The sequence below is a fragment of the Nomascus leucogenys genome, chromosome 5 (assembly GCF_006542625.1).
Source record: "Nomascus leucogenys isolate Asia chromosome 5, Asia_NLE_v1, whole genome shotgun sequence".
Classification (NCBI taxonomy): domain Eukaryota; kingdom Metazoa; phylum Chordata; class Mammalia; order Primates; family Hylobatidae; genus Nomascus; species Nomascus leucogenys.
In genome coordinates, this window is record NC_044385.1 from 106029387 (window position 1) to 106101475 (window position 72089).

At 40.5% G+C, this 72089-nt stretch overlaps 1 protein-coding gene, 1 non-coding gene and 1 pseudogene across 4 annotated transcripts; all 3 read right to left on the bottom strand.

Annotated features, from left to right (window-relative positions):
• Positions 1–4136: 4136 nt before the first annotated feature.
• SPRY2 (sprouty RTK signaling antagonist 2) lies at positions 4137–12303 on the bottom strand. 3 transcript variants are annotated; one of them, XM_003257369.4, is made up of 2 exons: positions 8793–12303; positions 4137–5917 (listed from the first exon to the last, which is right to left on the bottom strand). In XM_003257369.4, exon 2 carries the CDS (start codon positions 5864–5866, stop codon positions 4919–4921), a length of 948 nt encoding a protein of 315 aa, XP_003257417.1. In that variant the 5' UTR covers positions 5867–5917; positions 8793–12303; the 3' UTR covers positions 4137–4918. The 3 variants fall into 3 exon arrangements, with proteins under 3 accessions (XP_003257417.1, XP_003257419.1, XP_003257418.1); XM_003257371.3 differs by lacking the exon at positions 8793–12303 and adding an exon at positions 8029–8784; XM_003257370.3 differs by lacking the exon at positions 8793–12303 and adding an exon at positions 6902–8003.
• LOC100584210 lies at positions 10922–40813 on the bottom strand (annotated as a pseudogene).
• Positions 37175–37280, bottom strand: LOC115835259. Its single transcript, XR_004030251.1, has one exon. It is a non-coding gene; the product is annotated as a U6 spliceosomal RNA (small nuclear RNA).
• Positions 40814–72089: the final 31276 nt, after the last annotated feature.

Sequence of the window (72089 nt, forward strand, 5' to 3'; positions counted from 1 at the left end):
AATACTCCAGATGTATAGCTTTCCTCTGATGATCAGTTTTAGGTCAAATCAGATAGGCCTTGTTAAAATTCTAATCTGGTCTCCACTCAATGGAGAGCCACCCTTAGTATGTCATAAAGAAGTGAGGCATTAGACCAAATTAAAATAGAAATTAACATGACTTTTGCCTTAATGGATATTGCAAACCAGAGACTGGATACTGATACAATAATGACGTGACTAGTTAATAACCTACTATTATATGTTTTATGAAAATAATGTAAAATATTCTCCGCAAGTTGACAGACCTGTTTTTGAGCTGTACAAATTCAGCCCATTTTCAAAGTTGAAACTTCTGTGTTTATACCCTGGTCCTTGTGTACATTTAGGAGAGGAAGACAAATGGTCAATTGTGGGTATGACTTCAAGTGAAACTCTAAAACCATTAAACCTTTGAAAATTTTGACCTAAATGCTTAAAAGTTAATAAATTACATCAAACCCATCAACTGCCTATCAAATACCCTACAGCACTGTGCAAGAGCAAATTCATTTATCTGACATCATCAGTACCTTAACTTACATATCCTGGAGTCAAGTAGTCCTTGAGACAGAAGTATACTGAAGAAAGAAGTTATGCAAAAAGTTTGGTTGGGATTACTTGCCTGGGTTTTGGCTTTCTTCTTTCACAGACAATCCCCAGAGCAAGCTACAACATGGCAGAAATTTGGCAGGGCCTTAAAATCTCCTCCTCAAAACACATAAATGAATGTTTTAAGTAACAACAATCAAGTTGTCATTCTTAAATGAATCTCAAATATAGAGCATCCACAGATTTAAACAAAAATTAAAAAGCAAGAAACCACAAAAATGATTAAAATTCCCCTAAATGCCTAGCAGTTATGTTTGCATTATCATCACACTTTTACTCTATCACATCAAAATAATGGCCACTGGATTACAAATTTATCATGTTATAATTTTTCATGAACTTTAAATAGAGATTAAGAAATTGAGGTTATTCCTCCATATTTTTTCCCAAATGAGATAATTTGCAGCATTAAAACAATTATCTTTGGCCAAGTGTGATGAATCACCTGAGATCAGGAGTTTGAGACCAGCCTGGTCAACATGGCGAAACAAAATCTCTACTAAACATACAAAAATTAGCTGGGCGTGGTGGCGCGCCCCTGTAGTCCCAGCTACTTGGGAGGCTGAGGCAGGAGAATGGCTTGAACCCGGGAGGCGGAGGTTGCAGTGAGTCAAGATCCCACCACTGCACTCCAGTCTGGGCAACACAGCAAAACTCCGCCTCAAAAAATAATAACATAAAAATAAATAAAATTGCTGGGTGCGGTGGCTCATGCCTGTAATCCCGGTACTTTGGAAGGCTGAGGTGGGCAGATCACCTGAGGTCAGGTGTTCGAGACCAGCGTGACCAACATAGTGAAACCCAGTCTCTACCGAAAATACAAAAATTAGCCGGGCATGGTGGTGCGCGCCTGTAATCCCAGCTACTCAGGAGGCTGAAATGAAGCAGGAGACTCTCTTGAACCCGGGAGGCAGAGGTTGCAGTGAGTTGAGATCGTGCCACTGCACTCCAGCCTGGGTGACAGAGCAAGACTTCGTCTCAAAAAATAAAAATAAAAATAAAAAAAGAAATTATTTTTAATGCAGTGAATGAGTGAGTGCCAGTTGCTTTTAATCTATTAGATATAAATATTTAATCTTCCATATTTTGAAAATTAATTCTATGCTGGTATATAGATAAAGTCAACATTTAACAGGTTAGTTGGAAGCTTCTTGAGAAATCCAATTTTTTTTTTTTTTTTTTTAAGACAGAGTCTTACTCTGTCGTCCAGGCTAGAGTGCAGTGACACGGTCTTGGCTCACTTCAACCTCCACCTCCCAGGTTCAAGCAATTCTCCTGCCTCAGCCTCTCAAGTAGCTGGGATTATAGGTGCCTGACACCATGCCCACTAATTTGTATTTTTAGTAGAGACGGGGTTGCATCATGTTGGCCAGGTTGGTCTCAAACTCCTGACCTCAAGTGATCCACTTGCCTCAGCCTCCCAAAGTGTTGGGATTACAGGTGTGAGCCACCATGCCTGGGCTCCAATTTTCTTATTTATCTTTAAACAAATTATTTTCATAGGACTTAATATACTTAATTCAAATCCTCTTCCAATTTCACTTGACTATCATTTTATGCTCTATATTCAAACCAGTGAGTTATATTTTAGAGATCAGAGCCCATTAAAAAACTGAATTAGAGGCCGGGCGCGATGGCTCATGCCGGTAATCCCAGCACTTTGGGAGGCCTAGACGGGTGGATCACGAGGTCAGGAAATCGAGACCATCCTGGCTAACACGGTGAAACCCCGTCTCTACTAAAAATACAAAAAAATTAGCCGGGCGTGGTGGCGGGCGCCTGTAGTCCCAGCTAGTCAGGAGGCTGAGACAGGAGAATGGCTGGAACCCGGGAGGCAGAGCTTGCAGTGAGCCGAGATTGCGCCACTGCACTCCAGCCTGGGTGACAGAGCGAGACTCTGTCTCAAAAAAAAAAAAAACAGCTAAGTTAGAAAGCAATTCCTAGGTCAGTAGTTGCCATACTGCACATAATCACTTGTAGAATGATTAAAAATGCTAATTCCTAGGCCACACCATCAGATTCTGACTCAGTAACTATGGGAAGAGGTTACTTTTTCAATAAACACTCAATGGCATCTGATGCAATATGTCTAAGAATACTTTGAAAGCCACTTATGCGGTGGAAAAAAAAATTTAACTCACAATTTCTATACCAAAAAGATCTCTGTCAATGCACATGGCAGTTTTTGATGAACAAAGCTAATCGGTCAAAACTTTTGTGCTTTACAAATCTTGAAAACTATATAATGAATAAGAAACCCTACCCTATTTTCCAGCAACGGAATTCTTCCTTAGACCACCAGGGTGACGTTTTAAGAGTGTTAGAATGGAAACATTCAGTAACTCAAAGTTGAAACTTAAATCATTTCTAAGTTAACTATGTTTTTTAGAAGAAGTCAGAGGAAATTGAAGGTCCTTAGAGCAATGTCTTAATGTAGGAGGCTATATAGTTCCTTGAAAGCCAATTTTAAAAAACAAAACAGAAGACAATCTGTACTAAGAAGGAGCCTCAGAACAGGAAACAAGAGATTAAACAATAATGACAGGTAAATTATTTTCTAGACTTCCGGTGACTCTTGGCAGCAAAAGTACAAACTTTTGGAAAAAAAAAAAAAAACATCAGCCACAAAGTGACTAATCAAGTGACTTAAAACCTAGTATTTGTCAAGATAGGCATGCAGCAGCTTGCTGTACCTTTGCTTCTAAAGGACAACTCCAAGCACACTGACTCTCATGCTCCATCTTTTTCCCAGAGCAACAATTTTCTGAATAATCTGATTAAGTCAAGGGCCTTAAATTGGCCTTCTTTGGCTTGAGTAAGACCAGTATCAGATCAAATTTTATGATACCAAATATCAGAATCAAAGCAAGTTCTATTTTTCATGTCTTTTCTAACATAAGGAATTTGGTAAAATGGTAATATTTCAGAGTCAAAAGTTAAATAGACTGGAAAAAGCACTGCCACGATCAGCTAAGTCAAGAAAATATTTTTGGCCTTAATTGTAAGAACTGATCTGTGAATACTGCATGTCTGAGACACAGGTGACATTAATAAATGTTTGTTGAGCTAAACTCATTTCACTAGTTTTGAATTATCATCATGGAATTAATCCTTGACACTGTATATAAAGAAAAAGCTTAACTGTTAATTTTTAAGGAAAGTCTCCTGAATCAAAGATTAAAAAACAAAAACAAAAACAAAAAACTTCTGCAGAACACAAGTCAGATAATCTGCAAAAAAAAAAAAAAAAAGGCAGGAGGGGAAGAACAAGATCATACAGCTAAAATCAGCTCTCATATAAGTACAGATAGTAAGTTAAATGTTGTTCTCTTGATTGCTAGAATTGTCTCTGAAAATCATCAAATCCAGCTTACTTTAAAGCAGCAATCATAAAATAATTCTGTAGACAAATGATTAACTATTTCATTAAAATGTTACCCTTAACGTAAAATGTAGTTTCTTACACTTGAAAGAAACAAAAGATAAAAGAAGACAAAACAGCTCAGTTTAATTTCAAACGTTAATATATTTTCTATTTTATATTGGACATATGCATCTGTAACCCCTCATTTGCAGCAACTATCACATCCTCATAAAAGGGGCAAAATTTGTAAGATGCCTCTTAAAATAAATATTCTTTTTTATAAAATAATAAAACTTCAAATAAATATTCTTTACACTAAACAATATGTTGAAAAAATTAGAAAATAAAGGTTGAATTTTACTGTAACTGTACAATATACATGAAGTCCAAAGGGAAATCAGAGTCTTACAATAAAGGCTTTCTGTAAGGCAAAATACAATCTAAAAACATACTGATTGATTCACATTCTTCCGAATGTACAACATATTAGTATAATATTTTGTGTCTGTGCCATGTAGTATGGCACAACTTGTTTTTCACAGTTGCAAATATTATTGTATATACAAAAATATAGCACATTCTCTCTGGAGAAAACAATGGAAAAAATTCATCTGCTAATTTACAAGTTTTGCAAGTACTATTCACAAACAAAAACTTTGCCTAGGAGTGTCTGTGTTGCTTTAGCTTATGCAATACATGGGTCACCAAGTTCTGTATCTCATACTTTGAGCTCCATTAGCTGAGTTCTAACAAGCATATCAGTTAAAATGGCACATGGACAAAAAGCATTTCACTGCAAACAGCAAAGACTATCCCAACTCTCTATTAACAGTGCCAAGATTATAACTGTTTAGTTGGTTGCATATGTGTATTAAAAAAAGAAAGAAAAAATCCTCATTACTGTAATATTCCTGATTAATGATGCTATGTTGGTTTTTCAAAGTTCCTGGGGGGGACAGTGGGAACTTTGCAGCAAACTGTGTTTGAGTTTTTACAGCGGCAACCAGGCCTGTTAACCCGGTCATAACACCCCTGGCACAATTTAAGGCAACCCTTGGCTGGAAGGTAACACCATAAACAAGGCAAAAAGAGGGACATGACACCCATGGCCGACCATCGTGTACAACAGTGAGACTGGCTGCAAGAACATGGGTTGTCAGCACAGTTGTCCTCATCATCATTAGAACAGTGATAGAAGAGACCTTTCACACAGCATACACAAGTCCCATAGTCAATCACGTTCTGGGCCGAGCAAAGGCACTGCTTGTCGCAGATCCAGTCTGATGGCAGAGGCCTTGGGTAGGTGCACTCCTTACATTTGCACTTGCCACAGTCCTCACACCTGTAGGCGTGCAGGCCCAAATCTTCCTTGCTCAGTGGCTTAAGCTCACCTGGCTTGAGCTCAGATTTGGGTTGCACCCGGATTATCCCATCAGCAACAGGCCCGGAGGAGAAGGATGATCCTAGCAGTCTCTGTTCAGAGGAGCTGCTGCTGGTACTTGTCCTCGTACTGCTCCGCGACCCTGAGCTGACCGTGCTTATGGATCTGGACAGAGGGGCTCGTGCAGAAGAATGGACCTGCGAGTGCTGGAGCCTAGGAGGCTGGCGGTGCTCAGGCAGACCGTGGAGTCTCTCGTGTTTGTGCTGAGTGGAGGGGCGAGGAGCAGGCTTGAGCCCAGGTCTTGGGACGACAGTAGGCCCCTCTGTGTACTCATTGGTGTTTCGGATGGCTCTGATCTGATCCAGAGACAAGACGTGTACCTGCTGGGTGAGGGCGTCTCTGGGGTCGGGCTCCCCACGCTGTCTGCCACCGTCACGGGGCGTCTGCAGCAAGGGCTGCGACCCGTTGCCACTCTGAGCTCTGGCCTCCATCAGGTCTTGGAAGTGTGGTCACTCCAGCAGGCTTAGAACACATCTGAACTCCTGAGGAAGCCAAGAGGAAAGAACGGTTGATACTCTAAGATACTTCCCACTCTCCACCCACCTGAATTGACTCCTCACTTCCCACTTTCCCTAGAGAAACAGGATTTGAAATGGAATGGCAGTAGGGAGGTATTAGCCATAGGATCAACAATGCATGTACCCAAAAGTAAAAATTACGGCGGGCTACTGACAATTCTGTAATCCTGTGATGTACAACAATACAAAGCTGATTTTTGAGTCACTTAAGTAAGAATTCCTTATTCAAAGAAACATACAATTTGTAAGGTTCAGGTTCAATGTAAAAATCGCAAGAAAGTATTTCTGGAATATAACACTGCTACCAATGTTTTCAAAAGTTGAAAATCCTTTCAAAATTTGAAATAGGTTTCCATTTGTCATAGTCATTTTTGTCTTAAGCGTTAATAATGCAGCCTAGAAGATTCTTTCTTGGTTCTTAATTTTTACTTTTACATCAAACACTAACTGTGACGTATACGGCATTCTGTAACTTTTTCAAACCCGGTAGAATGAATATGGCATGCAAAAAAGTAAATACCCAAGAACAGGTATAAATTTTACAACAATCATGCCATTTTTTAATTGTATAGTAGCACAAAGTTACAGAACTAAAAGCAAATCAAATCCTATTAGGTGCCAGAAACACATTAAAGCAAACTTAAACAACAAGAAGACAAGAATTTATTTTCAACTTCTCAACAACTTAAGAATTAAGTATTTTACAATCTGATAGCCTAGAACACCACCTTAGATTCTGCAGCTAAAAGGTTGTTCTCCCTGCTAATTGAGAACACAAACGAAGTGATAATAACCAGAAAAGCGTTTTAAAAATTCAAATGTCACATTTCGTAACTAGCATTCTGTCAAGGAATTCCTTAAACTGCAGTCCTTCTTCAATTTCAAAACGATCACCCCCTTTCCCAAGCCTATATGACAATAAAAAGTACAAAACAGGCAAAAGCGGACCTTTATCCGATCTCCGCTCTTTAGAATAGAGGCCACAGCGAACAAGGCAGGTGACAAACGTCTCCCAATTCGGAGCAAGGCGGTGCTGGAAACCGGATCTCCTCACCTCCAAAAGAATGGCAGAAGACAACGCTGCCCTTTGCTTTCACTTAGTTTATAGCCTCTCCGTGCCCCAACACCGTCCCCAGCAGGTGGGACACAGCCGATCCCCAGGGGAGTTTCTCCAGGCGGACTGACGCTGTCCATGGGCCAGGCTGCCCCCCTGCTTACGATCCCCAGACTCACAGACAGGCGGGGGCCGCGGGCGCCTCCGAAGGGTACGTGTCACGAAATGCAGGAGCACACTTCCCCCGCCTCCCTCTCCCCAGCTAAGATCTCCCCCAACTCAAGAGAACTGCCTTCCAGCCCCAAGGATCCACTCCGCCCCCAGGCAGAGGTCACGCCGCCCACTGCCAGGCTTTCTGCAAAGCCCCTCGGACATCCGGCACAGGTTTCCCACCCCGACACCGCAAGCACGAAGCCCTGCCTGACACGCAGCCAGGACGAACAAGTCCAACCCAAGCACACACAACGACTCCACGCTGCACTGACCGAAGGGGGCATTGCCTGTAATCTGCACACGCCTATCTCCTTTTGGGTCGAGAGAAAAAAAAAAGATATCATATTTCTTAAAGTGAAAGAAAAATTGCTTTTTTTAAAAAAGGGCATTTTCCAGGGTCCCACTGCTCACTCCGGGCGCGCAGGACCCAGCTTCCGGAGCTGTAAACTTTCGGTGCAGATTTGCTTGCAGTCAAAGTAGCATCTTTGAAAGAAAAGGGGGCTTTTTTATTTTTATTTTTTAAGTGATTTCTGCCGATCCGATCCCTGGCCTCCTTCTTCGAAGCTGGACTCCCCACCTCCGCCCCTCTTCTCTTTCCCAGTCCCCCCTCCCCTTTGAAAGTGCTTTGAAACCCCCATTAAGAACAGTGTGTGATCAGACTGAGGATTAGGGGAAAAGAACTTCAGCTCTAGGGTGGGGCAAACGGACACAGAAACTGCTTTGTAAAAAAACACACAAGAATCCAAATTAAAACACAGCAACAACAACAACAAAAGGAAATTAAAAAACTGCCTCTTTTGCCACCTACTTTCAGGTAATGGAAAATGATCGCGACCGCTTGATGACTTTCTTCCTGCGCCGGGTCAGCCCGAGCTTCCAAAAATAAAATAAGTGTGACCCAGGCTGACCACGAAGAACGGAAGAGAGCGAGCTGCACTTCCGAACCGCAGAGACCCGGCGCCAGGCAGGGCGACGCTCCCACCCGCTCCGGGCTAGACCGTCCACACGGAGCAGAGGCGGGCACTCCCTCCACCCAGCACCCTGCCTTTTTCTCACCCTGGGGGTCTCCTGCCTCCGAGGTGGGCAACCCGTGTCCCCCAGCCCCACCAGCGCCCCGCCTAGGGACAGCCTCGCCCTGGACTTTGCCTTCCACCAAGAGGAGGAACAGGTTAGAAATGCGGGCGCCTGCAAAGGCGACCTGGAAAATACGAAGTGTTTTTCTCTCCCTCTCCCGCTCTCAGCGCCGAATTCGAGGCCAGTGCACGGCTGGGAGCAGGCTTCAGGCTAGCTGTCCTCCGTCCCAACCCCCTAGAGCGCGGGCGCGCGGGGTCGCCTGTCGGGGACACTGCACGGGGTGCATACAGAAGTCCCCGCAGAGGCAGGCCGAGCCCAAGCCCCGGGCGAGGCAGGTCCGCGGGGAGCGCCCCGGATCCTCGCGAAGACCCTGCGGGATTTGAGAAAGGGAGGCTCGGGGAGAGACGGACCCAACTCCTGGTCCGGCTGCACCTACTCCATGTTGCCCACAACGCGCCGGCCGCGGCGCCGGGAGGGGAAGAGCCAAACGTGCCTCACCGTGATCGCGGCTTTGCACCAACCCCTCTCCCTTGGATTCTCTTCTTTCTGCGATGTGCAAATAAATCCAGTCTCGATGCAAACTTTTTTCCTTTCTTTCCAACCTCTGCTTCAGACCAACTTCCGAGCAATCGGCGGGAGAAAAAAAGAGAATTCGGAGCCAAATTCCCCGCTGATGAACACTCCGGGGTTCGGGGCTGGAGACGACCCCCCTTCTACAAGCGCACGCGGAGTATTTCCTCTTTTTTCTCAATGAACAAGAGGCCGAAGCGCCAACGGCAAGTCCCTTTTCCTGGCAGATGAGCGAATGGCAAAAGAAAACGGCCTTACGGAGAACCTAAAGCCAGATCGCCAAGTGGTGCGGCCGCGGCCGCTTCGTAGCTGAGGCGGCGCGGGGGCGCGGGCCGGGCCGGGCGGGCGCGGGGGCCTGGGCGCTGCGCGCTCCGCCGGCCCCTCTCCTCCGCTAGCGCTGCGGCGCGCAGCTCTCGGCGGTGCAGACTGGGCGTTGTGGAGGCGAGGCAGCGAGGCCGAGGCGGGGGCGGTGGGTGCGGAGGAGGAGGAGGAGGAAGAGGAGGAGGAGGAGGAGGGTCTGGGGCCCGCCGGGGGGGGGCTCGCCGTTGGCCTGCGCCCTCGCCTTTCCGGAGGAGGCAAGGAGCTCTGCGGCGGCCGCGGCAGCAGTAAATGGCGTCATGTGGATCCGAGGCGGAACAGAGCAGTTGTTGTCCCAGAGGATATATCGCATCCGGTCCCAGCTCATTGGCTCCGCGGGGCTACATTCACTCACACTCCAGCGCCCGCCAGCGCTCCGAGCCGCAGGAGGCATTCAAAAGGGCAACCGCGCCGCCCCGCGCGTCCCCAGGCCGGTCCTGCCGCCCGGGCGCCGTCACGCGGGGCCGGGCTGGGCACGGCAGGGTCAGTTTATCTAGTTTCAAGGAAACACTGACCTTAAGGTTTCCCCAGAGGCAATGAGGACGAGCCAGAGGCTCCAGCTGACTTAAGGAACTTTCTCCTTGCCACCAGGAAAGGGGAATGAACATTTAAGACTAATCCGGGCCACGCAGTGTTAGCATGAAAAACAAGTTGCAGGTTTTAAGACTTTATCCGAAATCCATTTCAAGTCTACCTCTCCCCTTTTCTGTTCCCCTTTGCGGAGGGGGTGACGGGGGCTGGGGCGGGGGGAGAAGAAGGGGGAGGGGAAGGGGAGCGGGAAGTGAGGTGGGAGGGCTATTGGTTTATTCTTTGTCTACTGGATTAACCCGATTATACACCAGGCACCAGCACAAACCGCCTCCCCCACCTCCGAGCCTTGTACGGGAGGAACGGAATGCAGATTCGAGTTTCAAGTACCTTCTGCTCTTGCTGGGATTTGCTTTTGATTGTGTCGACTTGTAGTTTTTCCGTTTATTAGAATTTCATATTTAAGGGGGGTTATCTATGAATGGAGGCTTTTTGAAGAGCTTCCTTACTATTTTGCTTCATGCAATAGCTAAAGTCTACAGTCTAAGCCTTTTAATTTAATTCATTAATAGACAGGAACATGATTACTCAGGGCGACAGCATGGGCTTCCGAAATGGGGGGGCGGGGGGGAGGGAAGGGTTGGCTCACTGCAGATTTCCTTCTTCCCTTAACCAAAAGTCATCCTTAATTTCCCACTTTTCTTGCCACCTAGAACATTTCTCAAGATTCTGTTGTCCATGTTGAAGGTGTACTATTCTTTCCCATGTAAAAAAAAAAAAAGATAGAAAATGCATACATATGCACTGTCCTAGCTGCCGTTCATTTACTAAGAAATGTGCCTTCACGTGGGAGCACCAGTGGAAAATTAAAACTTGCGCATACACACGCCTAATGTTGCATTCTGTAGAGCGACTTAACAGAATGCTTTTACTTTACAGGGAAGTACCTGCTTGTACGGTCAAAATTCCCGAATAGCACCTGCGATCTTGCCCCATGCGGGGTGTTCTTGAAAGCAGTATTAGGAAAACATGGTGCTTCATTCGTCCAGCTTTAACCCAATCCATTTGCAGCCACCCTGGAACTAGCTGCCTTCTTCTGAGCTCCTGCTCTAGAATGTCCCCAGCGCGCTCTCTGCCTCGCTGCGCTCTCACCCTGACTTCTCCATGTTTCTCTAGGGCTCTCCTCTTTCTCTAGGGATTTGGAACCAGAGATGGCAAGGGACGTGGCATGCGTTATTTCCGGGCGCTGGCCTATGTCCCCCGACCCCTAAGGTGAGGGTGGGCGAGGCTACAACGGCCTGCTCCTGAGCGTCCCGGCACTGCGGGCGCAAGACAGCTGGGCCTCTCCGGCCACAGCCGCTCGCCGGACGCCCGAATCCATTGAGCCGGCGGTGAACGCAGGCGCCGCTGCGCTCGCGGCCCTTCTGGCCACCAGGGGGCGCCCGCCCGGCGCTGTGCTGAGGCTGCTTTCTTCTCCGGGACTCGACGCGGACCGGCTGGGTTACTTTCCAAAACGTGTGTGCATTAGGTCGGCTGGTTTAAAATGAATACAAAGATATTAATATAAGCGACACAGAAGATAGCTTTCCCTCCTGTCTGCTCGGGAGGGTCAAAGCCTGGTTGGGCAAGGCTAGGCGGGAACGTGCTGCCGGTGTGCGGCCAGCAAGTCTCTCGAGCAGAGCAGGTGAAAGCAACGCCGTCTCTTCGCCTCTTCAAACTCGATGGCGGCTTTTTAGGAGACACTTGTGCCTTGCTCGTCTCCCAGCGCTGCAGGAACTTTGCGAAGACACATCGTTAGGGATCAAATCATGCAATGGAATTTAGATCAGGAACTTCCAGCTGTTTAGAGAACCTTATATTTTTATGGAGTTAATAGAGGAAAATCTAGAAATTTGTATCTTATCTTTCATGAGCTATAAAGAATCTCATGTCATCTAGCTCTTTCTCCCACCCCCTTTCCTCACAATCTCCAGTTTGCTGACTGGGAAAACATTTAACCTGTAACTTAAGTTCAAGATAAACATAAGAATCCGTTGGATTCTTTCTAATTTACTCCTTAGTCTTTATATTAATTACTGCAACTGTTACTCTTTTTCAGAGAATGAAGAGTATAAAGCTACTATATTGTGCCTCCAAAGTTTAGTTAGAGAATTATAATCCAAAAGAGGAACTATGTTTTTGTATATGTATGATGCATGCACAATGAAATGTCTGTTGCAGCTATTGTAATTTGTCCCCAAACTGATTCTCATGTTACATTCCAAAATTATAACTGAGACTAATTTTGGAAGATACTTTCAGAAGTATGATAGAATGTAAGGCAAAACTTAAGACCACACACATACACACACACAAACCTATTTTCAAATGTGTTGTGGAAAGTTCTAGAGAGACAACCCTGACGCATGAACAGGTGTTGCCATTTGCCTAATGCTGGAAAATACAGAATCCATGGAAATCCATGCTGCACCAATAACTCACTTCTAAGTTTCTTTCTTTCTTTCTTTTTTGAGACGGAGTTTCCCTCTTACTACCCAGGGAGGAGTGCAATGGTGCGATCTTGGCTCACTGCAGCCTCTGCCTCCCGGGTTCAAGCGATTCTCCTACCTCAGTCACCCAAGTAGTGGGGATTACAGGCATCCGCCACCAAGTCCAGCTGATTTTTTGTAATTTTTTTAGTACAGATGGGTTTCACCATGTTGGCTAGGCTGGTCTCAAACTCCTGACCTCAAGCGGTCCACCCCCCTCGGCCTCCCAAAGTGCTGGGATTACAGGCATGAGCCACCACGCTTGGCCCCAAGTTTCTAATACTCACCAAGTAACATACCTTCCTAGTACTTGTCATTAAATAGGACTCTGGTCACACACTTGGGATCTGTCATCTCTAGCTTCATTTTATATTCTGTATTCATTTATTTATAATTACTTCATTTTACAACTATAATCTCAACTTTTTTCAATGAGACAGTACATAAAATATGTGCATTTTGTTTTTTCCAATTTTTGGTTGAAGGCATCAATAGACATGCTTCTTTGCTAGCAGGTGTGTTGAGTGAGTTGAAGTGAGATATTTGTAAGATTGCACTTGCAGGCTGGTGTAAGCTTTGAATTTATGTTGTAGTAACGGGAGAGTGCATCTTTTAGCAACTGTAGCTCATTTTTCTGTGATTGAGCAAACCACTTGGCCTTAATAGGTTTAGTCCTAGTACTGATATCTTCCAATGATATCACACATTCTTGAGAAAAAGAAGAATGAATAGCTATTTGGTTAGTTTGTTAGTTCTATTACCAAGGCAATCTATTTGAAGATGGCACAGAATGTAACAGTGTGTGCTGCTTCCAGGACTAACAATTTGGGGCTTTCAACCATTATCTCTCCTAACAGCCCAACTGCAATAGTAAAATTAGTCTATGCATGGCCTCTTCAGGGACCTTCCTGAGACAAAGGGTTTTGTAATGATGGACCTTTTGTTTTGACAACCGTGACTCTAGTCAGTTCACTTTTGAATTTCCCAAGTTCTGTTGATAATGCCTCTAGGAGGGAATTGGGAGTGGCTGTAACAAAAGATGCAAAGGAATTCAAAATAGACCACTTGAGTTCTTATCTAGATTGCTTGAAGGACTGGAAACAGTTATCTCTGGATCTAACCTTCTTTGGAGATATATTCTTTATCCCTAACTAAACTCGAGGAAAGCTCTGGGGTTGTCTCAGGATAAGAGGGGTGGTGTTGCAGAGTCGACCTTGAGCTCCAGGCTCCTGCGGGTCTGGTTTTTTCCGGAGGCCTTGTATTCAACTGGGATCCACCTGGTGATTTTTACTGGTTAATTAATGAATACTCCTGTGAGATGCATGCACATTATGACTACAGTTTATGCAAGGTCTGATGTGAACTGAAGTTCTATAACAAGGCAGAAACAGAATTTCTCTGCTAGCCAACACGATTTTTCTCATTATTTTTTCAATTTATTTGTCCTTTGGTTTGAAGATTAAACTTCTTTGTAGGACTGATGTGTGCAGACAAAACCTAATCAGTGAGGACATTGCATTCTTTCACTGTATTTCCCTGAATAGCCCTGGGTTTGTTTTTGTTTGTTTTTAACATTTGATCCCCTATGTTCTGGATCATATAAGTGAAAATCATGAATTGAAATTAGTATTTGGATATTACTGGCCAAGATTAGTAGCAGTTGGAAGATTTTAGCCCCTGAATAGTTGGAGGGTTTTGGTTTTATACTTCCTATTATGTGGACACTTGGTCAAAAGGGCATAGGAAGTTCAACTTGTTCTCTAAGAAAGATGTAGTTAAACAGATTCCACTTAAGCCATTCTTACTGTGCAGATGCCACACAATATCAGGGCTGCGGGCCAGCTTGGAATTAACCTCCGCTAACAGATCAAGTCCAAAATTGTTCAGTTTGGTAAACGGACTATGATTGCATGCAGATTTAGTTTGTTTGTTCCTTTGGACAGGAAGTGTTTTGAAGTTACAGAGAATCATTTGAGAATATTGTGGGGTAGGTAGAAACAGCTTTGTTTGTGCATATTGTGTTGGGTGGAACTTTAAAGGAATAGACTGCTCCAAGGATCTGGAGACTATATATCAAGGCTGCCTTGGACTTCTTTGGAACCTGGAATTGAAACAGGAAGATTCTTCACCCTCTCATTCATTTTCTTTTCTTTTCTTTTTTTTGCTCGCTATCTCTCTCTTTTTTTTTTTTTTTTTTTTTTTGACAGGTCTCACTCTGTTACCCAGGCTGAAGTGCAGTGGTGTGGTCATGGCTCACTACAGCCCTGACCTCCCTGGCTCAAGGGATCCTCCCACCGCAGCCTCACAAGTAGCTGGGACTACAGTCACATGCCACCACGCCAGGCTAATTTTTTAAAGTGTCAGTAGAAATGAGGTCTTATTATGTTGCCCAGGCTGGTCCTGAATTCCTAGGCTCAAATGATCATTCTGTGTCAGCCTCCCAAAGTAGCTTACAGTGGCTTACAGGAGTGAGCCACTGTGCCCAGCCCAGCATTTCATTCTTAAAAAAAGAAAGCTCTCACTCTGATCTCTGTAGACACTAGACACTCAATAAATGCTTTTCAATGAATGAATGAAATTAAGAAGTATAATTAGGCCGGGTGTGGTGGCTCACACCTGTAATCCCAGCACTTTGGGAGGCCAAGGCGGGTGGCGGATCATCTAAGGTCGGGAGTTTGAGACCAGCCTGACCAACATGGTGAAACCCCGTCTCTACTAAAAATACAAAAATTAGCTGGGCGTGGTGGCACATGCCTGTAATCCCAGCTACTCGGGAGGCTGAGGCAGGAGAATTGCTAGAACCCGGCAGGCGGAGGTTGCGGTGAGCCAAGATTGTGCCATTGCACTCTAGCCTGGGAAACAAGAGTGAAACTCCATCTAAGAAAAAAAAAGTATGATTAAAATAAGATAATATTTTAAAGTCTTAATTTTGTAAAAGGAAATTCACAGTTTTTGAATTCTTTAATGGCAGAAGTTAAGTAATTCTGCTGTTCTAGAAATTACCATTGTGTTTTGCTTAATTATTAGGAAGTGACTGAAACAAGTTTGTTAAGGCTATGATTGTTTTGTTTTGTTTTTTGAGACAGAGTCTTGCTTTGTCGCCCAGGCTAGATTACAGTGGCACAATCATAGCTCACTGCAACCTCTGCTTCCTGGGTTCAAGTGATTCTCCTGCCTCAGCCTCCTGAGTAGCTGAGACTACAGGCTACCTATTAGCCTGTCACCATGTCCGGCTAATTTTTGTATTTTTTCTAGAGGTAGGTTTCACTATGTTGGCCAGGCTGGTCTTGAACTCTTGACCTCAAGTGATCCACCCACCTTGGCCTCCCAAAGTGCTGGGATTACAGGCATGAGCCACCGTGCCTGGCCAGGGCTATGATTTTTAATAGGTGAAATATTAAATACTTATTAAATTACAAATAAATCTTTATGGAAATGTTAGGTAACTGGAAATAAAGCTGTAGGGAACATCTAGTTTTAAACTATATAACAAAGAAATTAGCAAACAGGATGATGATGGGTGGGTAAAGAATGTAAGTAAAAGTAAGCTTTTTACTTTGAAAGATATGACTATATTAATAATTAAAATTAAGTGTTAAACTGTAATTTCAAATAAGAAGTTAGCAGTCTGTTAACTTTCAAGAACACATTTTAAAAGTAGCTCAAGGAAGCCGTCAATTAGTGGACAATGTTTGCCGTTCATGTTCTATGTGAGAAATCCCCTTGCACTTTTGAGAGGTATTCTTCTCACCCTCATTTTACACCACAGAGACCTTCTTGCATTATATCCTAAAACGTGTTAAAATAAATATATGAGCAAAATTAAAAATTAGATCTTCAGTCTGGGCACGGTGCTTCATGCCTGTAATCCCAGCACTTTGGGAGGCTGAGGAGGATGGATCACCTGAGGTCAAGAGTTCAAGAGCAGCCTGGCCAAAGTAGTGAAACCCCATCTCTACTAAAAATGCAAAAATTAGCCAGGCATGGTGGTACACATCTGCAGTCCCAGGTACTTGGGAGGCTGAGGCAGAATTGCTTGAACGCAGAAGGCAGAGGTTGCATTGAGCTGAGATTGTGCCACTGTACTCCAGCCTAGGAGACAGAGAGACTCTGTCTCAAAAAAAAAAAAAAAAGAAAGAAAGAAAAAGAAATTAGATTTTCAAAATCATTATTATTTTCTTTTTTTAAACTGTAATTGCTAATAGAAAAAGATGCTCAAGATTGAACTTTTGATATCATAATAGGTTCCAGAGACTTTGGTAGTTCAAGAGATCTGGATTTGGATGCAATCTAGACCACTTTGGGCGAATCTGATCGGAATTGCCTGTTGCTTAGATTCTCCCCTGGCTTCACATTGCTTTCTGGGTAAAGATCCAAGTCTTTCAAACAACTTCAAGGTCCTACTCTGGTCTGGCTGTTTTCCCTCACCAGACTCCTGTTATACCAGTTCTGTTCTGTTCTGTTCTGTTCTCTTCTCTTCTTTCTGTTTTTACACACTCTCTTGCTTTCTACCCTGCAGTTATGAAGGCTACTTTTTAGTTGCTCAGAAGTACCTCTCTCCTGCGACAGGGCTTTATAACATGCTATTCCCTGATGCACTTTTCTTATTAACCTTATTTGCTTTATTAACTCTTATTTGTCTTTCTTTTTTCATTTTCTTTCTTTTTTTTAGACAGGGTCTTGCTATGTCACCCAGGTTGGAATGTAGTAGTCCTATCCTGGCTCACTGCAGCCTTGAACTTCTGGGCTCAAGCAGTCCTCCTAATTCAGACTCCTGAGTAGCTGAGACCACAAGCATGCACCACCGCCATGCCTGGCTAATTAACTTTTTTTTTTTCTTTTTGTAGAGACAGGGTCTCACAATGTTGCCCACGATGGCCTACTTATCTTTCAAATCCCTGCTGTCATATTCTCAGGAAAGCTTTTTCTGACTTCTCTGACTAGGTGAAATCTCACCTTTTTTTCTCATGACCTTCTCCGGTGCAACTATACATGCAATTGTGATTGTTTCGTTAATAACTGTCTCTTTCACTGTATTTTAAGGTCCATGAGGGCTGGAATCCGAGTCTGGTTTTGCCCACCATTGTATTTCCAGCACCGAAGGGCCTAATACATACAGGGAGCTCAAACATTAGTTTTCAATAGGATGAATGAGCTGGGCGAGGTGGCTCATGCCTGTAATCCCAGCACTTCGGGAGGCTGAGGCGGGCGAATCACGAGATCAGGAGATTGAGACCATCCTGGCTAACATGGTGAAACCCCGTCTCTACTAAAAATACAAAAAATTATCCGGGCGTGGTGGTGGGCGCCTGTAGTCCCAGCTACTCAGGAGGCTGAGGCAGGAGGATAGCGTGCACCCGGGAGGCAGAACTTGCAGTGAGCCGAGATCGCGCCACTGCACTCCAGCCTGGGGACAGAGCCAGACTGTCTCAAAAAAAAAAAAAAAAAAAAAAAAAAGGATGAATGAATAAATGACTGAAATAATTAACCTTAGTCCCCACCTGTAAAAGAGGGGCATGGGGTCATTTGGAAGATTGGATGACATAAAGTATCTACCCAGCCTAGCATATGAGAAGTTCTCAATAAGTAGCTGTAATAACTTCAGTTAAATGGGGCTTGATAGCTTATTTAGTAAAATTAGCTGTTTTGCTTCCATACTTTCAAAAAGCTTTAAACTTAGTAGAATTTGATTTATTTTATGTTTGCATAAACACAGGAATAATAATTTAGAGATTTAGAATAAGTTTTAACTGTATTTAGCTATATTTACCTATTAATAGACAGTGTTTCTTACATTAAATCTTAACCGTACATTGACTTTGCTTTCATGTATGACTTCTTCAAAGTATATAAAACGCTTTAGGGAAGAAGGGACCTGTTTAGCTGATATGGTTGTTTCTAACTAGACTATCTACTCATCGAATTATTTGTTCAGGAAATCTGGAGACTTGAGAATGTAAATTCCTTCTTATTTGAGGGAACATTTAGGATATTATCCAACATTTAGGCTCTTATCCAACACTGGATTGAAGTGTATATTTTTGGAATGGAGCCCTGTATCTGAAATGGTTTAGAAGCTCCATCCCCCGTTAGGAGGAACAGGTACATTCACCTATAATAAATTATGTAATGGCATAGGTATTTGTTGTACAGTAGAATGCAGTGGTATTTCACTGCTTTGAATTCTTTACGCTACTATGATCCTGTAAATGTGAATTTGTATATGACTTAGAATAAAAATCACTGGCCGGGTGTGGTGGCTCATGCTTGTAATCCCAGCACTAATTTTAAATGATTTATTAGGAAGCTAAAATTCTCTACATATATACTGAGGGTGTGAGTGAAAAAGACTCTTAGGTTTGTAGCAAGTACAATAACCTTACAACAGAATTCAGTTATAGGCAGAAGATGACATATTTGAGTTCCAAGAAAGAGTCCTGTAAGTCTGAGACATCATCATGGCATTTCAACACCAGGCAAGGCCAGGGTTTGTGGCAGTAGACAAACAATTCTTTTTTTTTTTTAATTGTTCTTTTTTATTATACTTTAAGTTCTGGGAGACATGTGCGGAACGTGCAGGTTTTTACATAGGTGTACATGTGCCATGGTGGTTAGCTGCACCCATCAACCCATCATCTAGGTTTTAAGCCCTGCATGCATTACATATTTGTCCTAATGCTCTCCCTCCCCTTGTCCCCCTTCCCCCGACAGGCCCCGGTGTGTGGTGTTCCCCTCCCTGTGTCCATGTGTTCTCATTGTTCAACTCCCACTTATGATTGAGAATATGTGGCGTTTGGTTTTATGTTCCTGTGTTAGTTTGCTGAGAATGATGATTTCCAGATTGATCTATGTCCCTGCAAAGGACATGAACTCATTCTTTTTTATGGCTGCATAGTATTCCGTGGTGTATATGTGCCACATTTTCTTTATCCAGTCTATCACTGATGGGCATTTGAGTTGGTTCCAAGTCTTTGTTATTGTAAATAGTGCTACAATAAACATACCTGCTCATGTGTCTTTATAGTAGAATGATTTATAATCCTTTGGGTATATACCCAGTAATGGGATTGCTGGGTCAAATGGTATTTCCGGTTCTAGATCCTTGAGGAATCACCACACTGTCTTCCACAATGGTTGAACTAATTTACACTCCCACTAAGAGTGTAAAAGTGTTCCTATTTCCCCACATCCTCTCCAGCATCTGTTGTTTCCTGACTTTTTAATGATCGCCATTCTAATTGTTGTGAGATTGTAACTCATTGTGGTTTTGATCTGCATTTCTCTAATGACCAGTGATGATGAGCTTTTTTTCATCTGTTTGTTGGCTGCATAAATGTCTTCTTTTGAGAAGTGTCTGTTCACATCCTTCACCCACTTTTTGATAGGGTTGTTTTTTTTTCTTGTAACTTTGTTTAAGTTCCTTATAGATTCTGGGTATAAGCCCTTTGTCAGATGGATATATTGCAGAAATTTTCTCCTATTCTGTAGGTTGCCTATTCACTTTGATGATAGTTTCTCTTGCTGTGCGGAAGCTCTTTAGTTTAATTAGATCCCATTAGTTGATTTTGGCTTTTGTTTCTATTGCTTTTGGTGTTTTAGTCATGAAGTCTTTGCCCATGCCTATGTCCTGAATGGTATTGCCAGGGTTTCCTTCCAGGGTTTTTATGGTTTTAGGTTTCACAAGTTTAAGTCTTTAATCCATCTTGAGTTAATTTTTGTATGAGGTGTAAGGAAGGGGTCCAGTTTCAGTTTTCTGCATATGGCTAGCCAGTTTTCCCAACACCATTAATTAAATAGGGAATCCTTTCCCCATTGCTTGTTTTTGTCAGGTTAGACAAACAACTCCTTTCATGTGTTTGGCATTCATTTCCCAAGAACTTCATACAATTGATAAAATAAGTTTTTTTCCCTCCACCTTCATAACTACTTTTCAAGTTATTACAAATCATGATACTTTTTAAATCTAAGATAATATCAAATACCCTCTGTCAGCCCATAGTACCTGAAGGGTAAGTACCTATTCCATGTAGTCACTAGCATCATGGCTCAGCAGGTGTTATAAAATGAATCAGCTGGGATCAGGAGGGATTTAGTATGCTTTCAGTAATAGAGAGAGAATTTTAACAAAAATCTCTAGTATATTTTAATACCCATTTTTCATCAATTTATACTGAGTACTTTATGTTCCAGAATTATCCAGAAAAAAATGCATGTATTCTTTTTTCCTATAATTGCTCTCCAAATAGCAAATGGATTTATTTCTCTTCTGAATTATATACTCACTGTATGAAAAAAAACCTCAAATATTTCCCAAAATTATAAAAACAAAAATTCCAGAAAGAATTCTGTAAGTATATTTGAGACATCATAGTGGCATTTCTGGTTAATATTTGGTGAATATTTACTTTAAAATTCCATATTGCTAGTCATTAGATTCCAGACATCTGGAGGTTTGGGGACAGGTTGTTTTGCTAGAATAGTGTTGTGATAAGCATGCTTTTTTATATTTGCACATTTGTGTTTTCTTGTATACATTCATGAAAATAGAATTTGAGTCAAATGTGTGCATATTTAAAATTTCTAATAATACTGCTAATATGCTCCCTAAAACATTATTCCAGTTTGCCTTTCTAACCCGTCTATAAGAGTGACTATTTCCCCAAAACCTGACCAATGGCAAGCTTTGTCAAAATTTTAAATCAGTGCTTACCTGGTATCTGACACAGAATATCTAATTGTTTCATTTTTTCTTTGTTTACTTCAGAAGTTGAGCATATTTTCTTATAGTCATTGGACATTTGCTTTTTTTTCTGTGAATTCAAGTTCATATCCTTTTTCCATGTTTTAATTGAGAGGCTTGTCCTTTATTTATTTTCTGAAGTATCCTATTTAAAAGTGCAAATATTCTCCCATTTTCTATTTATCTTTCAAACCTACTTTCAGTATTTTTCCTTTTATTTTGTGTTTTGCCATACAAGACATTTTCAACTTATATGAAAACTCATGCCTATCAATTTTTTTCATTTATGGTTTCTGGCTGTGTTCAGTTGCTTAAAATAGCTTCTTGCAGCCAAATTATAAAACTATTGGCCCTTCTAGTATCTTTATAATTTAACATTATCATTCATACCAACTGGATTCCAGATGATTTTAAATTAGTGCTTAGGTCGGGCGCAGTGGCTCACACCTGTAATCCTAGAACTTTGGGAGGCCGAAGTGGGTGGATCACCTGAGGTCAGGAGTTCAAGACTAGCCTGGACAAGATGGTGAAGTCCCATCTTTCCAAAAAAAAAAAAAATTAGCTGGGCATGATGGCAGGTGCCTGTAATTCCAGCTACTTGTGTGGCTGAGGCGGGAGAATCGCTGGAACCCGGGAGGCAGAGGTTGCGGTGAGCTGAGATCACATCACTGCACTCCAGCCTGGGTGACAGAGAGACTCTGTCTCAAAAATAAATAAATAAATAAATAAGTGCTTATCTGGTAGATGAAGCAGAATATCTCATTGTTTCATTTTTTTCTTTGTTTGCTTCAGAAGTTTAGCATATTTTCTTATATTCATTGGACATTTGCATTTTTTTTTCTGTGAATCATCCAGAATCCATTTGGTATGAATGATAAAGCCAAGTTGCTTATTGGCATACTCACAAGGCCAAGCGTGGTGGATGGATAAGTTTGGATGATGAAAGATAATAAAAGAGGATGATCCTATATGAAATTTTTGATTCAAAGCATGACAATTCTCACCCTAAATTAATCCATAGCTGCCAGAGCTAACAAAAATGAAGAACAATCAGTTACATTTGCATTACAGATAAACAACAAACAGTTTCTTAGTATGTTTCATACTGTATTTTATCTGGTAACACAAAATTAAGTGGAATAAGTAAATAAAAATACAGTGATATTTGAAATGACAGCCAGAAAGTCATTATAAAATTTACTGATGCCTTATGAATTGAGATACTTAGGTTATTCAGAATTTTTTTTTTAGAAAACTATATTATATTCTGCCAGGCACAGTGGCTCACGCCTGTAATCCCAGCAGTTTGGGAGGCCGAGGTGGGTGGATCACCTGAGATCAGGAGTTCGAGACCAGTCTGATCAACATGGAGAAACCCCGTCTCTACTAAAAATACAAAATTAGCCAGGCGCGGTGGCACATGCCTGTAATCCCAGCTACTCGGGAGGCTGAGACAGGAGAAACACTTGAACCCGGGAGGTGGAGGTTGTGGTGAGCCAAGATTGCGCCATTGCACTCCAGCCTGGGCAACAGAGCAAGACTCTGTCTCAAAAGAAAAAAAAAAGAAAACTATATTATATCCTAAAGATGACCCAGATTCTCACTTCATTATCTCTACAGAGCTATTTTTTTCAATGTATGATATGTTTCTACACAACCAAATAAAACTTTGAGTCAAGCTTTATCTAAGACCTAACATATAGTTAATCACATGCAATAGGGATGTTATTATATTTTTTTCAAATACCAAGGATTCTTGTTTTGTTAACTATGTTAATGGTTCTCAACTCTGGCCATATATTAGAATTACATGGGGAGATTAAGAAAAATAAGATGACAGGAACCTTCACACAGAGTATGATTTATGTTGATCTAGAAGGTGGCCTTTTATAAATTATTCAATCTCCCAATGCCTCAGTTTCTTTACTAGTAAAGTGGGGGATAAAAGTATTTCCTATGTCAGAGCATCACTGTAAGGATTAAATGCTTAATGCTTGTGGTGTTTTAGAAGATGTCTGACTTCTAATAACCCTTCAATAAATGAAAGTCATTATATTATTATATTTTGAAATCATAAGAGGGATTCATAGCTCACCACAAACAAGAATAGAATGTAGACAAGACATGAAACAAAGTATGGATAGATGATGGTGGGTGCTAGAACAGGCTTATACCTGCTTGCAAGAGCTGATTATGTACATCTCTTCCCATGTTTTTAGTAATGTCAGGTTCAAAAATTAACCATGATGGCCAGGCACAGTGGCTCACGCCTGGAATCTCCAAACTTTGGGAGGCTGAAGCTGGTGGATCATCTGAGGTCAGGAGTTTGAGACCAGCTTTACCAATATGGTGAAACCTTATCTCTACTAAAAATACAAAAATTAGCCAGGCGTGGTGGCGGGTGCCTGTAATCCCATCTACTTGGGAGGAGACAGGAGAACTGCTTGAACCTGGGAGGCAGAGGTTGCAGTGAGCCGAGATCATGCCACTGCACTCCACCCTGGGTGACAGAGCGAGACTCCATCTCAAAAAAAAAAAAAAGAAAAGAAAAGAGAATTAGCTGTGGTCAATGTGTTTACAACACAGACATCCCCAGATGTTGAAATTTATTTTTTAATCCCAGGAAGCCAGTTATTAACATGCACCACCAAAGAAGAGGATAGAGGTAGCTGATAGGGAAGTCTAAGAAAACACTGTCTGGAATTGGTGGGTTCTTGGTCTCACTGACTTCAAGAATGAAGCTGTGGGATCCTCGCGGTGAGTGTTACGGCTCTTAAGGTGGCGCGTCTGGAGTTTGTTCCTTCTGATGTTCGGATGTGTTCGGAGTTTCTTCCTTCTGGTGGGTTCGTGGTCTCGCTGGCTCAGGAGTGAAGCTGCAGACCTTCACAGTGAGTGTTACAGCTCTTAAAGCAGCGTGTCTGGAGTTGTTTGTTCCTCCCGGTGGGCTCATGGGCTCGCTGGCTTCAGGAGTGAAACTGCAGACCTTCACGGTGAGTGTTACAGCTCATAAAAGCAGTGTGGACCCAAAGAGTGAGCAGTAGCAAGATTTATTGCAAAGAGCGAAAGAACAAAGCTTTCACAGTGTGGAAGGGCACCCAAATGGGTTGCCACTGCTGACTCCAGCAGCCTGCTTTTATTCTCTTATCTGGCCCCACCCACGTCCTGCTGATTGGTAGAGCTGAGTGGTCTGTTTTGACGGGGCGCTGATTGGTGCGTTTACAATCCCCCAGCTAGATATAAAGGTTCTCCATGGCCCCATCAGATCAGTTAGATACAGAGTATCAACAAAAAGGTTCTCCAAGGCCCTACCAGAGCAGCTAGGTACAGAGTGTCGATTGGTGCACTCACAAACCCTGAGCTAGACACAGGGTGCTGATTGGTGTGTTTACAAACCTTGAGCTAGATACAGAGTGCCGATTGGTGTATTTACAATCCCTGAGCTAGACATAAAGGTTCTCTAAGGCCCCACCAGAGCAGCTAGATACAGAGTGTGGATTGGTGTACTCACAAACTCTGAGCTAGACACAGGGTGCTGATTGGTGTGTTTACAAACCTTGAGCTAGACAGAGTGCTGATTGGTGTATTTACAATCCCTGAGCTAGACCTAAAGGTTCTCTAAGGCCCCACCAGACTCAGGAGCTCAGCTGGCTTTACCTAGTGGATCCTGCACGGGGGCTGCAGGTGGAGCTGCCTGCCAGTGCCGTGCCATGCGCTGGCACTCCTCAGCCCTTGGGTGATTGATGGGACTGGGCGCCGTGGAGCAGGGGGCGGAGCAAGGGGTGGCGCTCGTCAGGGAGGCTTGGGCTGCACAAGAGCCCACAGAGGCGGGGGAAGGCTCTGGCATGGCGGGCTGCAGTCCCGAGGCCTGCCCTGCGGGAAGGCAGCTAAGGCTTGGCGAGAAATCGAGCGCAGTGCCGGTGGGCTGGCACTGCTGGGGTACCCAGTACACCCTCCGCAGCCGCTGGCCCAGGTGCTAAGTCCCTCATTGCCAGGGGCCGGCAGGGCCGGCCAGCTGCTCCGAGTGCAGGCCCGCCAAGCCCACGCCCACCCGGAACTCCAGCTGGCCCTCAAGCGCCGCCCGCAGCACCGGTTCCCGCTCGCGCCTCTCCCTCCACACCTCCCTGCAAGCTGAGGGAGCCGGCTCCCGCCTTGGCCAGCTCAGAAAGGGGCTCCTACAGTGCAGCGGTTGGCTTAAGGGCTCCTCAAGTGCCGCCAAAGTGGGAGCCCAGGCAGAGGAGGTGCTGAAAGCGAGCAAGGGCTGTGAGGACTGCCAACATGCTGTCACCTCTCAATACTAAAGGTTATTACCATCACTTACTTCATGTTTTGACCTGGGCTTGGACTCAGCCAGCTGTGACATCTGTCATTCATGGAACAATTGCCTGAGCTTCAGGTCCCAAGAGATAGTGGACAGAAGAGCATGGTGAGGCTTCACTTGGCTTTGAATATAGAATAACCAGGGTGTGATTGAGCTTTAAATTTATCTTTATCCTAAGATTGGGGTAAGTTATTTAATCCTTTTCTCAAAAACCTAAGGGTTTTTGTGAGGATATGCTCAGGTGGCACAGCAAGCCACAAGATAACATGGTCTATCTAACATTATTTCAATTTACATATATATAGATGTGTGTGTATATATATATATATATTCCACTTAGATGGAAATGAATGAAAAGTACAAGAGTATCTCCATGCCTCTGCTTCCCCACTGAACAGAACAGAATGGTTGTCGGAATGAAAGGAAATCACGGATGTGGGCCATGGAGTAGTGGCAGTAGCTCCTCTGTTTTTTTTTTTTTTTTGAGATGGAGTCTTACTCTGTCACCTAGGCTGGAGTGCAATGGCCCGAGTGCAACCTCCGCCTCCCGGGTTCACACCATTCTCCTGCCTCAGCCTCCCGAGTAGCTGGGACTACAGGAGCCCGCCATGACCCCTGGCTAATTTTTTGTATTTTTAGGAGAGAGGAGGTTTCACCGTGTTAGCCAGGATGGTCTCGATCGCTTGACCTCGTGATCCGCCCGCCTCGGCCTCCGAAAGTGCTGGGATTACAGGCGTGAGCCACCGCGCCTGGCTGCTCCTCTGTTTTTAGGAAGGTTTGATGGGTCAGCTTATGGCTTAGGAATTTAGCGATCAGTAAGCACCCAACCCAGGGTCTGAACTTTGACCCAAGGCCTCAGTAGCCCTAAGTGCTCTCTGAGAACACAAATCCTAATAGACTCAACATGGAAAGAGCCAGAGTCTCATTGCCTGAAAAATTATTTTTGCCGATCTCTACAAAAATCAGCATTTGTTATTGTTCAATTTTGCCTTTATTTGACTTTCTTTAATGAAAGAAACATAGTAAAGATTTTCTACAAATGACTGAAACATTCTTCACTTATGGAATTGCATTTATTTATTTATTTATCTATTTTTGAGACGGAGTTTTGCTCTTGTTGCCCAGGCAAGAGTGCAATGGTGCAATCTCTGCTCACTGCAACCTCTGCCTCCTGGGTTCAAGCGACTCTCCTGCCTCAGCCTCCCAAGTAGCTGGGATTACAGGCATGTGCCACCATGCCTGGCTAATTTAAAAATAAGTAGAGATGGGGTTTCTCCATGTTGGTCAGGCTGGTCCTGAACTCCCAGCCTCAGGTGATCCGCCCGCCTCTGCCTCCCAAAGTGCTGGGATTACAGGTGTGAGCCACCACGCCTGGTCGGAATTACATTTTTTTTAAAGCATTTTGTATCATTCTGCTAATTCACAATAGATTGCAAATATGCAACATTGTTATTTCAGTTTTTTTCTATGAATCTGAACAAAATCATACATAAAAAACTTCAATGTGACTTTTAATTTCTTAATTTAAAAAAACCAAACCACAATTTTACTATTTTTGCAAGAAAGATAAATCACATAAGACTTACCAATACAAATAATTCAACTATAAATTTACCTTTTTACAAATTTTCTTCTTTGGAAGCAGCAGATATGTAAAATCATTACATATTATGTTCATGCTGTATGTACATAAAATGGACTAGAGACCCCAAAAGTAAATTGAGGATTTACTTGGAAAACAAACCCTCTTTGTCTGAATATGTGAAAGGTACCAAAAAAGAGTGAAAACCAGTTTTCCTCTTTTTTTTTTTTTTTTTCTTTACTCTTTTGTTTTTGTAGGAGAACCAGCAGTGGAAGAAAAGATCACTTCCTTTGTAGAGACTTTATGGGTTTTGGATTCTGTAAACTCTGGCACGTAACTTGACCCCAAAGTTAATGAAATCCTGTTAGACTTTCCCTGCCCTCCTTCCTGCTTCCATCCTTCAGATTATCTCATGTTTTAAAAATTCAATTTCTATTTGTATACATGTGATCTTCATGTCATTGACTTTTTATGCAGACACTTTTCACCTACATCCTTTCCTTCCCTCATCTGGCAGCCAGTTGGGCTTCTTCCTGCCTTGAATACCACATTCCCTAGTTCTTCAAGCTCAGTCATTAGCACCCTGTCCCCCTACTAAAATTATGAATGAAAAGCCTTGTTGTTCTTTACAAATAACTCAGGCTGCCTCAGTCAGTCAAATTCGAATGGAAGTGACTGCCAGACAAAGGGGCGGGATGATGGACAGTGCTCACAGCAAGTCATCAATGCCCACAGGAAGTTTTTTAAGCCACAATATAGGTAGAGAGGCTTGGGCGTTCCCTGAGGACAAGCTTACAGAAGGAGGCTGGGAGGTGGGGGGAGGGGGACTTTCTGTGTCTGTTTGGAACTTAGAAAAAACTTCCGTGAAGCTCAGAGATAACAATGTACAGAGTCAGTTTTGCCCTACCAAGGACTTAAAAATCCAGCCATGGAGACATCTACACCTTGCAGTAATTCTGGTTTGCACCGACACACACAGACAAAAGTGAAGGCACCAACCATTTACTTGGTTTTGAATGCTGAACGGTGCAAGAGTGGGTTACATACTTGGAGCTGCACAACTCCCTGCTGAGAAGTTGCATTGTCTTGGGCCCCTCTTTCACAACAGGGGAAAAGGTAATTGACAGCCCGATTGTTTGGCTGGGACCCCTGCTGTTTTAAAATCCTGGAAGGCCCCAGTCACACGTTGTCAATAATAGCCGTCGGAGGTGAGGAGTGAAGAAGGGCTGTTCAGGAAACAGTTTGAGCCCTTCAAGTGGACAGGCCTCAGTGACTTCTGCACTCTGGCTGCCACAAGCAGCTCATTCAAAAATAACCTTAAAGTAATAAATCAAACTTGTTTCCTGAACTATACAAGGAACAGCTGGTTATTTTTCCTCACTTTTTTTTTTCAAAAGCCAAAAAAAAAAAGAGAACGAGATTTTACTACAGGAAACCAAGCATGTCAAAATTTGGCAAAGCAATTTGGATGATTTAACAGTTAAACACTTCTCTTTTTAATGTTATGCTTTCATCAGTCTTTTTTATTTAAGCTTTTCAGTTTTGCATTCTGTTTGCTGCAATTAGTGTCCTTTATCTGTTCACCCCCTACATTTGAAAGGAAAATGAGTTTAGGATACTGTCTTTAGAGTATCTTGCTGTGTAATTTCCAATGTACTGGTCAAGTAGCTTAACTTATTTTACAGGTAAAATTTGTTTTCTTCCACAGAGTTGAGTTTGGATTTAGATCTACAGCTCCACGTATTTGTTTCTCCTGAGACGCATATATTTTGGAGTTCTGATGACAAGGCAGTTTTTCTTTAGTCTATTGATTTAGGAACCCTGACCTAGGAGTGCATATGCTGTAACTGAAGTAGTCTGGTGCTTTAAGTAAGAACATTTTGCAATTTTTCTGTCTCTTTGGAGCTCTGTTTGTGTCTTACTTTGTGTGTGTCTTTCTCTCTTTAAATATGTTGCACTCTAGATTCTGGAAAAAAACTATCTTCTCATTGACTTTACAAATAATTAAAATACAGGCATAAATAATATAAAATAATTTCCTTCCGTGATGATTACTATGTATCTTTATTTTTATAGTTGACTAATGTTTTGAACAGAAACCATTTTAAATGAAAATTGTTTTTTATCAAAGTGTGCATCTTAGAGATGAGTTTTTCACAACTTGTGGACATCTAAAATTAAGAATGAATGTGTCAGATTTTAATGCACTGTGTCTATTTCAATCTATTTCAATTTAAATATGATTGAACTGTTAAAATTAAGTATAAGGTTATGTAAAACATCTCTTTTCACAGGACAGTTTGATCACTATTTAATGAATTAAAAGAAGTGCTGGTCAGTTTAACAGTATATGGAAAATTACAAGTTATACTTTGAGATATTGTCATACATGTATGATAAATTTATTTTTCTCCTTTGATCATCCTTTCATAATAAAATGTTTGTAATGAAACATATGCTTACAGGAAGATAATAAAATTCAATTTACAATGGAATTAGGTTGTGGTAGCCTTCATTTTCATTTGTATTTGCAGTAAACAACCATGCCATAATAGCACAAATAGATCTATCTTTATGCTATATGGTTAGACTAACACACTTGGTATACTTACAGTATCTTGGCTGATACAACTGTGAATCCATATGGGTGTAGCTTCCATATAAATGTTTCTTTCATATATGGTTGATATTCATACTGAACCTGTTTTGATACAATTTTTCTTCACTTTCAGCATTTTCAGCTTCAAACATGTGTTACCTGACTAGATGGAATTCCTTGAGAACTGTATTAACATGTTTCAAAGAGTTGAATTAACAGGTTAGTACCATGTCAGAAAAGAGTGTTCCTTGAAAAGTTGCACAGTAGTGATACAGACAGTTCACAAACAATTATATAATTCGTAATTTATATGTGAATTACACATAGAAAATATCATGTTTAAAATAAATATTCAGTTCTATAGATGATTCATTTCTTTCTCATTAAGTCTAAGCCTTTTGTGGTGCTAAAGGATACTCAGGAATTGATGAACTAAGTGGACCTTCCTGCAGCCTCCGTCACTCCCTCCCTTGGCTTCTGTGGACTCTGGGCCTTAGTAGGGATGAGATAGTGAGTGTAGACTGAAAGTGCTCTGTACAGACTTGCTTTCTGGCCTCCTGTTCAGCTGCCAGTCTCACAGCTTGCCCTGAGAATGGACTTCCTGTGCTGTCATTTACACTCAGTATCACACTAAGGGCTCTTTGTCACTCAGTCTTTGAGACAGAAGGGGGCGAGATAACAAATCTAGACTGCTTGTGTTGACTTTGTGGATAAAGTAAAGGGCTGGAGTCAAGAACCCTGGGTCTTATCCTAACTCTGCAACTGCCTTTCCTGTGACATTGAGCCAGCTTTTGACCTCTCCATTCCTCAGTTTTCCTCATCTATGAAATGAAGATCCCTATACTGTGTTCTCTTATTTTATTACAAAGATGTGGTTTCTGAAAGAGTTTTTAAATGCTTAAAGCCCTTAGTAAAAGATTTTTTTCTACAAGCAGATAAAATGACCTTTTTCTGCTTTGGAGAGATGGGATGGATACCGCAGTTGATTAATTACTCCCTACTCCCAGAAATACTTCTCTTTAGAACCCCATAAGTAGGGCCTTTCCCTTCTACCATTGTAAGTTTTTTCTCATTATTTCCTTTTGTGTCCTATCTCTTCCCCCTGCAATATTTCCTTCCTTTCTATGTGGGAAACGATAGCCCCATGCTATGGGATCAGGGTGCGTAGAAGTTGGTAAAGATAAAGTACACTTATAAAAGGCTGTGTTCGAAGTGCATCTGCAGAGACATGGAGGAAAACAAGGAGAGCATGCTGAGTGACAGGAATGAATGGGGACACACAGTAAAGGCCATGGAAGCCATAGCGAATTTATTGGCTTCAGAAACATAAATCCACAAAAACAGCTACCACCTGGCTAGATGGGTCTCTGGGTCCTGGGCCCACTAATTTAGAAGGATCTTTATGTAAAGAGATGATGTTGGACAGGGGTCAGAACCTATAGTGAAATTCAGGGATTCTCTCTATGGAGTGAGATGAAGTGTCTCTTCCACTGATATCTGTAGTTATATTCGTTGGCTTATTTAGTTCAATTATGTGAATAAATGGAATGAAAAGGGATTTACTGTACTTCAGTTAGAATTTGTAAAATATTGTGAGTTTTTTTTTTTTTTTTGAGGTGGAGTTTCGCTCTTGTTGCCCAGGCTGGAGTGCAATGCTGCGATCTCGGCTCACCGTAACCTCCACTTCTGGAGTTCAAGTGATTTTCCTGCCTCAGCCTCCCGAGTAGCTGGGATCACAGGCATGAGCCACTGCGCCAGGCCAGTATTGTGAGTTTTAAAGAATGCATTTTAATATATTTCACTTTTTAAAGCTCCTAAGTGGTTTCGTTGCTAATTTTTTAAAATTTTGTTTTGTGAAGAGATTGGTAACATAAATTGTAAAGCAGAAATTAATTCACCTAGCTTTCCTCATCACAGTTTAAGACGGATATTTGTATTCTGGTTTGCTTATTTGTTTTTCCGGGTCCACACATTCACTCATATGTGTTTAGATTTTTCATTTGGAAGGCAGTGATATAATTTCAGGCCTATATGTTTTGACCCTCTGTTCACACATGGTTGTTATATGGCCTGACATTGTGTTTACTTGACATTTCCTATTTTTCCACCGTATATCTGAGGATATTTCATGCTATTTTGTTACCTAAAGAGAGGCTACTGCTACATGGGCAGACATACATACATATATGTAGGAGTACACCTATGTGTGCATGTGTGTGTATTTATAAATGTCTCTCCATGTAGCAGTACACATATATATGTGTATATATATAATTTGTTTTTATGAGAAGGATGTGAAAAGATACACAAGTCTGTTTATAATACAGATCTGAAGGAGAGATAGGAGAATATTGATTTAAAAAAAAATTTCCCCTGATTTGTTTCACTTTTTACAACAAACAGGTATTACTTCCTTAATTAAAAGCATCAATAAAGAAAATGTTTCAATACTGATTAATTAAAAACAGTTAAAGAGGAAATTTAACAGTGGCAAATAATATTTGTATTTTATAAGAGTTTTGCCAGTCTTGACAAAGTATCTAGAAATCCACTAAAAGACAGTTTCTTTTGTTTTTCAGAGCACACATTAAAAAAAAAAAAAAAAAAAAAAAATCACAATGATTAGTGCTCCCTCTGCTGGTTTCCTTGCAACAGTTAGTTGCGGCGATTTGGGAGGATGAAAAGACAGCAAGGAAAATTCTGTTACTTTTGGTCTTTAAACATCATTTCTATATACAAGTTTTATCCTTGATTGGTAGCAAATGCCAATGTAGTTTCTGAAAATTTATTCTTTTTTTAAAATTCAATAGTGATTCTGAAGTTGGGCTAGATAATTATAATCCTTTTAAAATTAATTCCTCCTTTCTTGTATCATGAAGCAGGACATAAAGCATAATAATTCTTATTTATTGGGATTTTCCTTGGGTAGGAGTTAACCTTATGTAGCTAACTCTCAGTAACTTGACCTAGCAGTAGTAAAGTTGGCTGTTTGAACATCAAGCTGACACTCAAGCAAAATAGAGGTTCGGAGTGACATTATCGCTGGAGAATTACATTTTGTAATTAAACACTTTGCTGTATCATTATTTTAGTCTACATCATCCTATGTGAAAGATATTTGGAAATTGCATAGTTGATTTAATTTATCTTGATATCCAAACTATAATTAAAGATTCTTAGAATTCATTGGATTCGTCAGTTTGCTCTCTGGGAATTTGTACTTTCATGAATCAGAGTATGTCAATCCATATACAGTGTTCATTTAACTAATACTTGTATTAAATCACTTCTAAATGCTTATTATACCCTGTATTATAGTATTATATTCTGAGTCTTAAAGGTGCTTAATGTGAAGATTCTCTCTGTACATATTCAACTCTTACTAACTTTTGGCTTTGGGTACAAATCAGTTAGTGTATTATATGATAAAATAGGAAACTATTTCCCTAGGGATATAGGTATTCAGTAGGGAGCTTTGGAGTCTCAATGAGCTTTTTAAGGAAGCATTTTTAATGGTAGGTTTTAGGGAGAGTTTTTGTAGTTAGATAAGGTAGATGAGAAGGTGTTGCCTCTAAACAATCAACAAGCTGGGAATGGGGGGCAGAATGAGGACAACCCTAAGCAATAGGCAATAAAGAGTGAAAGGAAGGAGGTGTCACTCATTGGGAAAGAAAAGGAACTGTATGTCGTCGACTGAGAGCTGCTGTCTTCTTAAAAGTCATTTTTGTGAGGTGCGCTTGCGGAATGGTAAAACAGAAAGGAAATAACAGAGTAGCAGGTCAGATCTCCTAAATCAACCTTACTCGTCACTGGTGTGCAAGATACCATCATCAGATCATTTTAACACTCTGGAAAATACCACGGAGAGGTTTAGCAAGTGACAATTAACATCAGGGAGAAGCAGTTTCTAATAAGGAGATCCAGCCATTGCTGCTAGAGTTTAGATGTGGAATTTCTAGGCTCTGGAAAGTGCAGAGGCAGAAATGAGGTGATTACTTTCCTCTCCATCTTAAGGATTATGGCTAACACCCCTATAACAAAGACAGGTTATCAAGAGAAAAGAATAATAAATTTATTTAAGCAAACTTAAATTTATTTAAGTTTGATATGATATGGGAGGCTTCAGAATGAAGACCCAAAGATGCAGGGAAAACTGTTGCATTTTATGCTGATGTTCAATGAAGTATGGATAGCCATATAAAATATGATTGGACAAAAAGGATAAAATCTAATGCTCTGATGCTGATAGACAGAGTCAGGAAACTCGGCAAAGCCTGTCCAGATTTTTCTTGGTCTTTCTATGTAGCATTATTTTGTTGACAAAAAAGCCAAACTGTGTAAGATATTTGAAGAGGTTTATTCTGAGCCAAATATGAGTGGCAGGGCCTTTGACACAGCCTCAGGAGGCCCTGAGAACATGCGCCTAAGAGGATTGTGTTACAGCTTGGTTTAATACATTTTAGGGAGACAGAAGTTATAGGCATGTAAGGTATACCTTGATTTGGCCCAGAAAGGTGGGACATCTCAAAGTGAGGGGGGAAGGTGGGGAAGGGGAGCTTCTGGGTCATAGATGGATTCAAAGATTTTCTGATTGACAATTGGTTGAAATAATTAAGCTTGGCTGGGTGTGGTGGTTCACGCCTGTAATCCCAGCACTTCAGGAGGCCAAGGGAGGTGGATTGCTTGAGCTCAGGAGTTCAAAGCCAGCCTGGGAAACATGGCAAAAACCCATCTCTACTAAAAATACAAACATTAGCTGGGTGTGGTGGCACATGCCTGTAATCCCAGCTACTTGGGAGGCTGAGGAAGGAGTATTACTGGAGCCTGGGAAGTCAAGGCTGCAGTGAGTTGTGATTGCACCACTGCACTCCAGCCTGGGTGACAAAGTGAGACCCTATCTCAAAAACAAAACAAAACAAAACAAAAATAATGATAATAATTAAGCTTTGCCTGATGACTTGAAGTCAGCATAAAGAAATGCTTGAGTTAAGATAAGGAGGGTTTTTATTATATAGGTGAAACCTCTAAATAATAGGCTTCAGAGAGAATAGATGTAAATGTCTCTTATGGGACATAAAAGATGCCAGACTCTTACTTAAATCTCTCCTGGATCAGGAAAAGACAAGGAAAGGGAAGGGGATTATTTACTGAATGTAGATTTTCCCCACAAGAGACAGCTTTGCAGGGCCATCCGAAAATATTTCAAATAAATATATTTTGGGGTAAAATACTTTGTTTTTTTGGGGGGGCCTGTTATTTGTCATGTGATACTATAAGAGAGTTAGGTTGAATTTGCTATCTTATTGCCACAAAGAATCTGTTTCGTCAGCCTTGTGATGTCTTTCTTTCTTTTTTTTTTTTTGAGATAGAATCTTGCTCTGTTGTCCAGGCTGGAGTACAGTGGTGTGATCTTGGCTCACTGCAACCTTTGTCTCCCGGGTTCAAGCGATTCTCCTGCCTCAGCCTCCCAAGCACCTGGGATTACAGGCACCCACCATCATGCCTGGCTAATTTTTGTAGAGACGGGGTTTTACCATGTTGGCCAGGCTGGTCTTGAACTCCTGACCTCAGGTGATCCACCCGCCTCAGCCTCACAAAGTGCTGAGATTACAGGCATGAGACACCACACCCAGCCTATGATCTCTATTTCAGTGTTAATGCTGGTCAGAGGTGTCTTAACTCCAAAGAGAACAGAGTATAATAAGGCATGTCAGACCCCACTTCTTGTCATGGCCTGAACTAGTTCTTCAGGTTTCTTTCAGATCACCTTGGCCTAGAGGGGGGTCTATTCAGTCAGTTGAGAGGCTTAGGATTTTAATTTTTGCTAACACTTTCCTTTGGGATATGGAGCAGGACTCCTCTGGAATGAGGGTCTAATTTCTTTATGGCCAGGTATTACACAGAAAGATGGGGGAAGGATAAAGTTGTATTTTTAGGCTTTAGGACTGGGCTTTAGAGAAAAAGCATTCTAATTTCTATGGCTTGCCTCAGGGAGAATGAGGGGCAAGAGACAGGATGGCAGAAGGTTGGAGAGAGAATTTGCTTTGCAAGCCTTCACTTTGGGGTTTCATTTTCTGAACCCCAACATTTCTCATTCTGAAACTTCCTCAAGAAGTTTCACAGTCCAAAAATTGATTGATAGATTGTCTCATAAGCCACTGAATCAGTCTCTCAGTCCTGAGAATAGGCCAGTCTAGCTAAACAGTTAACAGTTGTGTCTCATTTCAGGCAGTGGTGTTGCCAATGGGCTTCCATGAAAGTCGGGGCTCTATACAGTGTGAGCAATGAGATATTTACTTTTGAGTATCACTTCCTGAGCCCCAACAAAGGACTTTAGAGAGTGCTAGGTGTGGATGTTGTGGAGGGGTTGGACTGAGGGGGCATAAATTCTTGGATTCCAGTGCTAGAGGACCTGGAGTCAACAGGGAGTGAATCAAAGTGAAAACAAGACTCAGTTTCTATGGCTGGGCTCTGAGGTCAGGAAGACTAATGGTAGGATCCCTGCTTTGGAAAGTGGGATGTGAGTGGCCATGGATAAGGCTGATTTGATACTAACCCCAATATACTGCTACATTCCTTCATCCTGAGACTGAAGAGGGTTTACACACATGAATGCATGTTCAGTTTAGGACCTAGAAGCACACAGATAACTGCGCCAAAGGGAGGAATTTTAGGAGATATTATTGGATGAGAGGTCATGCCCCTTGCTTCACAAAGCATGATGTATGGGCTAATGCTTACTTAGCCTGATCATAAAGTCATTCTACATTAGAGGTTGGAGACTAAAGATACCAGAACACCCATTCTTCAAACAACTTTTACATTTACTTTCAGGACCACATAATTGTTCTCTAACTTTTCATATATTTGTTTTCAGTTTTTTTTTCTCTTCAGATGATATATTGTAAGTTTGTTCAATGCAGGAATGTTTTTTCAGAGCTTTTGGATTTCCCCAAGTGCCTACCTTAATTTTTTACCCAGATTACTCTAAATGACAGAGCTGTTAAGGTTTTTGTTTGTTTGTTTTCTTTTTTTTTTTTTTTGAGACGGAGTTTCGCTCTTGTTGCCCAGGCTGGAGTGCAATGGCACAATCTTGGCTCACGGCAACCTCCGCCTCCCGAGTTCAAGCTATTCTCCTGCCTCAGCCTCCCGAGTAGCTGGAATTACAGGCATGCACCACCATGCCCGGCTAATTTTTTGTATTTTTAGTAGAGACCGGGTTTTTCCCTTGAAGAAAGAATTGTCCTAAAAATTTCAGAAAACTATATGTGGATTTTGCTTATGATAATCAAGCTGATACTTGAAAACAATTGAACATAGGGAACTTTTCATTGAAGGCATATATATATATATATATATATATTTTTTTTTTTTTTTTTTTTTTTTTTTTGACAGAGTCTTACTCTGTCACCCAGGCTGGAGTGCAGAGGTGTGATCTCAGTTCACTGCAACCTCCACTTCCTGGGTTCAAGCGATTCTCCTGCCTCAGCCTCCTGAGTAGCTGGGATTAGAGGCATGTGCCACCATACCCGGCTAATTTTTTTTTTTTTTTAATGAAAGCCACAATTTTGTCATTGGGTGCCACCTGTTTTTGCTTAGATTCACACTGTTTCCTTAGTGCTAGTTAGCAGATACTGAAATGATCTTCCCAGACTGCACAAAATATGGAACACTTCACGAATTTGTGTGGCATCCTTGGGCAGGGGCCAATGCTAATCTCTGTATCATTCAAAATTTTAGTATATGTGCTGCCGAAGTGAGCACTAATTTTTGTATTTTTTGTAGAGATGGGGTTTCACCATGTTGGCCAGGCTGGACTCGAACTCCTGACCTTAGGTGATCTGCCCACCTTAGCCTTCCAAAGTGTTGGGATTACAAGCATGAGCCACTATGCCCGGCCTCATATTGTGGTTTCTAATTATTGTGGCTTGCTAAATCAAAGCAGCTGAATTTGAAACAAGCTCAATGTCATTTCCTTCAAGGATTAATGTATCTTTCTGGGCCTGAGATTCTAATCAAGTAACACTTGGCTTCATCCAAACCCTGAATCTGTATTTCTCACTCAAGGAATTTCAGATTTCAAGAGAGACCCATTCTCCTGGATAATGACACTGATGGGGAAGTGAGCATACACAGACCTTATCTTAGAATAAAAGCCAATGCAACACCCTGGATCACGTTCTGTACATGACCTCAAATAGTGTGAACAATAGCCAGTTCCTTTCCATTTCTCCACCATTTGTTAACCCCTACCCTCCTCTTTTTCTTTACAATGAGACTGAGTTGTACATTGATGTGATTGAAGTCCCTCCACAGGTTTATCTGGGACCCTTCACAATGACTGTGTGTCCCTTCGGAGTGATGTCGGGAATGTTGACAGCCTGGTTGCAGAGAATGGTCTCAATTCTTGCAATAGATGCAGCAAATAATTATGAATAAATGCTTTACGAATTTATAGTCATGTATGAAACAACTAAAAATTAATTGTTTTTCTTTTCTTACTTTATTGATGATACTTTTTTTTTTTTTGAGATGGTGTTTTGCTCTTTTTGCCCAGGCTGGAGTGCAATGGTGCGATCTTGGCTCACCGCAACCTTCACCTCCCTGGTTCAAGCAATTCTCCTGTCTCAGCCTCCCAGGTAGCTGGGATTACAGGCATGCGCCACCACGCCTGGCTAATTTTGTACTCTTTAGTAGAGACAGGGTTTCTCCATGTTGGCCAGGCTGGTCTTGAACTCCCGACCTCAGGTGATCTGCCCGCCTCCGCCTCCCAAAGTGTGGGGATTACAGGCGTGAGCCACCGCGCCTGGTTTTTTTTTTTTTTTTTGACACAGTCTTGCTTTGTTGTCAAGGCTGGAGTGCAGTGGCATGCTATCAGCTCACTGCGAGCTCCGCCTCCTAGGTTAAAGCAGTTCTTCTGCCTGAGCCTCCCGAGTAGCTGGGACTACAAGTACACACTGCCATGCCTGGCTAATTTTTTTTTTTTTTTTGTATTAGTAAAGACAAGGTTTCACTATATTGGCCAGGATGGTCTCCATCCCCTGACCTCATGATCCTCCCGCCTTGGCCTCCCAAAGTGCTGGGATTACAGGAGTGAGCCACTGGGCCGGGCCAATGATAGCTATTTTTAAAACTGCTCTTTACACTGTTAGAAGAACCATTCATCAAAAGATTACTCATATGTTCTTAAGACTCTAGGACATGCAGTTTGGAAAGGGAAAACTTTTATCCATATTCCCTAGAAGATCCACATGGAATAAGTTATATGTTTAGATGGATGCATGTGTCCTTCACCCTTGTACCACATGAAATCTGACACTAAGCAATGCATTAATCTAAATAAGGACAGGAAGCATACAAGTTCTGCTGGAATTACTCAAGCCTCACAGCTATCTTTTAGTTTTATTCATATTACTTGAGAAAAAAATGTGAACCTTCTTTCTTGCCCTCCATACTCTTCTGGTCAGAAGGATAGAGATCCTCCAGATCTATACTACTTAATATGGTAGTGGCCAGGTGCAGTGGCTCATGCCTGTAATTCCAGCATTTTGAGAGGCTGAGGTGGGAGGACTGTTTGGAGCCAAGAGTTCGAGACCAGCCTGGGCAACATAGCAAGACCCCCAACTCTACACAAAAATGAAAAAATTAGCCATGTGTTGTGGTGCATGCCTGTAGTTCCAGCTCCTCAGGAGGCTGAGGTGGGAGGACTGCTTGAGCCCAGGGTGGCTGAGGCTGCAGTGAGCTGTGATTGCACCACTGCCCTCCAACCTGGGTGGTAGAGCCAGACTCTATCTCAAATAAAGCCAAAACCCAAACCAAAATATAGTAGCTATTATGCACATGGGGCTAGTGAGCACTTGAAATGTGCTGAAGTATATACCGTGTTTCAAAGACTTAGTGCAAGGCTAGAAGTGGTGTGACACCTGTAATCTCAGCATTTTGGGAGGCTGAGGTGGGAGGATCACTTGAGCTCAGGAGTTCAAGGCTGCAGTGAGCTATGATTCTGCCATTGCACTCTGGCCCGGGCAACAGAGCAAGACTCCCTTGTCTCAAAAAAAAAAAAAAAATCAAAGAGGGTACGAAGAAATAAAAAGAACGTGAAATATCTAATTAACTCTTAAAGTATTGATGATATGTTGAAATCATATTGTTTGGATTAAATAAAATGCTAGTAAAGTTATTTTCACCTGTTTCTTTTTACTTTTTCACTATTCATAAATTTTTAGTTACTCACATGGCTCACATTATATTTCTGTTGGACAGAGCTTCCCTAGGCCAACAGTTCTTAATCTTTCTTGATTAAATAACAGATTTCTTTGAGTATAGGATAAAAGCTCTATAAATCATAAATATTGATAGATACTGTCAGTTCTGCTATACCCAGCATGTGTTCTTAAGATGTGTACTGTGCAATATCATGCAATAGAAACCACAGGGCTGGAATTAGGGGAAAACATTCACAATTTTGTAATTGACACATAAAGGGATAGGAACTTAATAAAAACAGTAGCACGGTAAATGGTGAAGATCTATATCAATGCTGTAATAAATGTAGCCCTTGAAAAGTATTTCTTTTGTTCGTGGAATGGACATTTGCTGAAACTGCTCTCAGACAGACACATGCCTTCCCTGTTTCCATGCCGGCAGCCTTGTATACAAGAGGAGATAGAAGAAGAATGAGGAAAAGGAGCAAAACAACAGAGAACATGGAGGAAAATGCAAAATAGGCTGAGAGGAAGGAAGGGAAAATTAAGGAGAGGGCAGGTGTGCAGGGTTGCAGCTTGCGAGTTATTGGAAAGTAAGGAGTAACTGCAGACATAGAAGGGTGTAGCTGCTCATTGTCCTTGTGCAGTGTGCGTGTGTGAGGATTCCTGCATAGTTGAATTGGGCGCAGTTTTCTGTGTTGGCCTAGTGATGAGATTGGCAGATAAAATTGGCATAAGCAAATGTGAAGTAGCATTGTGCTAAAAGCTTTCCTAATATATCTGTCACATTGGGCGAGATTTTCCAAACAAGCATTATAGCAGAACTGACTGTAGATATGTACACATATCACAGTAGATTCATGCACAGCCCACACTAGCAACCTCCAGACTAGGGTGTCCGAGAAGGCCAAGCATTAGGCATCGATACTGGAATGCCAGCCTTAGATATGTTCAAGGCCTTGTAGTCAGAAAGAATTACGAGAACGGCAGCCTGATGAGCAATTTGGAGCCCATGTTTCTATGTGGGATGGGGGTGGGATTTATGGCACTGGAAAGATTTGTTGATTTTGGGGGCAGAGAAGGTGAATTCATGTAGCGACCAACTGGGAATGACCCAGCTACACAGTCTTTCTAATCTATGCGAAAGCTGTCCAGAAAAAAACTTATTTGTGAATAGGACTGCCAAATTTGTTCCCAGTGACAGTAAATGAATACTTGGTAAGTAGGGAAATTCCAATAGGTAACAGAGAAAACGGGCAGGTTCTGTCCTAATTTCCTGCTCCTACTTGTTCTGGGATTTAGTTGCAGTTCATAGCATCTGGTTCCTGTGCATTCACAGAAATAGGCCCAAGCACCTGTCAGAAGGAAATGAATTGAGAGAATCTTCAAGTCACTCAGAACAGTGAAGTAACTGAAAATTAAATTAAACCATTGAAGTTGGTTGCCTATTAAACATGATGGTGACGATAAGCTAACATTTATTAGAGTTTTGGGATACACTAGGAACTACACTATGGGATTTTTGTGAACTATTTTATGTAATGTTCCTGATATTTTGAGGTAGATTTTATTATTATCTCTTTTTATGGATATTAGTAACTCAGCCAACATCACACAGGTAGCAAGCAGCAGAGTTGGGACTTGAACTCAGGAAGTCTAAGTCAGAGTTTGCATGGGAACCACTGAACTCTTTGGTTTTATGAGTGGCATTACTGCGGCCTTTCATAGTCTACTGTGTACATATTCCCACTCTTGTTAAGTGTGTATAATGAAATTCTGTTACTTACCTTATTTTTTTAAACAGGAGAAAAATACCAAAAATAAATAAATAAATAAATGGATTTAAGTAAGTAAGCCTACCAAAATGTTTTTATTGTTGTTTTTGAGACAGGATCTCACTCTGCTGCCCAGAGTGAAGTGAAGGCTGGAGTGAAGTGGCTTGATCATGGCTTTCTGCATTCTTGACCTCCCAGGCACAAGCAGTCCTCATGCCTTAGCCTCCCAAGTAGCTGGGACACTACAGGCACATACCACCAGGCCTGGCTAATTTTTTAATCTTCCTGGAGACAGGGTCTCTCTATGTTGCTTAGATTGGTTTCAAACTTCTGGGCTTCAAGCAATTCTCCCGCCTCAGCCTCCCCAAGTTCTGGAGTTACAGGCATAAGCCACCACACCCAGCCCCCAAAATGATTTTAGAATGGAAATCAACTTTGAAACTCTACATCTAGTATTTTATAATGGATGTATTTCCATAGCATGACTTGAAAATGTACCTACTTTATACATGTGTGAAAGGTGCTTTCTATTCATGTGTAGACTCTTAAGGGAGCTCCTTTTACTATCAAATGTGTGCATTATTACCACCCTTAAATTTCAGTAACTGCTGGTCATATAATCAATTTTAAGTTGCTGTTCAGTTTTATAGAATAAATTGTTTAATATTAGACTGCTAAAATATTAACAAATGCCATTCATTATTTTTCAGGAATGAGTATAATACTAATTGTTTCACATGTCCAGTTAAATCTGTCTGTGTGATAAAAGAGAATGCTATGCTGCACCAAATGTAGCACATTGTTCTAAAACCCTGTGATATATTTGTCAAAACTATTTTCCAGTTTATTATCTTTACTCTAGAGTCTAATTTATAACTAGTATATATAGTAAGGCATTTTATATTTAAGATAAATCTATTATTAAATGAAAATATTTCTCATCAAGTGGTTATAGGTAATAGCTCATTTTATTTCCTTTGTTTTATAAATCTATTATTTTTTCCAGTTACTTTTCCAGCTACTTGGTTCTCATGAGTAGATTAGAAATGGGAGATCTTGGCTGGGCATGGTGGCTCACGCCTGTAATCCCAGCACTTTGGGAGGCCGAGACGGATGGATCACGAAGTCAGGAGTATGAGACCACCTTAACTAACATGGTGAAACCCCAACCCTACTAAAAATACAAAAATTAGCTGGCATGGTGGCCTGTGCCTGTAATCCCAGCTACTCAGGAGGCTGAGGCGGGAGAATCGCTTGAACCTGGGAGGCGGAGGTTGCAATGAGCCGAGATTGCACCACTGCACTCCAGCCTGGGCGACAGTGTGAGACTCTCTCAAAAAAAAAGAAATGGGAGATCTTAGAAATGAGAGCAGAAGACCATTCTTCCTCTTCTCCCCTTTTTAAAACCCCAGTTTCAGATATTACAAGGTTCCAACATGTTTTGTCACAACTGTCTGTTGTGCGAAAGAAAATGAGAATACACATTTGCAAATGAGATTTCCCTAAAGAACTATCTCCCTCTCTGTTTTAAAAAAGAATCCTAGTAGGAGTACATTTCTGTTACTTTTGGATAATAAATACCACGTGAGGCACTCTTTCTCTCCTTGGATGCTTCTTCGGATTTTGATGGAGAAGAAACATGAACCGGGTTTGTTCTCTGCATTCCTTTGTCTGATTTCCCAAACGTTCTTGGTTGCACTTCCCAGAAAGATGGAATGTCTGGGACTACTCAGGGGAAACTGTTAGGTGCAGCTGCTCTCCCCTCCAGTACTGGCCATCACTCAGTTCCCCTGTAGGGAATATTCCTACATGGCTTTTCCAGTGGTGTAACACAGCTCTTCTGCCAGCAGCCTTGGCCAGGGGCCAAAGGACCAGAAAGAGGGGGAGGAGGTGGAGTCTTCTTAGCCACCCCAGAGGTATCTTCCTGCACCGAGGACATGAAGCGAACTTAGTGCATACCACAGTGTTTTAGACGAAAAGTAAGAGTGGCTCCTGGGAGCTAATCTTTAATAAAGGAGCATGTTGTTCTGAAAAATGCGATACTAATAATTTGTGACAAAGGTTTAAGTTGTAGTGAAATAAAGTTAGTGGCCATGTATTTGTGATCTCAAGCAATAGGTTGGCTGTTTCCCTTTGAGTCTGGGAGAGTGCTAGCATTTTTCTTAGAGCATAAGTCACCTTTCCAGTCTTGATCATGAATTGAGGCATTTCTTGGCTTCCCTGGCATTACCATTTAGCTTGTCCAGAGTACTGGGAAAATGGCACATTACCACACTCCTTGATGAGGGAAAACAAAAGCTGGTCATTGAATTGGAGTGATGATTTTCATTGCTCTGTCTTCATCCCTTCTTGTCATTTCTGCTTCTCTCACAGGTGAATGTGTTCATGCTCACATTTAGGGTGGATGCCCTGGGACACGGGCAGACATGGAGCAACATACTCGTGTGTGGCAGGGTTAAGCCCTACAAATCCCAGCATGTGTTCTTACAACTCATCTCGTCCCCATGACAACTGTGTGAGGAAGGGATTTGGGCTTATAATTTCTTCAATATCTAAATAATGATTGGCTCTACCTCATCCTTTGGACACCAAATTTTATTTTATTTTTTGGAACAGGGTCTTACTCTCTTGCCTAGGCTGGTGTGCAGTGGCACAGTCATGGCTCACTGCAGCCTTGACCTTCCAGACTCAAGCAATCCTCCTGCCTCAACCTCCCTAGTAGCTGGGACTACAGGCAAGGACTACAATGCTAGGCTAATTTTTAAAAAAATTTTTTGTAGAGATGGGGTCTCACTATGTTGCCCAGGTTGGTCTCCAACTCCTGGGCTCAAGGGATGCTCCCACCATGGCCTCCCAAAGTGTCGTGATTACACATGTGAGTCACCACCCCTGGCCTGGACGCAAATTTTGAAACACAATAATAACTCTAGCACTATCTTCCCCTCACTCTAGTGAGTTGCAGTGGATGGGTTGGGGGTGGTCGTTTTCCAGATCAATTTCTGTGTGCGCTAGAGAAAATAAGCTGTCATGCTAACAAAGTTATTAGGCATATCAAACATGTCAATATATGTAATAAAGAAGGAGGCAATAAGTCCTTGAGTATTTAGGAAATATTTAATCCTACACATTAATCATTAAACAAATAAACAAAGCTCCCACATGAAGTAGAATGTGAGTTTCTGAGGCCAACCTGAAGTTTAGAGCTATTTTAGGGTAGGCAGGTCATGGGCTTCATTTGCTTCTGAAATTTTCCATGAAAGAAATGTCTGTTCCTCTGAGGAAACCGGCAGCCATGGGTACCTCTGCAAGGCACAACTAAATGGAATGTCTGTAAAAAGCACAACCCTCTGTGAAAAAATAATTATGAGGCAATCTGGAATTTTGAACACTGCATATTAGTGATAATAAGAATTATTGTTATTTTAGGTTATATAAATCTATTGCAGTTGTTCCAAAAAAGTGCTTATCAGCCGGGTGCAGTGGCTCACGCCTGTAATCTCTGCACTTTGTGAGGCAGAGGCAGGTGGATCACTTGAGCCCAGGGAGTTCAACACTAGCCTGGGTAACATGGTGAAACCCCTATCTCCACAAAAAATACAAAAAACTTTTTTTTAGCCGGGTGTGGTGGTGCATGTCTGTCATCCCAGCTTCTCAGGAGGCTGAGGTGGGAGGATTGCCTGAGCTTGGGAGGTGGAGGCTCCAGTGAGATCGCACCACTGCTCTCTAGCCTGGGTGACAGAGCCAGATCCTGTCTCAAAAAAAAAAAAAGAAAATTCTTTATCATAATATACCTTAAAATATGTTAAAAATATGAATATATCTCTATATAATTGTATATATTTAATGTATAATATCATTATACTATATGATTATAATCGACATATTAATTTAACATATTTTACATTATATTATAAATATATTTACTATGTATTTAATATACGTACATTTAATGAGTGAAATACTGTGATACCCAGGTTTACTTCAGAGCTATCCTGGTATATGTTTGTGTAGAGTGGGGGTTGCAGTTAGGTGGTACTTAGATGAAATAAGATTAACTGTGAATAGACAGTTGGTGAAGCTGGGTGACAAACACGACAGTTCAGGATACTATTTTCTCCATTTTCATATGTATATTAGAAATTTTTATAATAAAAAAGTGGTTTTTTTTTTTTTGGCTGGGTGCAGTGGCTCACGCCCTTAAATCCTAACACTTTGGGAGGCTGAGGTGGGCAGATTGCCTGAGCTCAGGAGTTCGAGACCAGCCTAGGCAACGTGGCGAAACCCTGTCTCTACTAAAAATACAGAAAATTAGCTGGGCGTGGTGGCATGCACCTGTAATCCCAGCTACTCAGGAGACTGAGGCACAAGAATTGCTCGAACTTGGGAGGCAGAGGTTGCAGTGAGCTGAGATTGCACCACTGCACTCTAGCCTGGTCGACAGAGTGAGACTGTCTCAAAAAAAAAAAGGTTTTTTTTGAGAATAGACAAAGATAATTTTAATGTGTAAATTTGAAATGATTTCTCCAAAAAACTTAGACAATAAATCTTTGGTAAAAATTACTGTGATAGTGGCATAATGAAAACTTCTGTGTAGATGACAATTCCAAAAGGCCAACAATCAACAATAAAAACAAAAAGCTTAATCTTATTGGTAAACAGGAAAATGCAAATTAAAACAAAACTTATTTGACTTGGAAAGTTAATAAAGCTGACATTGTCCTTTTTTTTTTTTTTTTTTTTTCTTTCTTTTAGAGACAGGGTCTCACTCTGCTGCCTATGCTGGAGTGCAGTGGCACAATCACAGGTCATTGCAGCTTTCACCTCCTGGTCTCAGGTGATCCTGCCACCTCAGACTCCTAAGTAGCTGGGACTACAAGCACATGCCACCATATCAAGCTAATTTTTGAAAAAGAATTTTTTTTTTTTTTTGAGACAGAGTCTCGCTCTGTCGCCCAGGCTGGAGTGCAGTGGCGCCATCTCGGCTCACTGTAAGCTCCGCCTCGCGGGTTCACGCCATTCTCCTGCCTCAGCCTCCCGAGTAGCTGGGACTACAGGTGCCCACCACTACGCCTGGCTAATTTTTTTTTGTATTTTTAGTAGAGACGGGGTTTCACCGTGTTAGCCAGGATGGTCTCTATCTGCTGACCTCGTGATCCGCCCGTCTCGGCCTCCCAAAGTGCTGGGATTACAGGCTTGAGCCACCGCGCCCGGCCTAATTTTTGAACTTTTTGTAGACATGGGGTTTTGCCATGTTGCCCAGGCTGGTCTCAAACTCCTGGGCTTAAGCAGTCCACCTGCCTTAGCCTCCCAATGTGTGTAATCACAACTGCTGGGATTACAGGTATGAGCCACCAGGCCGCATTTCCAAATTTTGATAACAATTCAGAAATTAGTAAATTGCATAAGCTACTACTGTGTGCATAGATGGGTAGAATCATTTTGGAGAAGTATTTGGCAGTATACATTAAATTTAAACTTGAGTCCTCTCAAAAAAATGAATTCTTATCCTTGGTATATGCTGCAGAGAAATGCATGTTTATGTATGTACACCAAAAACCATGTAGCTGTTTATAACTGCCAAAATCATTGGGAATGAAACAAAAAGCCTTTAATAGGCAAATTTTTTTTCTTCAAACCATCATAACGTTCTGTATAGAAAAAAAACAACCTTTTTTTTCTCCCTATTGTACTGCTTTTACTCAAAACACTTCACTGCTGACAACGGATTGTGTGGATTTTTATTTCCTCACACCAACCAATTCTCCAAGACCAAGTGGGTGTCTAACAGTTCAGTTCAATTCAACTCAATTCTGTCACTAACCAGAGTTAGCACAGACCTCACTGATTAAAGGCTGAATCCCACTAGACTGCCTCCCACTTCACTTGCCAACTACAAGTAGTAGGTTCCCAGGTTACCCACAACTTCTGTCTGACTTGATTACAAATTAGAGGTTCTGATGACCCCCTCCCTTGGGTTCAGTAATTTGCTGGAGCACCTCACAGAAATCAGAAAGACAGTTTACTTAAGTGGAAGTGGTGAGAATCAAAATGCAGTCACTACTGTTGGGAAAATCCTGATAAATAGAGCTAGGGAAGGCCTCCAAGAGAGGGTTCTCATGCTTGTTTGCTTGATAACAAGAAAAGACTATGCAAAAACCACAACCTTGCACAGAGGCTATTACAAACTTACACAAAAAAATACTTCTGCAAGAACTTATGCCCAGCAACTGCCTGCCCAGCTTCGGACTGTTGTCATCCTTGTTATTGATCTTTGTAGCCAGGAATAAATGTTTCAAAACAATTATATAATCTTTGTATTTTTTTTGAAGACCTTTGTCTTCCTTTACCTTCCTGAATATGCACATAGTTTACTAAGGCATGAGTATTCCCATTACAGTGTTTTATTCCCAGGTAAGTATCTTTCCCTCTAGGGAGGATCTCTCCGTTATTTAGGTTGGCACTTACTATTGTGGACTTATAACACAGGATATTTTAAATAATACAAATGAGCAGCCAGATGAAGCAGTACATTGGACAAGGTCTGGAAGGATTTCAAGCACAGGAGCTTCTGTCCCCATGAAGTTGGGGTTAGTCACCCTCCTAACATGGAAATGTGTTCATCAAACTGGAAGCTCTCCAAATCCCTTACTCTTAGAATTTTTATGGAGGCTACATCATGCAGGCGTGACTGATTATTAACTACATTTCTAGTCCTTCTCCCTTCTCCAGAGAATAGGGGATGGGGCTAAAAGTTCTAAGCTTTTAATCATGGCTTGGTCTTTCTGGTGATCAGCCCCATCCAGGAGATGAACAAGAGACGCCTCAGTAAAACAAAAGACACTCCTATTGCCCAGGAAATTCCAAAGTGTTTAAGAGCTCTGTGTCAGATATTCCTATCACTAAGGAAATTTCAAAGGTCTTAGAAGCTGTATGTCAGAAGCTGCATCAAAGTTTAACTATTAGAACAAAAGAGTCTCCTAGAACCCCTATTTACAAGGTTTCTAGGAGCTCTGTGTTAGGAACCAGGGACAGAGACCAATGTATATATTTCCTATTATTTCAATGTTTATCCCTGGTCTCTGGTCACAGACCCCTCACCAAAAAATGATCATATCTACCAGAACATTTACATTTAGTGTAGCATTTATAGAACAGATAGAGCAGTAGTACCAATACAAGTATGCCTAACATTTGGAACCCAGTATGGAGAAAGGATAGATTTAAATAAACAATTAAAAGGCTGGGTGCAGTGGCTCACGCCTGTAATCCCAGCACTTTGGGAGGCCGAGGTGGGTGGATCACAAGGTCAAGAGATTGAGACCATCTTGGCCAACATGGTGAAACCCTGTCTCTACTAAAAATACAAAAAATTAGCCGGGTGTGGTGGCAGGCACCTGTAATCACAGCTACTTGGGAGGCTGAGGCAGGAGAATTGCTTGAACCCGGGAGGCGGAGGTTGCAGTGAGCTGAGATCGTGCCATTGCACTCCAGCCTGGGCAAAAAGAGCGAAACTCCATCTCAAAAAAAAAAAAAATTAAATTGTCCTATAAGGCTATTTCATGTGCTTTCGAATTTTTTTTTTTTTTTTTTTTAACAGACAGGGTTTTGCTGTGTTGCCCAGGCTTTAGTACAGTAGTACAATCTTGGCTCACTGCAGCCTCAAACTCCTGAGCTCAAGCGATCCTCCTACCTCAGCCTCTAGAGTTTCTGGGACCACAGATGTGCACCATCATGCCTGGCTAATTTTTAAAAAATTTTTTGTAGAGACAGGGTCTTACTATGTTGCCCAGGTTGGGGTCTGAAATTCCTGGCCTCAAGTAATCCTCCTGCCTCAGCCTCTCAAAGTGCACTTGGATATTCTTATACTAATATGATTATTCTTACCCCCTCCTTCATCTACACCTATTTTTGCCTTATGATAAGGTTTTATAGATTTATTTAGCACAAGAATGAGCTGATGGTTAACTAGATAAAGTTATTCAACAAACCATTTTCTCTAGGTATTTCATCCTGAGGAGGCTTTAACTCCATCTTCCAATACGCTTTAACTCCGTCTTCCAATACACTTGATCATCAATATCAGATCATGAAACTTATTTACATGAGATAGTTTAGTCTTACCAACAATGCCAGTATTACATCTTTTTGTGTTGTGACCATGGTATAATTTAATTTCATAAAAAAGCAAGAATTTCAAAGGTATTTGCTCTTCCTTCCCCACAGAATCTACTCTTGCTCACACAAGGGCAAATGTCAGTACAATTAGACAGGACAGTTATTTCCATAAATTAATTGGGAACAAAGCCAATCAGCCCATCTTATCTCACAGGCTTGTACTGAGGCTGAGTTCCATTGTGTGTTATTACACAGCAGGGCCCACCTCACACCTATGGGGAGGACACAGTAATATTTACAAGACCTCCTATCCTTATTAACCATCTCGTGGGATGTATTTTAATATCAACCAGTTACAGACGTGAGAACAGTCCTGTTACATCTGTGTAAATTACAAGTGTCCCCAGAGAACTTACACATGTCTGGGGAGCCATAAGACTCACACAGGTGTGCCCCTGGAGCCTCAGCAGCTAGAATAGAAGGCCATCGCCTCATGCCTACTTCAGTTTTCATTTGAATTAGTCATGAGGCTACACTGGGTCCCAGTACAGACTCATTTCCAACATTGGGTTTTAGCAGTGTCCAGCATTATTTATTGAGTCTGCCTAACCCACTTTGCTAACGCCTCATTATCTTCCCAGGCTGACACCCTTTGCCTTCTTCCCGAAAGAGCATTCCTTCTCTTCTAGTTAATACATCTTTTTCCTTTGAATGCTACTTCTCATTAAAGAGCAAATACAACTCATCTTAGTATACCTAGCTTGGCATCTATCTACCCTGTAGCCCGTTTCTGTCTTGTGGGCCAGTGTTGTTCAAGCCACAATTAAACTATTAGTTACTATTGTGCACTAATGATACCAGTGCACTTAGAATACATGTTTTGGATCCAGAAATGTTGGGTCCCTCATACTAGGCTTAGATGAGCAATCACACACAGATGTAATTTAGTTTGAGTGTAGCATGAGGCCTCCCAGGATTTCCTTGTCTCAGTTTGGGGCCATTCTTTAGGGGTAATTTGGATCTACCAAGTGATGCCCCCTACTTTAATTCCATCAGAAAAACACATCGCTTTTTCCCTTCTTTTCTTTTCTTTTTTTTGAGATGGTGTCTAGCTCTGTCACCCAGGCTGGAGTGCAGTGGCGCAATCTCAGCCCACTGCAACCTCTGCCTCCTGAGTTCAAGCAATTCTCTTGCCTCAGCCTCCTGAGTAGCTGGATTACAGGCGTCCACCACCACACCTAGCTAATTTTTGTATTTTTAGTAGAGTAGAGAAAAAAAAAGAATATGAAATAGCCTTATGGGACAATTTAATTGTGTATTTAGTTTCACCATGTTGGCCAGGCTGGTCTCGAACTCCTGACCTTAGATGATCCGCCTGCCTCAGCCTCCCAAAGTGCTGGGATTACAGGCGTGAGCCACCGTGCCCGGCCTCCCCTTATTTTCTCTAATAGGTTTTCATCCATAAAAACAAGGTTGATACATAATTGTGCATGGAACACTGTGGGATATTGGCCATGCTGCATTATATTTCAAAGCCCATTATAATAACCAGGGCATTTCTAAGCATTGGATCATCAAGGTTTATAGTTACACAGTGATTACTGTGTTTGGAGCTGCATATTACATGGTTTGAAGTCCTAGCAGAAAGCAGTTCTCAGAAATTTCTTCCCAAATGATATCTTTTGTAGTAGATGTCATATTTTCTTTCATCCACAGGCCTTAACACAGCAGCTGTCCAAACAGGATGCCATCCATTCATCTTGGATCTGCCATAGTTAAACTAAGTGGCTCTTTGTTGAATTGACAGCTGTGCATAGGGCACTGTCTATGTGGCAATAGATTCTGGTCGCTCCTCAGGTGGTTCCAAAGTCAGTCCTGAGCTGAATCCAGCACCACACCAGCCACCACAGGACACTGTGGGCAAAGGGGAGACCTGGGCATGGTGGTTCCTATCCTGGTTGTGGTGCTGGTCACGCTGTGCATCGCTGAGCCTCAGACCTACCTCAGTCTGACAAAGGGCAGCAAGTCTGGTGATAAAGATGATGCAGAGCTAAAACAAAGAGTTTTTCTAAAATGTTGACATATCCATCAAATATATGCTGAGGGCAGAGACAAGCAGATTCTACTACATCACTGATTTTAAAAATATATATATATTACAGAATTGAAATTTTTTCATTTGTTCAGAATGTTTCCAATGAGGAATTAATGCTTTTGTAAAGATTTCCTCTTTCTGCATGTTGAAATTGCTAATTTAGGCTGGGTACAGTGGCTCATGCCTGTAATCCCAGTACTCTGGGGTCTAGGTGGGAGGATCACTTGAGCTCAGGAGTTGGGAACCAACCTGGGCAACATAGTGAGACTCCATCTCCACAAAAACTAAAAATAAAAAATCAGCCAGGAATGTTGGTACAACGCCTGTAGTTCCAGCTATCTGGTAGGCTGAGGTGGGAGGATCACTTGAGCCCAGGAAGTCAAGGATGCAGTGATCTGTGATCATGCCACTGCACTCTAGCCTAGGTGACAGAGCAAGACCTTGTCTCAAAAAAGGAAAAAGAAATTTCTTATTTAATAATACCTTTTAATGGATACACTTTAAGATTAATTCAAGGCTGGGCACAGTGGCTCACGCCTGTAATCTCAGCACTTTGGGAGGCTGAGGCAGGTGGGTCACAAGGTCAGGAGATCGAGACCATCCTGGCTAACACGGTGAAACCCCATCTCTACTAAAAAATACAAAAAAAAAAAAAACTAGCCAGGTGTGGTGGCGGGCGCCTGTAGTCCCAACTACTCAGGAGGCTGAGGCAGGAGAATGGCGTGAACCCAGGAGGCGGAGCTTGCGGTGAGCTGATATCGCACCACTGCACTCGAGCCTGGGCAACAGAGCGAGACTCCGTCTCAAAAAAAAAAAAAAAAAGATTAATTCAAATATTACATTCTCTATGAAGTGTTGCTTAATTCTTTAGGCTGAGTTATTTGCTCCCTCTAAGTTTTTCTTTTCTTCTGCTGATTTTTTTTCTCCCATTTTATGACTTTATCCAAGCACTCATTCATTCATTCAGTAAATACTGAAAATCTACTAAGCGTTGGTTAGATGTGTTAGATGCATATTTATAATTATTTGTTTTCATATCTATTTCTTCCACTGGACTATGGAATTCAAACTCTAAGAACAAGACTTGCGTTATCCTCTCTTGCATTTACATTGGCTATGGCATTGCCTAGCACGTAGTAAACGCATAATGAATGACTGTTAAATGAATGACAGATTGACAATATATTGGAAAGCTAAATACCTAGTTTCTGAATAAAACAATCACCATTTATAGAAACTTTTTGAATATACCAAATCTTTTGATAGTAGAAATAGCTCTGTATCTATATTCATATAATGGAATCAGATGTCACAAAAATATGAATTCTGCTCTGTTCGTATAGGTGGATATGTAATAAAAAAAGGAAACAAACCTGAAAATGTTGTACCTCTGTACCAAAAGCAATATATTAACATATATTGAGCCTTTACTATGTGCTGGAGGTATTGGAACTCTTTAAATGCATTAACTCAGTTAATCCTCTAACAACCCTTCTATTTAAGACAAAAAATTGAGGTGCAGAAAGTTTAAATAACTTGCTGAATGTCCCACTTATTAAGTGAAGGATCCCAGATTTGAGCCCAGGCAGTGTATCTCCTGTTTGCATTCTTAACTACTATGCTATACTATAAAGTATTAGACTAATAAAGTATGTTCAATTCTTTCAGATGCTTAGGAACTCAGTTCCAATGCCTGTCCTTATTGTAGCACCCCAAGTCTTAGCTTAGCACTAAGACTTGGGGTGTGCTAAACTAAGCCCTGTGATGCTTGGCTCACAGACCAGGAGTGTGCCAAACACATCAGGTATGCTGTAGACATCTCTCTCCTGTTTATTTTGTATCCCTATTTCTAGTCCCATACATTAATATGGTCTCCTGTGCCTAAAGAAAATACTTGAAGATTTAATATAAGTTATCCTGATTTGGTTAATATAAAAAGCTCTATAGAAATCATACCTCAAGCCTAGGGAAAAAAAGGAATTGCATTAATGAGCCTTGAGCCCAACAATGACCTCAAGATAACTCATCCCACACGAATGGGTAGGACATCCAGCAGTCTTTACCATGAGAACTGTGGTTAGTTTGCTAGGGCTGCCATGGCAAAATACCACAGATTGGGTGACTTAACAGAAATTTATTTCTTACAATTTTGGAGCCTGGAAGTCCAAGATCAAGGTGGTTTTTTTTCTAAGGTCCCTCTCCTGATGGCCTCATTTAAATTTAATTACCCCTTTGAAGACCATATCACCAAATGCAGTCATATTCTGAAGTCTTTTTTATGTAACATAAAGTATAAAACTCCAACATACTGTGTACTGATGTACAAGAGGTTAGGGCTTCAACATGTGGATTTTGGGGAATAGGATTCTTTCTCTAAGGGACTATTTTTTCTTTGTTCCTCATTTAGAACACCCAAGCAGTAATAGACTTGGACCCTAGGATTTTCTTTTGAAAGGCAGGGTGGAGCACAAACTCTGAAGTTAGACTGCTAACAGTGTAAATCCCAACTTGATCACTCACTCCATTTTTTGCTTTGTGCTCTCTGCCACTCAATTTCCCCATTTGTAAAATCTGTGTAATATCTTCGAGAAAATGAGATAATCTGTGTAAAATTAGGTGACATAATCTGTGTAAAATGACTGTGGCAACGATGTAGGCGGTAAGGTTAGTTCCATTTCTCTCCATTCAAGGAGTAGGTAAAGGTTTCTGTTAGAATCTTGGGAAGACGTCCTTTGCTTGCTCCTCTAGTGGGAATTCAGTATTTTCCCAAGGGAAAGAAAACGCCAAGTATACTTGAGAGTAGTTGAAATACAACTTTTAGGTATACCATGGATTACTTAGGCTTTTGTGGGTTGGACTGGGGACTAATAATTACGTAGAGCCCTTTATATGGGCTAAAGGAAACCAAACAGTTTGGGAATAAGAAATAAGGTGTCAGGAGCTAAAGAAGGGAACAAAAAGATGTGATGGATGGGAAATCAAGGACCCAACTATATGGTTGCTGAATAAACTAATATAGAAAAGCTATCACTAAGATGAAGCAAACATAGAGGTGTTTCAGGGGCAGCTATAGCTCAGTGGGTTTCAAAGGAAACCACATTTGGGGCCACAAGACATCTCTCAGCTTGAACCTATTGGTGGAGCTCAGGCTTATGATATATTGTTAAGATGAACTGAGCAATACTCACTTGCAATTAGAATCCTGTACAATTTGTTAGAGTAAGACCAGGAAGAGTAAGACTGGATAGTGGTCTGCCATTTGAGGGCACCTAATAAGCATTTTCTGTGCATAATTACTGCTCACACACTTTGCCCTTTTATCTCATCATAGAAATAGACCGAATAAGGTATAATTTATAGTTTATCACCATATTTCTTTGGCTTTCAGATCACTTCTAGAAAACATTTCTAATTATATGTATTTGCATGTGTGCATATATATTATAATAACTATCATAATGGTTTACAGTGGAGCTGCATGAAAAAAAGGAATAAAATTAAGTAGAAAACGCCAACATACTGCGTACTGGTAATTTTCCACTACTTAAGGGAAAATGTCACTTTTCTCCCAAACAATCCAATTCTTACTCTTATCACCAATGTACATAACATGATTGATATTGCATATCTGCTATGTAAACATTGCTTTAATATTTTTCATTACTTTTGCCCAAGTGACCCTGAGTAAATGTAATATCTGGCACAAGGTGCTGGAGTTGTGGCACTGTTTGAAAGCCAGTGGCTTTGTTGCACAACTGAAACCCTCAGAACTTTGGCACAGCTAGAGTTTTTTTTTTTAATTTTTTATTGGAAATTTCATTTTTATTATCCATGAAGCTCTATTGTCTAGTAATCAGACTAAAGGCTAAAGGAAACCAAACAATTGATGTAATTTTAACTCTCTAATAGGGTAATAATTTTAAACATGCTATACACATGAATTGCACCCAGTAGTTGGCAAAGTGTTATCATTCACACATACACACACACACACACACACACACACACACCCCTTTTCAGTAGAAATAAGAATTCATTTTAACAAGAAGCTTACTTTCTAAAAAAGAGGGAATGTTATCTCCTCATTATCTTTCTGTGAATGTCTTCATATTGACTAATGTTAACATTTGCAGAGAATTTTTTAAATCTCTAAGTCATAGTTGTATTATTGTTCAATGCAGACAATCTATCTGCTCTCTTCCTACTAAATCAGGCATCTTTCAAGAATGTTTAGATTTCTATGTTATACCACTTAGAGCCAAAGTACACAATATTTTTTTCATTATAGTGAGAAATTAAGTAGAAACTGTTCTGACACAATATTTAACAATCCATTTAAAAATAACTTTTATTTAATCTCCATGTCAAAAATGAAATGAGTGTATACATGTTGAATGATCCTTTCTATGCTTACAAAGTATTTTATTATAATTTTTTTCTGAATAATTTTTTAAAATAAAAACTTAATAGATTGTTAAAAGAAACCTCTCAAATGTTAATCCATAATGCTCCCAATAAAATCATTAATTCTCTTAAAAATAAAAAAATACACTAACATTATAAACAAGGTGGATATGAATTTTCATGATTGAAAAGCTAAAGCTGAATTAACAAACACATTGGAAATAATTGACACTTATTTTTTATCATCATCATTATCATCACCACCACAGCCACAATCACTGCAGAATTTATTATTCTGGATTTTGTCAAAAGCAGCTCTTCAACAGAAGCTTTTTCCCTATAAAAATATTCTGAAATCCTCATAAAATCCAAAGTAGTTCAGTTTTCTTTCCTCATGGAGGAAAATCTGTTTATCAAAAATTTAATTAGATAAACTGAGAAAGAATTTGAATGAAAAACAATGAATAAGCTATTGTTGTAGAGCTAGACTATGATGTGAGTGCAGAGATCTAGTTCCTGGCTTCTAGATTTGACTTTGCCGCTTGAAAGTTGTTTGATCTTAGGTAAATTATTTAACTCTCCCACTCTGATCGCCTAGGGTCTTGGTTTCCACATCTGTAAAATGGTGCCTCAATACCTTATCCTGCTTACTTCACACTACATGAGGTTTTCCTATAAAGCAAAAAAGAATTCGAGTAAGAGGTAATAATGCACAAGCTAAAGAATGTATTTTCAAAACTGTTAAACTCTTTGCAATACTTAAATCCACCTGCTGACAGCCCCTGAATTTTTTTATAGGATGAACTAGTGGAATGATCAGGCTTAAAACAGCAGCTGGATAACCTGTTACCTGAGAGTCAGCAAATATCCATGGTCTCATCAAGCAGTGCCAGAGAGAGAGCCCAGTAGAGGTTAACTGGAAGGTCACCAACTAACTCCCACGTGTTGCTACTTGAACCCTTTGTTGAAAGTTAGGCAGAGTGGTCTAGGATTTCTTTGAATGAAATAATCGAATCTAGCTCATTAAGAGATGACTTAGAAAACAATGAACATGTACGTGAAAATCTTGAACTTTTTTTTAACTAAAGCAGACTTTAGGAACTCAAATAGAAATGACTTCTGTGAAATAGAATAGGCAGTTGTTAATATAACCATATAGCAGCTTCAACACAGCAGCTTCTAACTCTAATGATTAGTAAGTTCTTGCTAATATCTCTCATATAGATTTTTATATTAGTAAGTCATTGCTAATGCTGCTTTTTATATGGCATAATTCAAAAGGACTGTGTGCCAGAAATATTTAATAAGCCCCATTCATTTGCATGGCTTTAAGCAGAGTTATGAAACCTCCACTATTTTCCTGGTTGTTTAGTTTTCCTCAGAAAGTGGCTCTCATTGCTCTCCAGTTCTGTAATCTTTCTACTTCAGCTCTTTAAATTAACTTTGTGCCAGCAACCAGTCTATTTGGCTTTTGGGATATTTTAATAAATGTTGTGCAGTTTAGCAATAGAAAGCAGGCAAAGAGTCAGACGACCTTCCACCAGATAGCCTTTTATGGTTATGAAAATACTACAGCTTTCCACACTCTTGCCTATTTTCTCTCTCTGTTCTATTTCTGATAAAAATTACTAAAGTGAGGGAAGAATTGCAAAGGACCCAAAAGATTCAAAAGAAGCCCTGTCCCTGAAGGTCAGTGCAACAGAGGAGAGATGTCTGGGTTGGTAGTCATAGAAAACTTCCCTACTTGCTTTTCATAATTAAGTCAATGCAGTGTGCGTGGCGCACTTGCAAGGTGTCTATGGAAGGGGCAGCCATCTGAGGCTCTGAATAACTTGTTCTGACAGATTAAAATTAAAAAAAAAAAAAAGGTAACATGATCACAGATCGACAGTTGTAGTGGCCAGAGAATAACAAATACTTTTCATTTTTGAGTGTATTGAGCTCTCCCAAGAAGAGAGAGTAGAACAAACAATCAATGCCAATGCCACATAGCATTGATACTTCTGACTAGAAAAGACATTTCCCAATCAGTCACTGGTTGAGAAAATTTTTTTCAGTAATTAATGTTTCACAACAACCATTGCCCCATCTTATGATAATAGCACTTTAACTTTGAGGGAACTTTTTTCTATCATCAGAGTCAGTTCATATGGATTGAGTGGGTTGATGCTTCTTTGGAATGTGGGGGTATATTTAACTGAATCCTAGCGAATCAGAGCTTTTCATTCCCCTGGCTAAGGAATTTGTATTCCCCTTGCTAAGAAATATGCATACAAAGTAAGCCAGACTAATGAGACCAATTCCAGGATATTCTCTAGAACCATTGGAAAAGAGAAGCTCTTTTTGCTGGAGTTGCTAAGCTGGTAGAATGTAAACCAAGCACTGCTGGAATTCATCATGTAGACAGAAACTGTATAAGACTGAAGTTATCTCAGAGGAAAACAAAGCAAGAGATAGAAAAAGTAACTTGAGTCCTGAGCACCTGGATTCAGAAGTGCCTGAAGTGTAATTGATCTATATTTTGCAATTATGTGAGAGAATAAATTTTCTTCCATTTTTTGCTTGTCAGTTTTTAAGACAGCTTTAGTGTATGATTTACATTTAAGAAACAGTCCAACTGATTTTCAAAGTGGTGTATAATTTTATATTCCCACTAGCCTTGTATGAGAGTTTCAATTGTTCCACATCCTTGTCAACACTTAGTATTGTCTGCCTACTTAATTTTAGTCAATTGAATAGGTGTATGGTGGTGTCTGTGGTTTGAATTTTCATTTCTCTAATGACTATTGGATGTCTTTTCATGTGCTTATTGGTCATGTGTATATCTTTGTGGGTGAGAAGTGTGTTCAAATCTTTTGTTCATTTCTTTATTGGATTGCTTTCTTATTATTGAGTTTTAAGAGTTTTTTTTAAATATTCTAGATACAAGTTCTTTAATAGAAATATACCTTGCCAATATTTTCTTCTAGCCAGCGAATTGTTATTTATTCTTTTAACAGCATCTTTTAAAAAGTAGAAGATTTTGATTTTGATGAAGTTCATCAATTTTTTCCTTAATAAATTGTGCTTTTGGTGTCATAGCTAAACCTTTGCCTAATCCAAGGTCACAAAGATTTTTATTATATATTTTTATAGAAGTTTCATAATTTTAGATTTCATATTTAGGTAAATTATCCACTTTGAGTTAATTTCATATAATATAATTTCATATTGCAAGTGAAATTCATATTTTTGCATATGAAAATCCAATTCTAGCACCATTTATTAAAAAGATTATCCTTTTTACATTAAATTGTCTTTGCACTTCTGATTGTCAAAAATCAGTTGTCAATATAAGGGTGAATCTATTTCTGAATTTCCTATTCTGTTCTTTTGATATACTTGTTTATCTTTACACTAACACATTAGCAGCTTCATATTGTAGGTTTTTTTTTTTTTTTTTTGAGATGGAGTCTTGCTCTGTTGCCAGGCTGGAGTGCAGTAGCACGATCTTGACTCGCTGCAACCTCTGCCTACCAGGTTCAAGCGATTCTCCTGCCTCAGCCTCCTGAGTAGCTAGGACTACAGGCATGTGCCACCAGACCCAGCTAATTTTTGTATTTTTAGTAGAGATAGGGTTTCACCATGTTGGCCAAGATGGTCTCAATCTCTTGACCTCGTGATCTGCCTGCCTCAGCCTCCCAAAGTGCTGAGATTACAGGCCTAAGCCATCGTGCCCAGCACATATTGTAGCTTTTTAATAAATCTTGAAATCTGATAGTATTAGCCATCGAACTGTGTTCTTCTTTGTCAAATTTGTTTTGGCTATAAAATGTCCTTTTAATTTTCATATACATTTTATAATCAATGTGTCAATTTCTCCAAAAAAAGCCTTCTGAAATCTTGAGAAGATTTATGTGTAACCTATTGATCAATTTGGAAAAAATGAACATCTTAATACTGAGTCTCTGACTCATGAAGAGATATATCTCTTCATTTCTTTAGGTCATTACTTTCATCAGGTTTTTAGAATTTTCATTGTATGGGTCTTACAAATTGTTGGATCAGATTTATGCCTAAGTACTTTGTATTTTTTTATGCTATTTCAAATAATACTGTTTAAAGTTTAAATTTATGGCCGAGTGCGGTGGCTCATGCTTGTAATCCCAGCACTTTGGGAGGCCGAGGCAGGCAGATCGCTTGAGGTGAGGGGTTCAAGACCAGCCTGGCCAACATGGCGAAACCCCATCTCTACTAAAAATACAAAAATTAGCTGAGCATGGTGGCACATGCTTGTATTCCTAGCTACTCTGGAGGTTGAGGCAGGAGAATCGCTTGAACTCGAAAGGCAGAGATTGCAGTGAGCCGAGATTGCACCACTGCACTCCAGCATGGGAGACAGAGCGATATTCCATCTCAAAAAAAAAAATTAATTAAAAAATAAAGTAAAATTTAAATTTCGAATTGTTTAAGCAACTATATAAACATATAGTTGATCTTTATTTATTGATCTTGTATCATGCAACTGTGCTAAAGAAATTTATTAGTTTGAATACCTTTTTGTATATTTCATTTTATTTTCATCATGGATAATCACTTGTGAATAAAGATACTTTCCCTTCTTTTTTCTCAGCTCCTTCCTTCCTTCCTTTCTTCCTTCCTTCCTTCTTTCCTTCCTTCCTCCCTTCCCTTCCCTCTTTCCCTCTTTCTTTCCTTCCCCTTCCCCTTCCCCTTCCCTTTCTCCCTCCTTCCTTCCTTCCTTCCTTCCTTCCTTCCTTCCTTCCTTCCTTCCTTCCTTCCTTCCTTCCTTTTGGCACTGGTCAGAGCCCTCAGAAACTGTTGAATAAAACCGATGAGAATAAAAATCCTTGCTTTGTTTCTCATCTTAGGTTGAAAATATGCATTTTTTAAACTCAATTATAATGTTATCTATATTTTTGGTAGATGGTTTTTATCATGCTGAGGAAGTTATCTTCTACTACTAGTTTGCTGAGATTTTCTTAAAAATCAAATGGATATTGATATTGTCACTTTTTCTGCATCTATTGAGGCAATCATTTTTTTTTGTTATTGTTGTTAATGTAGTGAATTCTACTGGTTTGTATTTGAATGTTAAAACAAATTTGCACGTCTAGGATAAACATTACTTAGGCATGATGTATTATTCTCTTAATATACTGTGGTAGGCTAAATAGTAGAACTCCAAAATAACAAAGTCCGAAATCCCAGAACCTGTCAATGTTACTTACATGTCAAAAGGGACTTTGTAGATGTGCACAAATTAAGGATACTGGGATGGGGAGATTATTCTGGATTATCTGTGTGGGCTATACAGGTACTCATCAGTGTTTTCATAAAAGGAAGGCAGGCAGAAGATATACTACAGAGAAAAGGTGATGTGATACTGGAAACAGAGATAAGAGGGTTATGTTTTGAAGATGGAGGAAGAGACCACAAGTCAAGGAACTGAAAAAAACAAAAATAAATAAATAAAAAACAATAAAAATGGATTTTTCCCTTGAGCCTCCAGAAGGAATCAGCACTGCTGACACTTTGACTTTAATTCATTTAAACCGATTTCAGACTTCTGACCTCCAAAAGTGTAAGAGAATACATTTGTATTGTTTTAAGTCACTTAGTTTGTGGTGATTTATTATAACAGTAATAGGAAACTCGTACATATTTTGGGCATCTAGAAGTGAGATGCGACTGTAAGAAATCACCAAAAATGTAGACGTGGCATTGGAATTGGATAATGGGCACAGTCTGGAAGAATTTTAAGGCACATAATAGAAAAAGCCTACATTGCTTTGAACAGACTGTAAGTGGAAATATAAATGTTAAAGACTCTTGGTGAGAGCTCATAAGGAAATAAGGAACATGTTTTGGAAACTGGATAAGTATCTTTGTTATATAATGACAGAAAGCTTAGCTAAATTATGTCTTGAGGTTACGTGTAAAAATCTTGTAAATGATTAACTTGGATATTTAGCTGAGGAAATTTCAAAGCAAAGTATTAAGATATGGTGTGTTTTCTTTTCTTTTTGCTGCTTATAGTCAAATGGGAGGGGAAAGAGATAAATTGAGGAAAGAATTATTAAGGCAAAAAGCAACTAAGACTTGATAATTTGGAAAATTTTCAGTCTATCCAGATTGCAAAAGATGCCAAAATGGAAAGATTCACTGTCAGAAAAGAATGCTCTTGAGAGCAATCCAAGAGAGTGAGTGGACAGCTTTTTGCAAGTGCCTCAGAAGTATTGCAAGATTAAAGTATTCAGTCACACAGAGGTCTCTTTGAAAAGATTAGTTAAGGGACATATGGATTCTAATACATCCGTAGGAGAACCACAAAGTTTTTGAGAATGATATATCAGCAGAAACTCTGTAAGCTTTTACTGAAAGGGACAGAGGGAAGAGGAAATAAAAGAAGGCTGTTGTAGTTCCAAAATTTTACAGGTAGGAAACAGGCTGATAAAGTTATTCAGCTGCAAGCACATACTACTATTTATGAAAAAAAAGAAGGGTTCAGAGGATGGAGGCTTGAGACACAAAAAGATAGCCTTGAAGTCTAATAGAGTTTGCTCAGTTGGATTTCAAATTTGCTTGGGGTTGCTGACCCCTTTATTTCTTCTGTTTTTTTTTTTTTTTTTTTTTTTTTTCTCCAATTGGAATAGAAATGCCCGTAACAATTATCCCATGCCTGTTTCAAGTATTTTGACTTTAGCACAGTGAAACAGATCTCAGAATTCTGATCTCCAGGAATATAAGATAAATTTGTGTTTTTTTTAAGTGTATAAATTGTTGGTAATTTTTTGCAAAAGCAATAGAAAATTTATACAAATATTGTTGTATTCGATATAATGTTTGTACATAAGCAATACATGTGATATTTTGATGCATGCATGGAATGTGTAATCATCAAATCATGGTATTTAGGGTATCTATTACTTTGAATACGTATCATTTTGTTTGTGTTGGGAATATTTCAAATCTTTTCTAGCTATTTTGAAATATACAATATACTGTTGTGTATCATATATTGTATAGTTACCCTACTATGCTATTGAACACTAGAACTTATTCTTTCTATATAACTGTACGTCTATATCTGCTAACCAACCTTTCTTCATGCCCTCCCATCCCATACCATTCTCAACCTCTGGTAACTATCATTCTATTCTCTACCTCCTTAAACTGATAATATTTAGATGAGACTTTGGTCTTGAACTGACGTTGTAATAGGTTGAGACACTTGGGGAGGCTGGGATGCATTAAATGCATTTTGCATGTAGGGTGGATGTGAATCTTTGGCAGCCAGAAGGCAGACTGATAGGTTGAAAAATGTCCCCCCAAAATATCCACTTCCTCATCTCCAGAACCTGCAAACGTTATACAGCAAAAGGTACTTTGAAAAAGTGATTATGCTAAGGATCTTGAGATGACACTAGGGAGGATATCCAGATGAACAACAAAAGTAACCACAAGTGCCTTTTAAAGAAAAAAGCAGAAGGAGATTTGATTACACAGAGAAGAGGGTGATGTGATTATGGAAGCAGAGTATTGGAGTGATTCACTTTGAAGATGGAGGAAGATGCCACAAGTTAAAGAATATTGGCAGCCACTAGAAGCTAAAAAAGATAGGTGAATGAATTCTCCTCTCAGAACCTACAAGAAAAATTAACTCTGCGAATATTTTGAATTTAGCACAGTGAAACAGATCTCAGAATTCTTACCTCCAGGAATATAAGATAAATTTGTGTTTTTTAAGTCTATAATTTTTTGGTAATTTGTTGCAAAAGTAATAGAAAGTTTGTACAAATATTGTTGTATTCAATCTTCTAAAATTTTGATTGGAATTAGTGCTTCTGTGTTCATTAAAGATATTAGTCTATAGTTGTTTTTCTTAAATGTTTGTTTATTATTTTTTAAAATTATAACAATGGGCCTGGCGTGGTGGATCACGCCTGTAATCCCAGCACTTTGGGAGGCCGAGGCAGGCGGATCACGAGGTCAGGAGATTGAGACCATCCTGGCTAACACAGTGAAACCCTGTCTCTACTAAAAATACAAAAAATTAGCTGGGCATGGTGGCGGGCACCTGTAGTCCCAGCTACTCAGGAGGCTGAGGCAGGAGAATGGCCTGAACCTGGGAGGCGGAGCTTGCAGTGAGCCGAGATTGTGCCACTGCACTCCAGCCTGGGTGACAAAGCAAGACTCCGTCTCAAAAAAAATATATATATATAACAATGTATTATTTCTTCAGTTTCAAGGGTATAATGCCAGAGATTTTTTCCACTTTATTAATTTTATTTTATTGTGGCAAGAGCACTTAACATAACATATACCCTTTTAACAAATTTCAAAGTGTATAATGCAGTAGTGTCGACTATAGAAGCATACCTTGGCGATGCTGCAGGTTTGATTCTACCCCATCTCAAAAACATTAATATCACAATAAAATATCATACTAATTTTTTGGTTTCTGGTGCAAATAAAAGTATGTTTACATTATACTGTAGTCTATTGTGTACAATAGTATTATGCCTAAAAATACTTTATTGCTAAAAATTGTTAACTATCATCTGAGCTTCAGTAAGGTGTAATCTTTGTGCTTGTGGAAGGTCTTGCCTCAATGTTGATGACTGCTGACTGATCAGGGTGGTGGTATTAAAGGTTGGGGTGGCTGTGGAAATGTCTTAAAATAAGACAACAACAAGGTTTACCATATCAATTCACTCTTCCTTTCATGGAAGGATTCTCTGAAGCAATGCTGTTTGATAGCGTTTTACTCACAGTAGAACTTTCAAAACTGGAGTCAGTCCTCTCAAACCCTGACACTGCTTTATCAGCTAAGTTTATGAAATAGTCTAAATCGTTTGTTGTTATTTCAACAATGTGCACAGTATGTTAATCAGAAGTAGATTCCATCTCAAAAAACCAATTTCTAGGTCAGGCACAGTGTAATCCCAGTGCTTTGAGTAGCTGAGGTGGGAGAACTGCTTGAGGCCAGGAGTTTGAGATTAGCATAGGCAACATAGTGAGACACCCGTGTCTACCAAAAAGATTAAGAAGAAAAAAGAAGAAGGAGAAGGAGAAATCACTTTCTTCGAAGATTGCAGCAATTCTATCACGCCTTCAGGCTGTACTTCTAATTCTAGTTCTCTTGCTATTTCCACCAAATTTGCAGTTACTTCCTCCACTAAAGTCATGAGGCTCTCAAAGTCATCCATGAGGATTGGGATCAATTTATTTCAAACTTCTGTTAATGCTGATATTTGGACCTCCTCCCATGAATCATCAATGTTCTTGATGGCATCTAGAATGGTGAATCCTTTCTGTAAGGGTTTCAATTTACTTTGCCCAAGTCTATCGGAAGAATCACTATCTATGGCAGCTATGGCCTTACAAAATATATCTCTTAAATAATAAGATTTGACAGTCAAAATGACTTTTTGATCCATGGGCTGCAGAATGGATGTTTGCTGGAGACTGAAAGAACGAGGGTTGTGACCAACTCAATATACCACTGGAGGCTATATGAGTAAACAGCAAACTGTTCTCATGAAAGCAGGTTGTTGGCAAACTGACAAACTACATCTGCCACCCAGAAGGAATGCTGAGGGCAGTCACACCTCAAGCACAAGTGTTTCTTGTGATTAGGCACATCTGAAGCCTGTTAGCAATAATGTGAACCTGTGATCAATTAAACAGCTGACCAATTGTTATCTCCTCCTCCCTGCTCTTTCTACCCAATAAATATGAAGGGCTGTAGAAGCTCAGGGAGGCTGCTTTTGCTCACTAGAAGCGGGGATCCCTCTTCTTCCCTGGTCCCTTTTTTTAAACAAGTTTCTTATAAGTTTTCATTTCTGTGTTTGTCCTCCTTCATTCAGTCCCATGGTAACTGTGGCAAACCAGGGCAAACTGCGGCAAGTGGCACCCAAACAGAGACTATGGGGACAGATGAGGACAGACAGAGATTAGTAGAGACTACCAGAGACTTGCAGGGACAGATAGGGACAAACAGGGACAGATAGGGTCCTATAGGGACATGAATGAAGAAGGTCTGCTGGAGCAGAAGTAGTAAAACCAGATGAACCAGAAACCCCGTTACAAGTCTGCCAGCAGCAATATAAGGTCACTGCTCTAAGGAGGTACTGGTCAGTGCCCTAAAGAGGTATAGAGAATGGGAAGTTTTTGAATTAGGGTAACATGGGGAAGAACTTGGCTATTTCTTTTCTCTTTTTTGTTTGGAGTTTGGTTTGTACTGTCTTTGTCATTTCAGGGTTTGAGAGAATTTTTTGATCCACCTACAGCACCTATCGAGGGTGGTGAACAGGAGAGGGAGGATGAAAATTGGCTTGTACTGTCTTCTTTTGTGGCTACAGAAAGGCTAACTTTAACTTTGACTTTTGAGAGTGCAAACATGGATTGTAAACATGCACTGGCAGCTGTGAGGTGTACAAAACACTTGGGAGGTTTTCTCAGAGCTTGTCAAGATGTGGGAACTGAGCTTCATTACTCTACAATGTTGGCTCAAGTAATGGCTAATTTGATAGTTGACAGATCTAAAAGGAGCCAAGGGTCAAGCCTTAAAGTGGGAAAATGTTATAAGTGTAGAAAAATTGGACATTTTAAAAAAAGAATGCCGCAAGACCTCTGGGCAGAAGGGATCTTATAACACAGTTCCCCTCCTAACAGAAAAAAATGCCAGGATTTTGCCCTCTTTGCAATAAAGGAAATCATTGGGCTAATCAATGCCACTCAAAATTTCATCAAAATGGCACCCCCCCGTCGGGAAACAAGAAGGGGGCCTGGACCGGGGCACCTCAAACAATGAGGGCACTCCTCGTCCAGGCCACAACTCCGTTTCAGGGATGGGTTTCTGGAGGCACATCGATTTCCTCTCCCCGGCAACACCTGGAAGCGCCGGATTAGATCTCCCAGTCAGAGAACGGGTTACGTTAATTGGAGGAAACAAACTCACTAAGATTTCCACTGGTATTTGGGGACCTTTGCCAATAGGATACATGGGATTAATTTTGGGTAAAAGTCATCTTAACTTACTGGGCATTACTGTAGTCCCAGGAGTTGATTTTGATTGTGAAGGAGAAATTCAGGTGGTGGTGGTGTCACAAGATCTTTGGGTTTTTGAACCAGGGAGAATATATTGCTCAACTGTTGCTTATTCCCTGTAAATTGCACCTTTCTCCACAAAAGGAGAAAGGAGAGAATCAGGAATTTGGAAGTACAACTACACAGGAAATTTATCTATCACAACCCATAGCATCTAGTAGACCCACTTGTGCAGTGCAAATTGAAGAAGAGTTTTGTGGGCTTATGGATGCAGAAGCAAGAGGCTGATCTCTCACGGTAATAGATCTTGAGGATTTTTTTTTTGCTATACTGTTGCACAAGAAAAATAAGCTTTGATTTGTTTTCTTTGTTTTCTCTGTGCCTCCTGTTAATCAGAAAGAGCCTGCCTCTCATTATCAATGGAAAGTTTTACCCGATGGTAGTTAACCAAAGAGGAAGAAGCTGAGTTGCAGCTTGTGGAGCAGATGCATCAGCAACAGCATGCCCCCGGCTACAGCCTCAAAAACCTTTGCCTATGTTTCAATTAATTTGCTAACGTGGGGACGAGGGTACGCTTGTGTTTTTGCAGGAGATGAACAAACTCTGTGGGTGCCCTCAAGGTGTGTACGACCATGGAATGGGAGACTGGAAGGACCCATGCAACCCAACTGTGGGCCTGGTTCCCCCAATACGAGCTGAATGCAAAGACAGAACGAACCAGCAATTGAAGGCTGCACATTTTGCAATTGCCTTTCTCAATTAATTCAAAAACATAAAGGGAGAGATGTTGGAGACCGAAAGAATGAGGGTTGTGACCAACTCAGTATACCACTGGAGGCTATATGAGTAAACAGCAAACTGTTCTTACAGGTTGTTGGCAAACTAACAAACGGTGTCTGCCACCCAGAAGGAATGCCGAGGGCAGTCACGCCCCAAGCACAAGTGTTGCTTGTGATTAGGCACATCTGAAGCCTCTTAGCAATAATGTGAACCTGTGATCAATTAAGCAGCTGACCAATCGTTACCTCCTCCTCCCTGCTCTTTCTGTCCAATAAATAAAAGGGCTGTAGAAGCTCAGGGCAGCTGCCTTTGCTCACTAGAAGCAGGGATCCCTCTTCTTCCCCAGCCCCTTTCTTTAAAACAGTTTCTTTTAAGTTTTTATTTCCGCATTTGTCCGCCTTCATTCAGTCCCGTGGTAACCGTGGCAAACCGCAGCAGATGTTGTGTTAGCAGGTATGAAAATAACTTTAATCTCCTTGTACGTATTCATCAGAGTTCTTGGGGGACCAGATACACTGTTGATGAGCCATAATATTTTGAAAAGAATCTTTTTTTCTTTTTGAGCAGTAAGTGTCAATATTTGGCCTACACTATTCACTAAACCATGCTGTAAACACATGTTCTGTCATCCGGGCTTTGTTATCTCATTTATAGAGCATAGGTAGAATAGATTCAGCATAGTTCTAAAGGGCTATAAGATTTTCAGAATGGTAAACAAGCATTGGCTTCAGTTTAGTCACCAGCTGCATTAGTCCCTAACAAGAGAATCAGCCTGTGCTTTGAAACTTTGAAGCCAGACATTGACTTCCCCTCTCTAGTGATATAAATCCTAGATGGCATCATCTTCCACTATAAGGCTGTTTCACCTACATGTAAATTCTCTTTTTTTAATGTAGCCACCTTCATCAATTATCTTAGCTACATCTTCTGGATAACTTGCTGTAGCTTCTACATCAACATTTGCTGCTCCACCTAGCACTTTTATGTTATGGAGATGGCTTCTTTTACTTTAACCTCACGAACCGACTTCTGCTAGCTTCCAAATTTTCTTCTGCAGCGTTCTCACACCTCTCACCTTTATGAAATTGAAGTAAGTTAGGGCCTTCCTCTGGATTAGGCTTTGGCATAAGGGAATGTTGTGGCTGGTTTGATCTTCCATCCAGATCACTAAAGCTTTCTTTATATCAACGATATGGCTGTTTCACTTTCTTACCATTCATGTATTCACTGGAGTAGTATTTTTAGTTTCCTTCAATAACTTTTCCTTTGCACTCACAACTTGGCTAAGTGGTTGTTGCAAAGGTTTAGTTTTTGGCCTATTCCTGCTTTTGACATACTTTCCTCAATAAGCTTAACTACTAGTAGCTTTTAACTTTAAACGAGAGATGTGAAACTTTTTTTCACTTGAACACTTAAAGGGCATTAGCCAGCTTATTAATTGGCCTAATTTTAATATTACTGTTTCTTAGGAAGGAGTAAGGAGGCTAGTCAGCACAGCAGTCAGAACACACATCACATTTATGGTAAGTTTGCTGTTTTAATTTTCCAAAAGTTTTTTTAAAATTTAATTTTTATGAAACTTTTATTTAGGTTTAAGGTCCATGTGAAGGTTTGTTACATAGGTGAACTCATGTCACAGGGGTTTGTTGTACAGATTATTTCATCACCCGGGTATAATGCCCAGCACCCAATAGTTATCTTTTCTGCTCTCCCTCCTCCCACCCTCAAGTAGACCCCAGTGTCTGTTGTTCCCTTCTTTGTGTTCATGAGTTCTCATCATTTAGCTCCCATTTATAAGTGAGAACATGCGGTATTTGATTTTCTCCTCCTTTATTAGTTTGCTAAGGATAATAGCTTCCAGCTCCATTCATGTTTGTGCAAAAGACATGATCTCGTCCTTTTCTGTGACTGCATAGTATTCTGTGGTGTATACGTACCACGTTTTGTTTATCCCATCTGCCATTGATGGGCATTTAGGTTGATTCTGTGTCTTTACTGTTGTGAATAGTGCTGCAATGTACATACACATGCAAGTGCCTTTATGGTAGAATGATTTATATTCCTCTGGGTATATACCCTGTAATGGCATTGCTGGGTTGAATGGTAGTTCGGCTTTTAGTTTTTTGAGGAATCACCATACTGCTTTCCACAATGGTTGAACTAATTTACACTCCTATCAACAGCGTGTAAGTGTTCTCTTTTCTTTGCCACCTCACCAGCATCTGCTATTTTTTTTTTTTTTTGACTTTTTAATAGCCATTCTGACTGGTGTGAGATGGTATCTTGTTGTGGTTTTGATTTGCATTTCTCTAATCAGTGATATTGAGCTTTTTTTTCATATGCTTGTCAGCTGCACGTATGTCTTCTTTTGAAAAGTGTCTGTTCATGTTCTTTACCCACTTTTTAATGGGGTTGTTTTTCTCTTGTAAATTAGTTTACATTCATTACAGGTGCTGGATATTAGACCTTTGTCAGATGCATAGTTTGCAAAAATTTTCTCCTATTCTGTAGGTTGCTATTTATTCAGTTGATAATTTCTTCTGCTGTGAAGAAGCTCCTAAGTTTAATTAGATCCCATTTGTCAATTTTTGCTTTTGTTGCTATTGCTTTTGGTGTCTTTGTCATGAAATCTTTGCCTGTTCCTATGTTCAGGATGGTATTGCCTAGATTGTCTTCCAGGGTTTTTGTACATTTGGGTTTTACATTTAAGCCTTTAATCTATCTTTGAGTTGATTTTTCTATATAGTGTAAGGTGGGGTCCAGCTTCAAACTTCTGCATATGGCTAGCCAGTTATCCCAGCACCATTGGTTAAATAGGGAGTCTTTTCCTTATTGCTTCTTTTTGTCAACTTTGTTGAAGATCAAATGGTTGTAGGCATGTGGCTTTATTTCTGGGCTCTCTATTCTGTTCCATTGGTCTATGTGCCTGTTTTTGTAACAACAGTGTGCTGTTTTGGTTACTATAGTCCTGTAGTTTAGCTGGAAGTCAAGCAATGTGGTGCCTCCCACTTTGTTCTTTTTGTGTAGGATTGCCTTGGCTATCTGGGCTCTTTTTTGTTCCATATGAATTTATAGTAGTTTTTTCTAGTTCTGTGAAGAATGTCATTGGTAATTTGATAGGAACAGCATTGAAAATATGTACATTACTTAGGGCAGGATGGCCGTATTAATGATATTGATTTTTCCTATCCATGAGCATGGGATGATTTTTCCTTTGTTTCTTCTCTGATTTCTTTCAGGAGTGTTTAATTCTCATTATAGAGTTCTTTCACCTCCCTGGTTAGCTGTAGTCCTAGGTATTTTATTCTTTTTGTGGCAATTGTGAATGGGATTGTTTTCCTGATTCGAGTCTTGGCTTGGCTGTAGTAGGAATGCCAGTGATTTTTGTACATTAATTTTGTGTCCTGAAACTTTGTTGAAGTTGTTTACCAGCTAGCTGAAGGAGCTTTTGGGCCAAGAGTATGGGGTTTTCTAGATATAGAATCATGTCGTCTGCAAGCAGAGATCGTTTGACTTCCTCTCCCTATTTGGATGCCTTTTCTTTCTGTTGCATGATGGCTCTGGCTAGGATTTCTAATACTGTGCTAAATAGAAGTGGTAAGAGAGGGCATCCTTTTCTTGTGTCGGTTTTCAAGGAAAATGTTTCTAGCTTTTGCCCATTCAGTATAAAGTTGGCTGTGAGTTTGTTATAGATGGCTGTTCTTATTTTGATGTATATTCCTTCAATACTTAGTTTGTTGAGAATTTTTAACATAAAGGGTGTTCAATTCTATTGAAAGCCTTTTCTGTGTCTTTTGAGATAATCATATGATTTTTGTCTTTAGTTTTCCCTATGTGATGAATCACATGTATTGATTTGCATATGTTGAACCAATCTTGCATCCCAGGGATGAAGTCTACTTGGTCATGGTGGATTAACTTTTTGATGTGCTGCTGGATTTGGGTTGCAAGTATTTTTTTGAGGATTTTTGCATTGATGTTCACCAAAGATATTGGCCTAAAGTTTTCTTTTTTTGTTGTGTCTCCCAGGTTTCAGTACTAGGATGATGCTGGGCTCATAGAATGAGTTGGGGATGAGTCCCTTCTCAATTATTCAGAATAGTTTTAGTAGGAATGATACCATATCTTTGTGCATCCAGTAGAATTT

Excerpts from the sequence above, each read along its gene's own strand:
- SPRY2 (XM_003257369.4), bottom strand. The coding sequence starts at position 5,866 with ATGGAGGCCAGAGCTCAGAGTGGCAACGGGTCGCAGCCCTTGCTGCAG.